Source organism: Sceloporus occidentalis, unplaced genomic scaffold (genome assembly GCF_023333645.1).
Source record: "Sceloporus occidentalis isolate IW3139 unplaced genomic scaffold, rSceOcc1.0.p SCAF_50, whole genome shotgun sequence".
NCBI classification, from domain to species: Eukaryota; Metazoa; Chordata; class Lepidosauria; order Squamata; family Phrynosomatidae; genus Sceloporus; species Sceloporus occidentalis.
The window spans coordinates 3072482-3134222 of NW_028317030.1; the positions used below are offsets into that span (position 1 = coordinate 3072482).

Here is a 61741-nt window from a genome sequence, read left to right on the forward strand (position 1 = left end):
ATTGTCTGCCTTTCCAGAAGCTACGGTTCTCACCACATCTTCCTTAATGTAAACAAAGGCTCCTCCTTTCGTAATGTTTACATTAGTGATGGTCAACTTTAGGCTGGAGGACCATCAATAAGATATGGAGATCTCATGACTTGGTCATTATTAGTTATCCCTCTTCATTGGTTTTGTGAACAGTTTTCATCGATACAATAGTTGTAGGTCAACAACTGGAGAATAACTAGTTGAACGTGGATTATTGTTGGATACAATTTGTGTATATGGACTGACTGTAAATTTTGATGGCTCAAAAACACACCCAGTGGCTTCCGTTATATAGACCTCTATTGGCTAAACTTTTTTATCCATTGCTGACTGCTTGTCATGAGTTCAACAGGAAGCGTTAGACAAAAAGAAAATGGGAACGTCTATTCTAAATCTGTTAAGTGGATGGGATCCCAGAGTATGCCTCCTCAACCTTATATAGGAAAGGACTTTTTGGGGTGTGAAAAAGATTTAAGGGGCAAAATCTGTCCCTTTCGCTGTGTTTCTTCCACTAGATTAGGACGGAGTAGCCAATGGCTACGTTCCCATGATTAGCATTTAGCATTATACTTATTTTCTAAACTAGGTTTTTTCCAATCCATGAATAGAAAAAAGGTCCCTACGACCTATTACATGAAGTATTAAATAAAAGTACACTGTGAACACTATTATATCAATACAAAATGTATTAAGCCAATGTTTTGGCCGCTATGGCCTTCATCAGGGGAAAATATAACAATACATAGTACAAACAGCACTGGTTCGTGGGAATCAGGCCCAGACAGGCCATCTGGAACCCTGGGCAAATGCCTAGTAGACAGGTGGCCGATAGGGTCGCATACTTACTGATACTGCTGTTCCAGAGCCAGATGGGGCCATGTAGTGTGCAGCGACGGGCTGATAATGTATACAGACCTAATTTGGCAGCCGCTGGCCTTAAAGTGCCAGCGCTGCTTAGTCATCCCCAGTCTATCCCTGAAGGGCATCACGAATCTTCATGGCTTCTCAGCTGTTTGAAAACTATATCAAGATTCCACTTATTAATAATATACACTATCGAAAGGCACTCGGTTTTCCATCAGAGCGTCTACTCGTAGCTGGAAAATAAGAAACTTGATTAAATCCTTTCAATTATTTTTTAGTCCAATGGATTCCTTCCCCCAGGGTACTTTTTAAGTTCCAGGGACAAAGTTTGGCTACTGCAGTACATATTCATGCTTCATGCAAATTCATGCTTCATACGCTCTAGAACATTAACCCTACCCCCATACAATTAAATGCTAGCATTGCGTAGCCGACTATTAACTTGGGGTTATGCAGTTCTTTTGCTAAATGTGGTTGGAACATTTATACTGTAAATATTTGGGATTTCTTCATAACCGACCCCCTCCAGTCTCATATCAATGAAAGTTTGCCGAGAGTTCACTGCTTGAAGGATCTGTCATCCACGAAGGATAGAGATCATTTTTAAGTAAATCCCTATGTTACTTAGAACAGAGGTCTGAAGCCTTTCTAGGGCCAGTTCTTTTTTTTTGTTTTTAATACGTTGAACAAAAGCCAATTGGCAAAGTATAGCAATCTGTGCCTTTGTGTATTCATTAGCAGAGACTATACATGGCTCACAAACAATCACGCTCCAACCTACAGATTAGATCGCTACCAGCGCTGAGATACATTGTTACCCAAAGAACAGCTTACTTCTTAAATGCATTACACACAGCGTTTCCCCATTTCTAGAAGACCTGTTTTATTTAGGAGCCATCATGGACGTGGCATTAAATGGCCATACTGGCAGGTTTGAGACTCTCCACCACTTAACACAAACTTTTATATCAGCTCATCTGTTAATTAAAAGTTGAGATGTTTCCTCTACCAGCATCGGCCAGCAGGAGATGGAGAGAGACCAGTACCATCGGAGGTAAGCATATCTATGTTCCTACCTTGGGCTACCAAGATATAGGGTGGCATAGAGCTGCCGATGGTCAGGGTAGTTTACCAAGAGGCTGTTAGATAAAAGGAACAGCCTCCTATCAGAAGTGGTAGAGGCTAATACACCGAGAGAATGTAAACATGCATGGGATAGGCATAAAGCTATCTTAAATCTAAGACAAGACCAAGGACTGATCAAGGTTTGAGTTGCTACATCATTAAAAATGTAGATTCAGGACCCAAAACAGGTAAAGTGAACCTTGTAACTTTTTGCCTCAGCTTCTTATTGGCTACAGTTTTGCCAATCAGCAAGCCAGCAGCCAATAAAAACTCCTGGTTGGCTGGTTGCTTTTTAAAAGCTTTCAGTGCCCCAAAATCGATAGAAGCATTGAATCTGAATAAGAACCATTCGACCCATCTAGTGGTTTTTTCTTTTTCCCTGGTGTAAAGACTCAAACCTTAATCAGTCCTCGGTCTCGTCTTAAATTCCAGAGCCATCTCGTGCGTGTTTAAATTCCCTTACTGTGTTAGTCTGTACCAACTCCATTGGGAGGCTGTTCCACTTATCTACAACAGTCTCAGTAAAATAAAAGCAAGGGTAGAGTAAGGGGCAATTGTATATCCATATTGCATTTTGCATTTTGCAGAATCTCCCTATGCATTTGCAAGAGGGGGGGGGCATTATAAAAATTTAAAGGGACCACTCATTGCATTAAAGTGCATTTGATGGCTGAGCTGACTTTTCCATATTACTTTTAACATCTATTTCAAAAAATATATATATTCTTGGCAGCTTATTTCAGCTTGTTGGAAAAAAACAGCTCACAAAATTACAAAATTCATTTTTTTTAAGAAAAATATTTTTATAACACAATCATGCACAATGATAAACAACCAGTAAATTTTAATACATTTGGTGAATAAATGAATCTGAACATGTGACGCCCCGCCGTTTAATGAAAGTCTGATTAAATACTTCAGCATTGTATGTCGCGTGGTCTTCTACGGATTTTCTTTGGCTTTTTTTTTTCTCATTTTCCGTAGAGGACAAAGCAGAGGTAACCATTAACAATGTTCACGGTGAATTGCTTTTCAGATTGAGGAAGAGATAGAGGGCCACCCACAGTTTGGATGCGGAAACCGTTGTGAGGTTAATGAAATCCCAAACACCTGTTGAACGGTTTACGGTCGCTCGATAATTCAGGAGAGGATGATAAAGGGTCGAAGAGAAACTCTTGGGATTAATCTAGAGTGAAGCCATTGGTTTAATCATAGTATAATAAGCCGAGAAATAGGATGCCATCTCAAGTGAGGCAAACCAGTTATATAAGGATGTTTTTTTTAATCCACACGCTGGAGGTTTAAAGGCCAGCAAGTACGCTGAGCTTTTGTGATAATACTTAGAATAACTTAGATTTTTTATACTTTTCTACAATGTGACATTTAAGGGGCAAGATAAAGTAAAAAGGAGGCCAATTCACCAAAAAAGTAGTGTGATAAGAGGCATGCTCCATGAGTAGGGATAAAGTCCCAAGTTCCGGATCTAACTCTGTAACCTACCTAATTTCAAGAAGGAGGTGGGTTGGGTGGGGTGAGGTAACGTTGCACATAGTACGAGCTCCACTGAAGACAGGCTAAGGCTTCAGGGGGTAAGTGAATAGTGTTTGGGGGTATTTTAGAGCGTGTGTGTGTGTTTGCATGAGAGTTTGCATGTGTTAATGTGAGCATCTGGTTGTGTTAGTGTCTACATGTGTGCTTTAGTGTGAGTGACTGAGTATGTTAATGCGTGTGTCTGGGTATGTGTTAGTGTTAGTGTGTATGTTAGTGTGTCCGCAGGTATGTTAGCATTAAGTGCCTGTGTGTGTCTGGGTGTGTATGTGTGTTAGTGTGAGTGTCTGAATGTATATGTTAGTGTGAAGTCAAAAAATGAGTGCCCCAGGTGCCTGCAGAATGAAGCATTTTGTACATTTCTAGGCTCTAGGTGTTTGTATGACAATGTTTTGCCGCATTAAAAGCCACAATAATATGTAGATAAACAGCACAAAGGTGTTTTTAAATAAATTGTACGTTAGATATGATTTCATTAGCCAGCTACACTAATAGCTATGAATAGGTGACAATTTTATATAAAACATTTGGTAATACTCCGTACCATGTCAATAAATACACTCGTTGAATAATTAGGTATGGGGGCCACCTTCCACCCAGATCTCTCCATTTCCCTGGCAGGAGACCAGCTCATTGACTCTTTAAAGGGTTTGCCCCCCCCCCCTCCTATATTTTACATATGGTGTTATTTACATATTGAGATAAGTAAATAATGCTTTGTGTATACCATGGGGGAAGATTCCATCTCAGCTTCCTCTTCTCAGGAACCCCATGCGATACTTCAGAGCCGGAACAGGGATCGGCAAGGTGTCCGTGGCAAGGTTTGTGAAGGTCCTTATCATTATACTGTACACGGACCCCGGCAAATGTCCACCATAAGCAACGTTGGTGCCAACCCCTGATCAGATAATAACGTTTTAGCCGCGGCCACCATCAATCTCAAGCCTTCATGAGGTGATCGTTTAAATCCCTCCGAAACAATTAGGCTGATTGGCAAAAGAAATGCTAAATGACGTTTTAATAAACACATTTACTTACATTTAGCATCAAGTCCCTCAATTTTGTTTATTAATAATTTTAATTTTTGAGGTACAGCTCAGCTTTTGATGACTAGATGAACGGTAACGGGACCCCTCAGCCATCATACGCACGTTAAGGAGCTTAGTGGCCCCCTGAAATTAGCATTTTCTCCTCCTTATGAAGACTTGGAGGGATTTTCAGAATCTGCTCCTATGTATTTGCCTCTTTTCCTGCCCTTCAGCCCCTGGGCTTTTAGGGGAAATGTTCTGCCCGACACATCTCCTGCCCAGCGCATACATGCACTATACTCACCACTAGTGGTCACTAGTGAGCTCCTGCGCTGGCTAGTACAAAGGTTTCAGGGGGTCCATGGAGACCCCTCCACGCGTAGTGCTCTTATCCATTGTAATAGTAGGGCTTTTATGCCCCTAAAGTGCAGTGCTCTGGAACTGCAGCTTCTCCTAAGTGCTTTATCTTTCTTTATCCTACAGGTTTAAGAATGAATAGGTCCAAGGTACATATGGGCCATATGGGACACTGGTGTGCCCCTTTTAAACTGAAGAGAACTTTATGCACATCAGTTGCCTTGTTGTAAACAGGGTTGTACATGCCTCCCAACTGTCACGTTTTGGTGCATGACAGTCCCAATTTTGCCACCCTATCCCGCTTTTTCAGGATAGAGGTAGAGCTCATTGATACAGCGGGATTCCGGCGGTCCCGATTTCATTCTGGGGTGTCTGGGACACATGAAAGCATACTGCGCATGTACAGTAGCGCTGCCTCCCTGGCTCCGCCCCCGGCTTCCTGATTCGCTGGGGTAGAAGTCGGGAGGAATGGTTCTATCGAACAATGTATGGCTTTTCTGTGGAATTTCCAATTCCAAGCCATTATTTGCATTGTAAACCAGTAGTTTTGTGTTAATTTAAGATGTGAATTCCCCGTCTCTCTCTCTCCCTGCTATATGTATATCGTAAATGTGAGCAAAGTCGAATAGGACACTGTCAATAAATCATAAAAGGCTTGGAACACCAAACACCACATCCAGCATCTGTCAGGCGGAGTAATGAGTAACCGTGGTTATCTCGGGCAGATATGGGGGGTTCTCAACATCATTTCCTCTTTTGCTAACGGATAAATTACCACCTGCGACAGCGCAAACATAAGCGGCAGGCTGCTTTCATGTCGCTTAAAGTGGAAGTTTCACCAAAATCATAAACTTACTGGTACCTGTTTATAAACTGTAACCATATTGGATGTTCTTTCTAGATATTAGTTTGCATTTCCATGATATACATTATTTTTTACTTGCGTATACTTTATTTGTGTAGAAAATGTATTTTTTATTATTATTACTACACTGTTCTGCACAGGGGTGGCTCTAGGCACCCCCATAGCAAGAGAAAATAATGGAACATGCTTGTCCCACAGTGCCACTATTGCCCCCAAACAGCTTGTGGGTGCCAGAGCCACCCCCATAGCAAGAGAAAATAATGGAACATGCTTGTCCCACAGTGCCACTATTGCCTCCAAACAGCTTGTGGGTGCCACCTTTGCCCCAAAGCATCTTATCAGTGCCATTCTAACTCCCAAACTCTCAGAGAGACGGGCCCTGTTTTCATGCTTTCCATGTGGCCCATAGAAAAGTGGCATAATTCCACATTATGGAGAATTAGGCCCTTCTTGTAAAGATTATATAATCACCCAAAATAGTGCGTTCCAACCAAGTGAGCTGATGTTTAACTTAACCTTACAAAATGATACTTTGGGGACATCGGATGCTCCAAAGGGCTTATAGGGGGTGGAAGGAAGAGACCTATTCTTCAATGACACAGATCTATCCTGACATACCTCGCAAGTCTCCTATTTTTGGACACAAATGCTTACGTCCCCCTTTCCTCCCGGATGTCCCTCTAAGAGCTTGAAACGTTTGGTGTACAAACACAACGTTCTGCAGTCCTAAAATTAACAATAACATGTTTGTAAACAACAGAAGTGTGTTTATATGACAAAGCCCGTACATGTACGGGCTCAAAATGCATTGTTTTCAATGGGTTTAGGGACCGCCCATTGTCCTTAAGGGGTTAAATTGTGTAAGTAAAAAAAACAAACATTATTCTTAGAACCACTTTATAAACAGCCATCATTAGTGCATGAATACTTAATAACCCCCCCAGCCAGGCCTCCAAACCTCTTAAAACAAAAGCAGACCCCCAACATTTCAGGTGGTTAAATGAGGACACCTGTGTTTGGGTTGTGGCAAGAGGAAGGACCGGCCCCAGAAGTGGGTGGGATTAGAGGCGTAACCTACCGTACCTGAACAGCACCCCCCCCCCCCCAATGCTAGAGTCGTGACGGGGCGCGTGACTTTCCTTCTTCCCGGGACGGTCAGGGGGTCTCCCTAACCAGTCAATGCTCCCCACTGCTCACAAAAGCGGGACAGTGGGGCAGCTACCAGGGACAGTGGAACAGTGCCCAAAATCGGGACTGCCAGAAAAAAAACAGGACTGTTGGGAGGTATTTGAAATATTGGGCGCCATAACAGCATTGTCACTATTTTACATTCATATGTTTTAAAACAAATGTGTGGTCTTTAGTTTGTGTACAAATAAACCCATTGTTGTGTCATATATATATATATATATATATATATATATATATATATATACACGCTCTTGGCCCCCCAAACCGCTGACCCCCTCGTGTATTTTGGTTTAGGGGTGCTGCTTTGTTGTAAGTTCTGTAACATTTCTGTAGATTGGACCCTCGGCTTCCCGTCTTTAGCATACGAATTATTTGAAATTACATAAAAATTTTAAATTCAAACACACTCTTTCCTAATGCCTTCCTTTTCTTCCATACGGTAATTTAAATGTAATGCTCATAGTTTCATAATAATAAATACACCGTGCCATTGGCTGAGCACATAGATTTTTTATTATTATTATTTTCACAGATGTGGATTTCTCACATCGGTTATTAAAGCCCAGTATACTATAAGTAATTAAACCATAATGCACCGTCGCAGTTACATAATATGAATGTTCCATAATTCTTCAGGATTAATACTAATTTAATTGTCTGTTGAGAAAGCTGTCCCTGCAGGACACAGAGACATAACAGATAAATTACTGATAGGGGTTATGATTACATCGGCTCTTCTATTAACCCCTTCAGTGCCAGTGAATTATTTAATTAAAAAAAATTATAGCCTGAACAAAAAAGGTGGTTTTCTTCTGCACTCATTTTTTTGTGCTTATTTTTGCAGTGTTGCAGTTTGAGGACATTGGCTGAAGTGTTTTATTTTTTGGATGTTTTCTTTATTAACCCTTTCAGCAGCAGCATGCTCTCCAGAGAACTAATTTGTCCTAAAAAAAAAACAACAAACCACAAACACCTTATATAATATTTTTAGAATACCGTGTATATTAAAGTTAAGTTGTTTGGCCAAAATATTGCATTTCTGGATGTATATGATTTTTAACTCTTTACCGGTCCTGGAGTGTGTGTATTCTCATTCTTCTGGTACCGACATGGTTAATAATATACCAAGTCTGTGTTAACCCTTCCAGTACCACCCCTGATATAATTCCACCTTTCCAGATAGTAGAGGTGTTAAGCTTTTCATGGCCAGAGGGGCTACCATGCCTTGATGCACCACACTGGCACTGAAATAGTTAATCCCATGAATAAAATGAAAGCACACACACACTCCTAAGTGTGTGTATATATATATACACACACACACACTCCTAAGTGTATATATATACACACACACCAAGACAGTAGTACATCTATTTAATGGCTTGAGTCCCCAGCAGCTATTTCAGGAAGGTTGCAGTGTCTCCTCCCTATTATGTAAATAAATATGACATTGCTCCATGGGCAGGCTGGGTGGGTGGGTTGTGAGAGCCGCTTAGGAGATGAGCTCCTGTAGCGTAGAGTATTATCAGTAATCACCCAGCTGATGGGTGGCAGGGATGGGGCTTCTGGCACTGGAGTCCTGCAGCAGTGATCAGTGAGAGGCAGGGGAAGCCCCCTCCAGCCTGGGGTCCACCATGGGAGGACAGCTCACCAGAGGCACTGTGTATGGTAAGGAGCTGGCCAGCACTGATCGGGGGGGGGGGGGGTCCATTGCTGCTCTCACTACACCATGACTTCCCAAGGTAAGGCAGGCCACATACCCTGCACGGGGGGGGGGGGCATTTCATCCCCCGTTGTGGGTCCGGTTTGTGGGTACACTGTCCGCACTGGGTCTGCTGCATGCTGACAATCCACACTCTGCTACTTTGTTTCATTGTGTGCGGCTCTCATTGTGTCCTGACTAATACCCGGAGCCTGCTGAATGCAGATGTAATGCTGTGCTGTGTGTAGTAAGCTGTTTGCCATAAGGGGTGATATCTCTGTGTATTAAGCTTTTTTATTAATCAGTGATGAGATCTCGATTTATGGATGGATCACTTGGTATAAACCATTTGATCTATATAATAACATATCACTGTGTATGTATATAATACAGCTTGTATGTATGTGTGTGTATGTATGTGTGTGTGTATGTATGTGTGTGTGTATGTATGTGTGTGTGTATGTATGTATAAAGACAGAGAGGGAGAGCAAAACAGGTTTTCATAAAATAGCCGAAAATATTAAGAGTTAATTTAATGAAATATAAATAAAAATAGTGGTCAACGTTTTGACTAACCTTTTCAGTCTTTGTCAAGACTGTCCATTTTTTTAAATGTCCATGATACATACTACCAGTCCAATTAGGAGTGCTCTGACTTTTGAATATATATACATATATATATATATATATATATATATATATATGTATATATACTCACACACACATATATATAAATATATATAAATATATATATATATATATATATATATATATATATATATATATATATATATATAGATTGGATCTATCATTAGGCTACCTGCCTGTTCTGTTCTAAGCTTATATTATAACATAATAATCATCAGTATTCTAACTGAACATTATTTTTTTCCCAATGGGAACTTCAGTTTATGAAATAACTGCTTCCTCTGTTCTGTAACATTCTGCACCAGGGACAGGTAGTTCTAGCACTTAGTAGCACTACAACTCTCACTATGCATATCCAGCGCTCAGCTAGTTGAGCATCATGGAAATGGCGCTCCACCGACAGTCTCTCCTTTGCTATTATACATTTTTAACAACTCCAGCGCATTACATGGTATGGACTACTATTGCAATCATGCTCAGCCATCTTTTGGCTTTCTTCGCATGATGAGAATTATAGTTTGCAGCAGCTAGACTAACAGAAGTCACCAATACCAGGTCAGCAGAAATTGATCCTGTGGCTTCTTTTCAATAATTTATATTTTTTTGGTTAAGTGTAACAATAAACAAAAAGAATAATTCCAGGAAAATCTAAAAGGTCTCCTTGAAAGTAAAAGGTTCCTGGAACATGATAAATAATGACTGAGCTCAGGGGCGACCTTGTTATAATTTATTGAACAATCAATAGGGTAAATAATAATAAAAACAGGTTATTGACACCTTAAAAAAATTGATTCCAGACAATTGTCTAGGACCTAGTAGAGGCCAATAGATTAACGTGTACATTATATCAATTGTAGAATTGTATTATTTTTGGAAGCTGTCAGCTCTTAGGGCCAGATTTCTATTATTTATGGTGTGTAAGTAAAATGATTTGTTTTTAAGACCATGTCAGTGTATCTCTCCTATTGTTTCATTTTAATGAACAATTACTGATTTTCAGTGTGTATCCCTCCTATTGTTTAATTTTAAGGAACATTACTGGTTGTCAGTGTGTATCCCTCCTATTGTTTAATTTTAAGGAACGTTACTGATTGCAAGCTCTTTTGTACAGACTTCTTCAATTTCTGTATTATTTCCTGGATTACACCCTAGGGTTTTTTAATAGAGGCCGTATTTTCTTTAGGTAACACCTAAGTTGATCCCACTTTTCCAAGCACATTGGCCGAACAGGACCCTTGGACAGTACCTGGGCACCTGCCCCGCCCCCCCCGCTCCCTAAAAATCATGTATCGAGTGAAAGCATTTTGTTTTTATATAAATAACATTTTGTTGATGGTTACCCAGTTGGCAACTCCCTGTCCCTGTCCTTTATTATACGCTCCCTTCCCATCATTCAGAATGATTTGTGTTACGGCAAAATAATCAGATGTGAAAGTGGTTTCCTTTGGCCGAAAGCAGTCATCACATGCATGTCTCATGTGGGTGAGAGAAGGGGCCCCGCATGTGCGTTTATTAAAGAGAGCGATGATTAAATATGTAGATCGCCTTGGAGGGGGGGTTCTGCTGGTTGGAATAAAGAGCACAGAGGAGCCGAACAGTAAAGGAACGCTCTAGATCTGGCTGGCTTCCTTTAGCCGCTCGCCCTCTGGCTCTCAAAGGGTTACTGCGAGAAAGAACAGGCTCGTATTCAACATTAAAAGAAGGGATTTATAATAACCTCCTGTTACACAATATTTTTTGGAATGGGCTTTAAGCTACTCTCCAATTTTCAATCGAGTTCATCCATAAAGAGTGCATTGTGATGAAACGCATAATGGTATAATCTCCGGGATTGGACCGCGTTTGGAGCGGAACTGTCACTTTTCCCCAAACATTGCCATTCACTACATATAATGAAAGCGCGCGATGGTGTTTACAGAACAAAATAAAACAATAAAAAAGTAAATATGCAAGTTGCCATCCAAGCTGCTTGTTCTCAGAATCTCTAGGATTATTCCTCCCCATTAAATCCTCCCTCTCCTTTTTTGTTAGGATACTGTCCTTTATTGGTGGGTGGGGAGAGAAAACGGCATAACATGAGGACAAGAAAACCATTGAAATGCTAGTTATGCCTTCTTTTTGCCACTTTTATCAGCTTTCATAAATCACTTTATTCCTTACCGTTAAATCAGATATCGACAAAAATATTTCATTTATTTACAAATAAAAAGCCGGAGCTATAAGTAGCATTAAACTGACGCTCCGATGTCCCAAGCAGTGCCTTAATGAAGAATAGACATTAAAACACGTGTTGGTGTAATTTAATACTCGTTCTTCAACCTGTATATGAATAAATTACCTTTAGGAGAAGCTGCAGCTTTAGAGCTTAAAGTAGATAATAAATTGCAGGAAAGAATTCCCATTGAGATCAATTGGAGTATGTGTGGTTTTTTTTAGACCATACCTGGGAACTCTATGGGGGATTATATGGAATGCCTCCATGCGTTGTGCAGCGCTACGGAATCTGATGGCGCTATATAAAACAATAAATAATAATTATATATAAATCAATTTATTTTTGGTGAAAGCAGCGACCGTTCCTCTTTAAAACAGATTTCAATCAAAGACTTCTGTTCTCTGAAGATTAGTGTTTTTTACAGTATAAAAATTCAAGGGAAATGCTCTTTTTAAGTTTGCGAGGCAGATCCAGTGATCTACTAATCCGATAATCGTTGGAAGTCATTCTGTGAAATAGCTTCGCGTTGGAAGAAGAGTATCAATGGAAAAGTCCCAATAACCTAAAAGACTCTTTATTGATCGGTGTAATCAATACCCGAGTGATTGCGGATCGAGTCACAGCGTGAAATTAAACAGAACTCCATTCTGATAGCGCTAAAGATGATGAGTGAAAATGGACATAAAAAGTGAGTGTTTGTAGTTTATTGGCGGTTTATTGAGTGTATGTATAGAGTGTGCCGTAGCCTTTATTATCTGGATGGAGTCTTTAGCTTGTATATCTGCATCAAGTTTAGTACAGCTTTTTAAAAATACTTTTCTCGTTGAGCATAAACTCCAGCGCTGTATACAGTAATATAACCCCCAGCACTGTATACAGTAATATAAACCCCAGCACTGTATACAGTAATATAACCCCCAGCGCTGTATACAGTAATATAATCCCCAGCGCTGAATACAGTAATATAACCCCCAGCACTGTATACAGTAATATAAACCCCAGCACTGTATACAGTAATATAACCCCCAGCGCTGTATACAGTAATATAATCCCCAGCGCTGAATACAGTAATATAACCCCCAGCACTGTATACAGTAATAACCCCAGCGCTGAATACAGTAATAACCCCCAGCGCTATATACAGTAATATAACCCCCCAGCACTGTATACAGTAATATAACCCTCCAGGACTGTATACAGTAATATAACCTCCAGCGCTGTATACAGTAATATAACCCCCAGCGCTGTATACAGTAATAACCCCCAGTGCTGTATACAGTAATATAACCCCCCAGCGCTGTATACAGTAATAACCCCCAGTGCTGTATACAGTAATATAACCCCCCAGCGCTGTATACAGTAATAACCCCCAGCCAGTGGCGGATCTACCGGGGTCGCAGGGGTCGCAACTGCGACCGGGCCCCGGCGGCAGGGGGGCCCAAGCCAAGGGGCCGCCCGAAATCTTTTTTAAGTTTTTTTTTTTTTAAATAAGGCAGGGGCGTCCAACATGCAGCCAGGGCAACCGATCTTACACGAGCCGCACCTCACGCCCTGCTACTTACTTGTGGGAGGGTCTTCTGGACAGCACAGAGGAAGCGGAGTTCACGTGACTTCCTACTTCCTCTGTGCTTTAGCAGAGAAGGCAGAGGGAGGCCGCGCCCCCTGCTGAAGTCTGTGAGCGGCATCGAAGGGAGATGCAGTGCAGGTAAGGGGGTGGGGAGGGTGTTTGAATGAGTGTGTGTGATTGAGGGAATGAATCTGTGAATTAATGATTATATGAATAAATGAGTGTGTGTGTGTGATAGCATGGATGTGTAAGTGCTGGAACCTAGGCATGATGGGACTGTGACTACTGTTAGCAATCACACTCCTATCATGCCAAGTCAGCCAGTACATGCTGAAACCTAGCTAGCTGCCCCCCTTGTGTAGTGATGCTGCCAGCAGTATGGGGTCTGCACATCACTTACAGCCACCCTGTACCAGCATGTACTGGCTGACTTGGCATGATAGGAGTGTGATTGCTAACAGCAATCACAGCGAGCACAGTCCCATCATGCCTAGGTACCAGCATTTACTGGTTGCCTGGGTATGATAGGAGTGTGATTGCTGTTAGCAATCACACTCCTATCATGCCAAGTCATATTGCTAATTTTGTCCAATTGTGTGTTACCTACTTTTATTAAACATGTGAGTTTTTATTATTATTTTTAAAGGTGGGGGTCATTTTCGGTTTTGGCTAAGTGAACCCTGAATGTTTTGGTCCAGAATTTTCATTTTAGTTCATCCCTAGAATAAATCTAGGGAATCCTGAATTTGTAGTCGCAAAACTTTCAAGGCCCAGAAATCAGTGAGAGGAAGAGTAAAGGTTTTGTGTCATTTTACTTTATTTTAATCTGCATATTTTATTAAAGGCCATATTTTTTGTCACAGTGAAAAATGAGTGCAGCCCTCGCACGTATACAATTCTGATGAAGTGGCCCACTGCAGAAAAAACTTGGACACCCCTGGATTATGCCCTTTGTACATGCGCCCCTTTTTCTTTGATTTTTTTACAGATATGATTCAATATGTAAATTGAATTTGTTGAATTAGTTGAAAAAAAATTGTTGGGTAAAAATCAAAGTTTTTTTGGGGGGGGGTGAGGGGGTGGGGGGGCCCTTAACAGATTCTCGCACCCGGGCCCTGAGGCGTCTAGTTACGCCCCTGCCCCCAGCGCTGTATACAGTATAAGTATGTAAGTCAACAGTGACAAAAAAAAACTGGTTTAAACTTTTTTTTCCAATATACTCCCTTTATCTGCAGACCTCGAGGTCATGTGACATTTTAGGCGACTTTCCATTCACAATTACAACACTGAGCTGATTCTTTATAGCAATGCTAATAAAGTCCATTCCTCCCTAGATTTCATTAGCCAGAGTGTCAGGCTGGGTTACTAACACTGAGCCATTCTATTTTTTTTACCACAGTGCAGTATGATAAGCAGTCTGGGTGTTTGTCTAGTCGATTAGGTTACAATAACTAGAGCACATACAAATGGTTAACGTGCAGCTGCCTGTTATGCAAAAAGCAGGACTGTGTAGAAAGGGGGGGCAAATGCATTTGGGGGGATCCTACACAAAGAGTTAAAGGGACTACAAAGCTGTGATATACATTAAAGTCAGCAGGTTACTGGGCCTTAGTTAACCTGCCCCTAGAGTGTCTTTCAAGATATGAAGTTTTGTGACTTGTACATGACGCAGCCGCTGTACTAAGTACATAATAGCCCCACGGGTTTAACCCTTTCATTGCTACAAAGGCCATTACCCCGTACACTGCAATCCTCAATGCACGCGGGTTAAAGCGAGTTCTCTCCGTCTGCCGTAACCTGATTGGAATTTAATCTCATTACAAACGTGTATAAACTTGTATGATGCATTTTTCATAGGGATTTCTGGTATGTTTTATTTACAAAATATCACCTATCCAAAATATCTGCCACTTGCAGCATTATTCAAATTCCGTTTTTTACCTTTAACCCCGGGGGTCTCTTTTTTACTCACAAATAGACTTTTTTTTTTTTAGAAACCAGGACGTGAGATTTAGAATATTGTTCATCCTTTTCTTCTACACGTTTGTAACACAGACAGACGCAGACACCGGGCTTTATACACGATAAGAATATTACAAGTTAAGAAGAACTATCATTTAAAGGTGCTGTTCCACTTAGACAAATGTTCTAGTTTGTTAAAGGGACACACCAGCCATCATGTACACTCTAATACATATGATATAATAATATAATATATCATACGAGTAATTCCTTTAATTTTTGTGCTAATGCATGGGAGACCTTTGCCTTTTTCTCGGACCCCCAGCTACCTGACATGCAGGAGATGTGTTTGACTGGGCACATCTACTGCTTTTGGCCGCATAATACTGATTATTTACAATTATTGCCGCTGAATGGCCGCATGAAAATGGGGCCACCGATGGGGCGTTGGGCTGCAGCTCTGAAGCAGCAGCTTCTCCCAACGGTAAGTACTTTTTTAACAGCCTGATGAATGCATGTTAAATCATTCGCAGGGTAACACTGGTTACACTTGGTAACACTTTCTGGAACATTAGACTGTCCCTTTAAGCAAATAAACCTTATCAGATCTGTCGTTTTATCGTTTCCTTTATGTTTTTAACATCCGCTGGCGTTTCTATGGAAACAGTCTTTCTTGTCACATGAGAATTTAGTGTTTCTAGCAAAAACATTATGAATCAAGCAACAATTTCCATGCTTAATGAATTATTTCTAGGAACGGTTAAGGCAATCAGCAGCGCTAGGAATGATGTTTCTAACGTGGCGGTTAGTTGCAACATTTTGAAATTCAACAGAGTAGATGGAAGGGAATGAATGGCTTGAAAAAGCAGATCTGGGTTCATTGTGTAAAAAATAATTTAGATTACAGACCAGTCAGTCTGACAAGGAAAAGAGCAAAACAAATTTTAGGAGACATTATTCACAAATATACTGTTACAGTTTTGAAAATAACGTGTTTCTCTTTTTAAAACCGTTTTCACATAATTTAATGGTTTCAGGCATCCAGATATTTGTCACATGTATGTAATACATATGTGATATATAATAGGTGATATAATCAGATGTATGTGATCTGGCTTATCATACTGCCTTGTGATATGCAATAGAATGTCTCAGTCTTAATGACACAGAGAGACCTTTATTTAGGTCAGTGTCACCAAATAATATCACATGACTGCCTGCAATGGCGGAATAAAACTAATGTTTTTCGGTGCTAATCATCACTTCTGAACAGCGCACTATATTTAATGCTCAAAGAAAAATGTTTATTTTCCGATGGGACCGGCCTTTTGAGGAAACCTTATGGTTTGTTTGGTTCTTGACGTGGTGTCAAGGCTTTTGAATCAAAGGGATAGATTTAATACGTTGAACCGGTTGAAATGTATAGACCTGGATCAATATGGGGTACGGAAAGCCTGGACCTCTATGACCATCAGCATATCGGGCTCACTGTAACACAGCTAATCAATGGGCCAGTTAAGATATGACCTCATAACCTGACCTCATAACCCACTAGAAAGGACTGCGGTGCTGCCCTGGGTTAGGCCTTAGGCCACTGCCTGGGACTAAGTTTATGGCCCCAGCCGCATTTTCGACTACTGTAGTTACAGGAGAGAACGAGCGCATGCTCACTTCAAAGGAACGGTGTCACGGTGGTCGGTTTCAACATTTAAATCTGAAAAGGCTGGTCTCAACTAGAAATATTTCCAGTCTTACATGAGTAATAGCTAAAGTGACATATGGAAGCTGCAAAAAGGAAGTGAATGTAACACGGTCGGTCAGGGGAATTTTAAGAGTTTCATTTCTTTATTCTAATTCTAATTCAGTTGTGGGATTATTTCAGAGAATTACATACGTCAATCACATTCACAAGTGTATTCGTTTAGAAACTTGGTGCTTTGGAGGAGAAAGGCAGAATGTTAGAGGGTATTATTATAGCTGGGATCTTCTGGCCCCTCCATTCTCCATATGGGAGCCATAGGGGCAAAGCTGGGTTTAAGGAAGTGGTGCGTGGAGGCGGGGTTTGGTGGGGAGTGGGTGTGGCTAGACAATAAATGGGAGGCGCTAAACACCAAATCCCGTAAGAGAATAAAAGGACTAACCCGTAGACACTGGGAACACTCCAGCTGTGCCACAAGCCTCAGGGTATTGCAGATAATTGCTTGATCTTTAGGTGTAGCATTAAGGTGACAAGCCTTTATTGAAGCTCTTTAAATATGCATTCCCATTTTATACGAATGGCATAAATCTCACTTTAAATAAGGACCCCTGCCTTATTTTCTGTTCAGTTTAGTACATTAGGGAGCTGACTTGGTGAAGTTTGTTTTGGTAAAACGAAGTTAAAGGGGAATGTGTATATTGTGCGTTTTGTGTAGTATTGTGAAGGACATGCTGGTTAGCATTCTTGCGTGTATATTGATAAATAGAGGTAAGAAGCACTGCGTATAGTTTAGGTTTCTCAAGCACCAACATACACAGGTGTGTCCTGGAAAAGTCCAGTACCTGCCAGGGGGGGAATCTGGATTCTTGTAACACGCTGCGGTATTGCTTGGTTTTCAGAGCTCGTCTTTACTGAACTACAGCTCCAATAGATCCCCGAATTTCTGCGACACCGTATTAATGCCCACGGTTTTTGAATGGGATGCCCAACAAGCTCATTTAGGTGTGATAGTCTGGTGTCTTCATACTTTTTGTCAAAATAACTTCTGATTGCTTCAATGATCCCTGTTTGGTTGAAAATTGAGCAGCTGAACCTAAGACTTGGCAATGTGGCAAGAACAAAGCCACCACTGGAAACAGGAGGACCAAGAAACCTGGTGTGAAGAAAGGGGTTTCCGCTACCTTGGCTCTGGCTTGTTTTTCTCTTCATTCGCCAGCCGGAGCCAAGCTGTGCTCAAACAGTGATATTTATTCACTTACCATAAAGCTACCAGTTGACCACCTGTCTGGGGTCTTGTACGCATGCCATCGCACTAAAAGGGACACATCTTGGATGTTCAGCACAGTTCCTCACATGGCAGGACAGGTTGCCGTCAGGGGATTTAAATTTGACTGCTTTAGATGCCATTAAAAATGATTATGTTAAAAAGGATGCCCAGAAGGCCCTTTAACTCATAACACATAAAAAGCATTATGCCGGACAGAAAAGATCGCAATGTAGCCGTGCATGCGTATCCAATTGCATACAAGTCACGTAAAGAGAATGCATGGTCGCACAAGCCCATTTTGGAACACTTGTACACATTTTTTTTTTCATTTTATATTGAAAACATTCAAACTTTTAGATACAAGAACAGCTGCAGCAGGTGACCCCGTTTCACCCTTTCAATTTACATATATCAAATTATGACACAAAATCATGAAAGCACAGCTAAGCATCTGTTCTTTGGTAAAGTTTAACCACCCTTTAAAAGCCAGAGGGGCGTTCGGTGTGTCCGATATGTTAAAAACAAGTACAAATCGAAATTCACCTTTTTGGAGCCTCAATGGGTCGGTGGAGCCTATATATTGAAAACAGAACCGTCCGGATCAAATGTTTACTGAACATTTTTTAAGTTACACGGTGGCTTAGTATTTCCAGTTACTGCTGTTTTCATTTGCCGTTTAGAACATTTATTGGATTATTTGCAAATGTAATGTTTGGTTGCCAGTGTATAATATATTATAGTATATTACCAGTATGAAATTTAGTTTCAGAGATAGGTAACTTTATTGAGCACAGCTGAACCTGGCAGCTACACTATATGGACAAAAGTATTTGGACACCTGACCATTACACCAACAGGGACTTTTATGACATTGCATTCTAAATACATAGACATTAATATGGAGTTGGTCCTCCCCTTTGCAGCTTTAAGAGCTTCCACTCTTCTTGGAAGCTGTTATTGTTGCAAAGCTTCTTCCACAAGATTTTCAAGTGTTTCCATGGGAGTTTCTGCCCATTCATCCAGTAGAGCGTTTGTAAGGTCAGGCACTGATGTTGGATGAGACGCCTGGCTTGCAATCTCCATTCCAGGTCATCCCAAAGGTGTTCGATGGGGTTGAGGTCAGGGCTCTGTGTGGCCGGTCAAGTTCTTCCGCACCAGACTCATCCAACCATGTCTTTATGGACCTTGCTTTGTGCCCCGGACACGGTCATGCTGGAATAGAAATGGCCTTCCCCAAACTGTTCCCACCAAGGTGGAAGCATAGCCTTCTTCAAATTGTCTTGGTATGGAAGTAAGGGGGCCCAACCCCTAAAAAAACAGACCATTATTCCCCCCTCTTCCAAACTTTACATTTGGCAGAATGCAGTCAGGCAGGTAACGTTCTCCTGGCATCCGCCAAAGCCAGACGATGTGCTTTACACCACTCCCATCAGGCATTGTACTTGGCAGCTCCTGGGCTCCATGAAGCTCCTGCCGCACAGTTTTTGTACAAATATTAATGCCTGAGGAAGTTTGGAACTCTTCAACTCTTGAATTAGTGGGGCGTTGGTGACTTTTACGCACCTCAGCACTCGGTGTCCACGCTGTGTGACTTTACGTGGTCTTCCGCTTCATGTCTGAGTTGTTGCTGTTCCAATTATACCCCTTAGAGTTGACCGTGGAATATCTAGCAGGGATGACATTTCAGACTTATAGCAGAGGTGGCATCCTATCACAGTACCACGCTCGAATTCACAAAGCTCTTCAGAACTACCTTTTTTTTTATTTTTTTTTATTTTTTTTACAAATGTTTGTAAATGCAGACTGTAGGGCTAGGTGCGTGATTTTATACAACGGTGGCAACGGGTCTGATTCAAACGAAACTTAGAAACCCACCAGATCAGACCAGATCATGCTGGAGTTTCCCTTTAACAGCAACATCATGCCGTAGTGCCCCTTTAAGAGAAAGTAATTTACTTCTCCCAATTTGTGACAATTTAAAAAAAAAATAAAAAAAAATTAACAACACAATTGGGAACTGTTAACCGTCACCATGGTAAAATAAAAAAATACATATTATTGCTTTAAAAAAAGAATGGTTAAAACTTAAATAAACCTGTTAAAACTGTATATAAATACTTGCGATTTCCTATATTTTAAAAAGAACTCTGCAGAGAGAATATGATAGAATGTAACACGTTGTCATCTTCTCAGTCTAGTGGCTTTGAAGTGCAGAAGCTCCAGTTCAATGAAATATTCATAACGTGGAAGTTCATTTAATGTTTGGCTTTCTCTGTTCGGCGTTGGTGGATCTGGCAGGGACGTAGATGTAACATAAAGACAGTTCCAGTCCCATGGAAACTGAACCTAAATAATTCAGTGCCGTGGATCTACGGATTAAAAGCTCCAGGGTAAGGGACCGTTAAAGGGGAACCTTAATGTAACGTTGGCAGACTTGCACAGACCTATGCATTATATGATAACTTGATAAGTATAAAATTATATAGGGTTATTTCCGTAAAATTCTCTCTCCTTTAATATGCACGTAAATGGGCCACTTTGCACCCCCTAGCTCCCTAGGGCACTATGTGCACTCTGAGTGCATGCATAATTAGTGCTCTCTTCCATCTCACCCAGTGATTTACTCTTAAAGAGGCAATAAGGCACTTGTTTTGGATTTTCTTCTTTTATGACCCTAGATGAGCGTCTCACTCAAAAGCTGTGCTTTTTCTACTACTGGCTGCTACCCACCTTATGGAAGGTAGAACAGGGTACCCCCAAATTCTCGGGTGTCTGAATCGACACATGCACCACAGCAGGTATATCGATGACATAGCTGCTCACTGGCGGTTTTTGGCATTTTCATAAATCCTATATGGTTTTATGATATTTTAACCCTTTTTGCTTCCAGGCCATATTGCAGCACGGTTAAGATATTTGCTGCTGTTTCAGTGACCTTCACGTCAACCCATTGGTTCTTTTGCGTTTCATTGTTCCACCTGTTTACATTATCCTCCGCGTTGATCTCTCCCATCGCAAACATGGTTTGTTTAATAAATAGAATATTGTTGTCAGTGCTTATTTATTATACACGGCTTAATTGTTGGGTCAAACGAGTTCGTGTATGAAAGCTGGAAGGGCGTCAGAAAACATATGTTTTGGGAAATTCTCAAGTGAGCTGAAAAATCCCCAAACCTGTTTTGTTGGGGGTTTGGGGGCTAGAGGTCCATATGTAATTTTTTTTGAGGTGGAGGAGCTTGGGAGGTGGTACTACTTTGGCACTCTTGGCATGCGCATAATTCTGCAGACCGAATGTCCCGTGGGATTGAGGTCCCGAATCCTCAGCGGGGTCAGCGGGATAGAGTCTCGAAATGGAGACTGCCCCCACAATCAGAGGCAAGGATCATAAGACCATAAAGGAGCCTCTACCTCAGGCATAATGCCCCTGTCTGTGTTGCGCACCAGTTTTGGCTGCTTGTAGAAGTGGAACATCCTCTTTAATATGTTAATATATGTATACTAATGGCAGGGCACCAAGGTATGTGCTTTATGGCCACTCTTCTGTTGCGTTGCAGTCGACCCATGCATTTCTCTGTATCGAAGCGCTGGGGGGGGGCAGGTTTGTAGGTCAGAGCTGGATATTAAGAAGATGTAGTCTTTTCAGTGTATTAATTGGGTCAAAACATTTACTCTGTCATTTACACTAATGAAAACACTAATTTGGCATTAAATAATTAGTCGATTGAATGCTCTTTGTGTGGTGTAAGTGTTCATTCATTAAGTTCACTCCGCTGACGCTGTCAGTGTCATCCGAGCAGAAGCTGCAGGGAAAACCATGAAGAAGCGACAGCAATGTGGCGGAGTGCAGATTCTTACAGCTGCGTCTGGGGTCGCAGGCTGCCTATGGGTAGCCCTGGGTGCAGCTTGCTGACATTAGTTAGATTGTAAGCTCTATGGGCTCTAAGGGGACAGATCGTAGCTCCCGCCTGTACCTGAGGCTGAGGCTGGGCACAGGGCCAGGGCCATGGCTGGACTGGGGCGCGATATCTACTGCGAAACCGAATGGGCAAAAAGCCATAGCGGCCATCGGAATATTTTGGGTTCTGTTCAGGTGCAAAGAATGCAAACCCAGCGCAGAGTCAAACTGTGTGATTACGGCTGGTTGCAGGCACGGAGTACTTGGCTCCTTGGGCTATTAACAAAAACAATAAGGGACAGAACCGTTAAACGGAGCAGATGTTCCATGTTAAGGATCCGTGGCGTTGAGAGGGCTGTCTGCGGTATGTATGCATTCTCCTCATACTCGGCGTCCTTCACGAAGGTCAGCTCTGTTTAAAAACATATAGTAACTAAGAGACGTCTGCCCTAGGCTCGCTGTGTGTATCCAGCAGGTTGATTTAGTAACGTCTCAGTTATTCCACTATTAGTTCCTTAAATGATCCTTTTTACGCTAATGGATTCAATCCTCAACACCACTAGGAAAAAGCACATTGGGAGCGCATGAACATACAATAACACCTGATACCCGTAGCTATAACATTATAGAAACTTAAAAGCAGAGGATTGTTTCCCCAAACATTCATCAGTCCTCGGTCTCATCTTATATTCAGGATAAGCCGGTGTTTATTTTCTCTTAAGTAAATATGGAGAAAATGTGTTTTGGTAGGTGTCCTTATACGCACTGGTTGATACCGGTTGTGAAGAAGACGGGTCCGCTCTGGAACTCAGCGATTTGTTCTTGATGCTAAGCTTAGCCGGCAGTGCCCTAAAGCAAAGTCATATCATGCCCAGCTGGGACCACCAATTCTCGCAGCCGGTCTGCTTTTCATTCGTCTTCGTGGGTCGTGCTTTACATAAAACATGTTCGACGCCGACTTTCCTCTTAAGAGCAACTACATGATGTCACGATTCATCTGGATCTCATAGTAACGTAGTGACGTCGTCATTTAGGTTAAAAAAAGTCCATCAACTTAAACCCTTCTACCTATCCTTCCTGCATTTGATCCAAAAAGAAAAGAAAAAAAAAACCCTAATTAAGCTATTTTTCGAGTCAGATTCTTGACTCCAAAAGGGAATCAGATTTCCCCTTGGATCAGAAAAACGTATTTCTCGTATAACGACTTTGAAACGCTTGGCTGCATTAACGTTCTCGTCTTTGGTCTCCATACCTCTCCAAATATATACGCATATAAATTTTTTTTTATATATTTTCCTCTTTCTAGTAAGAAATAAAATTGAAACAGAGTTATGGAGAATACGGCAAAGGGAAATCTAATCAGAGTCTTGCCACAGTGATCTTTCTAGTAAGAAATAAAATTGAAACAGAGTTATGGAGAATACGGCAAAGGGAAATCTAATCAGAGTCTTGCCACAGTGATCTTGCTCGTGGAAATAGAATTATGTTAAAGGTTATTTACAGAGAACGCACTTTTTAAAATTATTACAACTGCTTGGATAGTTTTATGGGCCTTTAAAAGCCATTGAACACCAAGTGCTTTTTTTTCTGTAGAAACCGGCATATAATGGTCGTTTAAATGTCACACTCGATGTATAGAGAGGAACTCTTTCCAATGGCTAACATTTTGTCATTCATAGAATATACAGAAAAGAGCTCCTTTAATCAGTTGTTGGTCTTGCCTTAGTTTTAGGAGTCACATGCCTATCTCAGCCGATACCACTTCATCTGGGAGCCTGTTCCACTTACCTACACACAATAATAACAAGGGTCACAATCACTTCCTTGGGGATGTCTTGTGATCCCATTTTTTGAGGCATGCATCTAACTATGCTATTTCTTTTACATGGAAACTGTATTGTGTAATTCGTATTATAAGAGGCAAATAATTTAATACAGAGGCAAACAGAAATGAAAACAAACATTAGTGAACAAAAACGTACTCGGGTTACTAAACATACTACATTGGCTGTAATGAGCTTCTGCTGTGGCAACAACACACCTAGACGTTTGAAGGTTTTCTTTTTTGTTAGGCACGCAGTTTTTTTTTTTTTTGTGGAGCCCGAGGTGCGTGCTCCTGGGTGCCGCATCCGTGCATAAGGCAGCGGAAGCCTGACAACTATTCTGGATCTCCCCGAAGGGAGAATCCAGACTAAATTCCTTCCCTCCCCCATGGGAGGGCCGGATCTTCGACTCTAACCCCAAAGGTTTAGACCCCTTTGAACTTCGGGTCAATCCAAAAAGAAAGACCCCTTTATGGGTAGAGGGAAGGGCCATAAGGCTCCCTACACCTCCTCCATCTGGTTCAAGCTTACATTGCAAAAACAGTGTCCAAAACGTGGTGCCAAAATCGTAATGCAAAAACAAGGTGATGGCCTCACCGTGGTTCAAAAACATGGGATCCAAACCAAATTAATAGGCACTTGTGAGACGAAGTGAATAAATAAATAAATAAGGGCCAGCCATTCCTGGCCAGAATCAAAATAATTATGCTTAACCCAAGCCCATAAGGTTAAAGGGAAAAAGCGTGCGTGGGAGCAAAAAAACTTTAGTGTAGATCATGCGCTCACTATTTCACAGTGAAGTGCAAACTGTGAACATGTGACTCCACCATATAACTGGTGCAAATCAGCACCTCAACCTCAAGGTCAGAGGATCAAGCTTTTCCCCTTCTTCCCATGGGATGCTACACTTGATCGTAGCTAAAAGGCCGAGAAGATATAGAAACAGCACATCCTGTGTTGAGCCAAATAATTAGTGCTCTAATTTTGTTTTATTTGTGGTTTGGGAGTACCATTACTTAAGTTATGGTGGGTAAAGGTGATGGAAAACCCTTTCACTAAAATTTAAGGGGTGTGTTTTTCCCTCAGAAATCTCATGGTGCTGCCACAACCACAAGGGATTCTGGGTAGGCACATGCAAATAAGGCTAACAACTATCACCTTTGCCTCTATATCCACTTTATACATGGATCCCTTGATGAGTGTTTAATAATGCTTCTACTACCCCTTAAATTTAAGTGGAAGGGTTTCCATCACCTTTTACCCACCATAACTTATGTAATGGTATTTCTTGGCTACCCCAAGCCTCAAGTATTAAGCCATTATCATGACCTCATGCTGATGAGTCCTATTAAGGATGAAACAGCTGTGAGTGGTGATCTGGCTATTGCACCTCTTCCTGAGTTTTGTCTAAAGGCTGTCTTGTACAGCGGGCAATTACTTTCGAAGGACCATGTGTAAAGTGGATATAGAGGCAAAGGCGATAATTGCTAGCTTTATTTGCATGTGCCTACCCAGAATCCCTTGTGGTTGTGGCAGTGCCATGAGATGGAAAAACAACCCTTCTGGCTTGTCTGGTGTCTGTAGATGAGTGATTAATAATACTTCTACTACCCCTTAAATTTAAGTGGAAGGGTTTTGCATAACCTTTACTCACCATAACTTATGTAATGGTATTTTTTGGCTACCCCAAGCCTCAACTATTAAGCCAATGTCTGCATTGGGAGTAGAAACATTGATCTTGCTGGCAGATAAGACCCATTTGCCCATCTAGTCTGCCTGATTTTCCTGCTTTACACACTTACTTGCGAGTGCGATTTTAACACAGCATCTTTATTTTTTTCTGTGCAAAAAGTCTGGATTTTAGACTAATCATTGAATGGAGCTACCAGGCCATCAGACAGGTGCTGTGAATCCTGATATTCGTTCTGTGGTGCTAGCGTGATTTGTAGAACAAACTGCAGAATACGCATTGAATTTTATCCTACTCTTCTATCATTATCTTGTGTTACCAAATCACACAATATATTCAAAAACAAAGTTACAAATCTGGTTACATTCAGAAAATGAAAAACAACATCAGCTACTTTGTTCTGGAGGTCAAAATAGTTTTAGAAGTCGTCCATAGGTAGCTTTACTGATGCTGTAGGGCTACAGCTCCCATGATGCTCAACCATCCGTTTTTATAACCGAGTATCTTGGGAGGTTTAGCTTCACAGAAGCTTCCTCTAGTTATAACTAGAAATTCCTTTTTTTTTTTGGTTTATTTCATTTTATGGTAGCGGAGGCAGGCTCTTTTCGTTTGTAATTCTATAAGTCTGTTAGACTGTACGTTCCTGTGAGCGGGGTAGAAGAGGATCTAAATCCTATAGCACCACGCTGTGGGCTAATAAAAATAATAATAAATTGCATCCATCAACCAGCTGAATAAATTTACATATAAAACACAAAATGTAAAAAAATACAAACATAGAAACCATATACTTACACATAAATAAAAGCCTTTTGGCCCACCTGTATTGCTTATTTTTTTTACTGGATAGAAACCATAGTTGGCGGATTCTCAGTGCTATGCCTAGGGGGCTAAAGTAGAATTCCAACCACGCTGAGGTCCTGAGGTTGGCTGAGAATCATAAGAGTATCAGTAGCAGACATCTAGACTCTTGCCGCTGGCCGAACCCTGGTCTGAGTATAAACTCAGCTTCGGACAAGGCTGCACTAAGGCACCTGATGGACATTTGCACGCAGCTCACTCTTTGTTTACTACGCAGATACCATGGAGGGAGATTACTTCTTTGTGTATTATAAACAAGTTTATCCCCACTCAAACTTTCGGGCTTGGCAACCTGCCGCTCGCAATCTTTTCTCGGGGTGAGACTCGTTGCCAAAACATAATTAATATGGAAAAACTAACTGATAAGTAAAAAAACAAACCATGCCTGTCATTTTTACAAACAGTACCTTTAAAGAATGCGGTAGAGATAAGAATTGGATCCTTTGAGAACTCAATTGAAAAATACAGTCGAAAACATCATAAATAAAAAGCGTAGACCTGTGTCAATGTGCGTATTATGGGAGCTGACTGTTCTTAGGATCTGCAAAATAATTCCTCCCCATTAAGGGGAAGGTCCCATGGAAATTTATTTTTCTTTGGGCATTGTTATGAGTCATGTGATATTTTGGGTGACTTTCCCTTGCAAAGTCACCACGCTGAGCCGATTCTTTATGGCAATGCTAATGACTTCCGTCCTTCATAGGCTTTAATTAGTCAGAGGGTCTGTCTGTGTGATTAACACTGAGCCATTCTATTTTTTTAAATTACAAGACAGTATGAGTTATTTGTCAAGTAGATAAGCCTCAGATAACAGAGTAAGAACAAATGGCTACTATGCAGCTGCCTGAAAACGTTATCTTATGCAAAAACTGCAACTTTTAAAAAAATATACTTAATCTGATACTATGAAATATCTTATGTCTCCTCTACCTATTTTTCTATCAATATGTATTGAATATGATTTTTTTATTGGTATCATACGTTTACTTTAGTAATTTAATATATATATATACCTCCACAATAAAAACATATTAACTTAATGTACGTTTGAACAATAAATTGAGGCGCTGACACAGTACACGTATAAATCAGAGGTGCATTTACATACATTGAGCTTTCCTTAGCAACTACTAGCCACAAATATTATATGTAAAATGAACAGAAATCCAGCTCTCTGTAAGTCGATTGTACCAAAAATTATGCAATTATTTTTCAAATATATCATTATTTTACATTATGCTCTGCTAATAGTGTGATTTATTATCATTTTTATTAATGAAGAAAATGGTAAAAAAAAAAGTTGTTTTATATATTTTGGATTTATTCTGTTTTACAATAAAATATTGTATATATTATATCACATAAAAACTATGCACAGTTTATTTCATTTTGCAACCCCCACACTTTTATATTTGTATATCGTATATTTTATCATTCTGGTTTTTTTTCTGTTCATGCTGCGTTTATTCAGAAGGAGCTGTCATGCAAATTTTTTAATTTCCTGATGCATATAATTCTTCGGAATGTGTGTCCATAACGTCTCTTTAGTAATTTCAGGTTTTTAAGACAATAAAGTCTATCATGTTATCATATTGAGCCTAATCTCCTTATCATTTTGCATATAATGATATAATATGGGATTTCATTGTGAAGAACACGCCATTAGGCCGAGCATTGGTTCTAATACAGATGTCTAGTAAATTGGCCCTAGGGTTTCTAGCGCCCCCGACTGCCTGCACTTCTCTTGCCAACAGCACCATAGGCAGAAGCTTAATTCACCTAGACTGCCACCTCCTTGGACTTGCCACCGTAGGTCTTGTCCCCTAGGCCAAAATACGTCGCTGCTGCTTGGTGGGGTCAGCGTCGTCCCGCATTGTAATAGCAGCCCCAGTTGAAGGAGAAAGCAGGTCATGTCAATCTGTATTATATAGAATATAAATGGTAGGTTAATGATCTTGTAAATAGCTTATTGGTCTTTAATCCCTCCCTGCCGCTGCTCTGCTTCTTAAGGCGGAGAGGCCTGACCTCTATAGATTTTATTTAGAAAAATCAAACATATGGGGTTGGTTCACTAAGGAGTGAGACAGAGGCCAGGCCCACCTAGGTGAGGTCCCGTAGATGTCTTTAAGGTTCTTACGTCCCTCTCTATACGGGATCCAGAAAGGATGGAGGCAAGGGCTTATTATCTGGTTTACGGCTAAAAACCTATAAAGGTCTCTTTTTGCTTGCTTCTGCGTGTAGGAGCGCCCCATCGCTTGGTAAATGCGAGGGAATGATCGTCAGGCTAATGTGTGTTCTGTGCTTTTGGGCCAATGGTGGCACCTACCAAAAATACATCATTGGGCAGCGCTGGAGTAATTTTGAGACAAAATTACTGTTATTTGCTTTATAGTTCGTCTAGTTTTTGGGTGACAGATAATGCTGTCGTGTAGAATAGCATTATATGGCGAGTATTTAGAAAGAGCTGCTGTCAGTATTGCAAGCTCCCGGGCAGCATTGCCTTCAGTGCAAAGAACCACTCAGCTGCTGATTTGTTAAAGGTCATTACGTCCTACAAAACATTATTATTTTTTTTGTCTGGGACGCATATGGCAGGTTAAGTTACCATCTGGGGAAACTTTTATTTTATTCACAGTAGGAACGTTCTTACAGGGTGAAGTGTTAAAATGATTTACAGCTTAATGTTTAATCGACCAGAAATCGACCTTTACAGTTTGGGTCTTATACGGAAAACTTGTGTTTTATTGATCTATGGAACACTAAGCATTCTATCCATCTCTCCATCCCGTACGAAGAATTACCCAGACTGAGGGGTATTAACGGATAATTCCTTAGAACTTTAAGACCTGGAGTCTCCGAGCGATTCCATGCATTTCTTTACTTTTCCGACTTGTGATATTTGTTGATTTGTTTTTTTTTAATAATTGGTCTTTTTGTTAATTAAAGGTGGAAGTCTAGAAATGTGTGGTTGAGGTCTGATTATTTTCATGAGTGTTCATAAGGATGACTCCTTTGTTTGTTTCAGATTCCATAGGTGGGACCATTCCAGGGGCTTCCCATCGATGCCACCACAAACAGAAACACTGCACCTCAATCCAGCAATGTGGCAGCTTGATGATCAGCCCTCTCCTGTTCCACCCCCATGCCAAAGGCTCGCAGATCATCATGGACGCCACACAGAAAGCCGTGAAGCGGCAGGCGAGTTTCTGCAATGCCATCACCTTCAGCAACAGACCTGTGGTCATTCATGAGCAAGTCCGCCTTAAGGTAAGACGTATTTCATCAACGACATGTCGACCACACAGGATTTAGGACTTTACTTATTGTTTACTTATTATATTACTTATTATCCCAATAAGCATATAGGTGAAACCCTATTGTAGTGGAACCTGCCGGCACTTTAATGACTTGAGTTAGTCCTGGAGGACTAGTTGAGATCCTCTGTTATGGTACATTCTAGAGTGTAGGAAATAGTAAAATATTGTTAAACCAGAGTACATAAAATATATTTTTTCCTGTAATTAAAAATATTTCAGCAACATAATAAACTGGAGCATGAATCCTTCTCATTCCACACTCAACAAACCATACTCACCTCCCAGGCGAAGACACCTACCAACTGTTTGTAATATGTCATGTGTGTGTAGGTATAAATGGGGAGAGTTAATTGAGAATTTGCTAAGTTTTAAATAGGCAAAATACAATAGAAAAATAATTGAAACATGAAATGAATGAATTAGACATTTCCTAATTGAATATTTGCCAGCACCCCCTCAAATGGAAGACGCATTGGAAACATTGAGTCACGAAGACACAAGGTTACAACGTTCTAGAACTGGAATATTAGATGGATATTCGTACTAAATATTCATATTAAAATACACTTCCCCCAGCTCTGAGCCTTCCTACATCTTTCTGTTTCATCTAGCAATAACATCGGGTCAGGGGATCACCGAGTCTCGGATTGAATTAAAAATGCAGCAAAAAATATTCTGGCAGTTTTTCTCCCATCGTTCTGGATCGGAGGCTTATCTTGGATATGTTCGTTTTCTCTTCAAAATTGGCATGAAGAAAGAAAAACACATCTGAGTTTTTTTGTTTTTTTTTTAAGTTTTTAAAACCCGCGAGTGAGAGAGAAAAACAGTGCACACCTTTTTATTTTGTGAGAGTTCCTCGGCTTTTAGACAGCTCGCAGTTCTGAAACTTCACGCCTGGCTTACTTCAACTTTAATGGAGGGAAAGGTTATAAATCGAACAAGCATATTTGACCAACAAGATTCGCTGAGGCTACGGGCTGTCAAATATAATTAGATACAACATTTTTGCTTTGGCCGGTTATCCCAGAACAAAAAAAAGATCTTTTAATTTTAGTGTAGCTCCTTCTACAGCCTTGGTTTATGAGATATATAAATATATATATACCATTACATAAGTTATGGTGGGTAAAGGTGATGGGAAAACCCTTCCACTAAAATTAAGGGGGTAGTAGAAGCATTATCAAACACTCATCTACAGACACCAGACAAGCCAGAAGGCTTGTTTTTCCCTCAGAAATCTCATGGTGCTGCCACAACCACAAGGGATTCTGGGTAGGCACATGCAAATAAGGTTAACAATTATCACCTTCTATATACATATGCCCATTTGTAATGCATAAAGAAGTCAGTGAGCTGAAACTGCAACTCTCTTGCAAACTCCCAGTTTAGTGAATAAAGGCCAAACAACCTGGTATTGTTGATAAGTTTATCTTGTGTCTTATTTACTAATCTGTTTATGACCTAATGTTTGCAGATCACCAAGAAGCAGTGTTGTTGGAGTGGAGCTCTCAGGCTTGGTTTCACATTGAAGGACCCTTCACGGATTAACCCGGACACTCTGCCCAAGTATGCTTGCCCCGACCTGGTTTCGCAGAGTGGATTCTGGGCCAAAGCACTACCGGAAGAGTTTGCCAACGAAGGGAACATCATAGCATTCTGGGTGGATAAAAAGGGTAGAGTGTTTTATCGAGTCAATGACTCGGGCGCAATGCTGTTCTTTAGTGGCGTACGGACCACGGAACCTCTTTGGGCTCTGATTGATGTGTATGGACTGACGCGTGGCGTGGAATTACTGGGTAAGTGGTCTTTAAATAATTATTTATTAATAATTCTAAAGTTATTTAATATAAAAACAATGGAAATGTTTAGAATTGTGTCGTATTGATATAGATCCACTCCAAACATGGTAGGAGTTTAGTAAATAACTTATCCCATGTGCTATGTAGTTGCTAAATCCCTTGAAAGGTGCGTTCTATACATTTAGGAGGAGGTTTGGAACTCAGAAGCTTAAGTGTCCTCCTGGGAAAACCAATCACTTTAAAATGTTATATAGTCAATGAGTCAAAAACATTTTGATGACTCTTGCATTATGTTGGACCAACCACAGTGATCTTCTCCTACAAGATCCCTTGGTATGGCCGTGCGTGTTTCAACCAATGTTTCAACTACATACTATGAAAGGTCGTCTCAGCCATTCTGGGAGGAGAGTTGGTCCTTGTTTTAGTCTTAATTTACCTTCAGACTCTTGGTTTAGGGCAGACACCCAATGGATTTAGGCAAAATGCCTCCTAGTCAATGCAGGGCTAAAAAGAAATGATTCTAATAGAGGGGTAATCAATGGGGTCACTTGAAAAATACATTAATCATAGAACATATAAAAATTGTTTAACGGTCTTGGAGTTTTTGAAACAATCTCAGCCAAGCTGCCACGGAACTCGTTATGTCAGGGGGCATCTTGTTACTACAAATCAACGTTCAGAACCTTTTTTAGCTGCTCAGATGTCAGTAGAAAGTGAGTAGCGTTCTTGTGACAGCGACTTCGTCTATAACGAAGCGCTGCATGGCGTTATATGCTTCCATTTGACAGAAGTGCATTCAATAGACCCGCTACATTAGTGTCAGCGTGACTCTGTGTTGTTGGGAGCGACAGCGGCATTTTCTAAACTGGAGCTTTAATGCTAGACCACTCAGGAAAATGAGGTCTTGGAGTTTTCATCATATAAATCAAAGGGGTAGAGAGCACAGGGGCTGTGACTATGCTAAAACAGACATGCTGCTCATACGAAGCATCGAAGAAGAATGTACATGGCGCCCCTCGACACGTTAAGCGGGTATTTAGAGACAGAACCCAGATATCCCTACCATACCTTGGCTCATGGATAGCTTCTGGGATTCCCCTGATAAACTCTTGTATTAAAATAAATGTAGAAATGTGGTATACTTTCATAATTCGGCACATTTCAGATTAAAACACCTACTCTATGCAAATATTTTATTTCCCTAGATAGGGTCTTTATAACCATCAATGTTCTAAATATACAAATGTAACAAATCCTCCTTTTCACCAAACTTATCGGAGCTTTCAGGTTCCAAAGGGATGACACATAATTAAAAAAAACCATAATCCATGAGCGTTCAATAATGAGAGCAACATTGGATTTTTGAACAATTTTAACCTGTCGGTTCCAACCCAAGGCACATACATTGTGCTCTACTGGGTCGAGATCGCTGTCGTAGCTTGCGTTCGTGCTTTCTGCCAGCTTGGACCGGTCTACCCTTCTTTAATAGCTGTGCGTGTTGTGTATACACACAACCAGATCATACCGTCAGATATGTTGACAAAATACACGCGGGATTTTATGGTCTATCCTCTGGTCAATAGGGCGCCTATAAAGCAATGGCATATATCATTGCATGTAAATAGAACTGTTTGTTTTGTTAACATTTTAAAACTGGTTTTTAAGGTTTTTAATAACACACTTTCACTTACATTGGATGTATATATATATATATATATATAAATACACACACATATATATATATATATATAAAGTATATCATAAAAGTATACTATAAAGTATAAAGAATATGCTTTATTCTTCTAGTGATTTTTTTGAAAGGACCAAACATGCCATCAGGAGCGGGCTCCAAATTATTGTGCATTAATATATTTGGATTTCCACTGAACATTACAAGGAGTATCTCTTCCTACGAACACGGTTTTAACAACCTAGAAAAAAAAAATTAACGGAGTGGATGGATGACGTTATTGTGTGTCCTGTCAATGAATGCACTGTGCACTTTGGTACAGTTAATCTTTTAAGGAGCTTTCCTCTGTTTGTGATGTCCTTCTTTTCATGTTTTTAGTGATTTCACAAACATCTGCTTCATCTATTGCGTAATATCGAGATGTTGTTTTCACGGAATGGGTTTTAGTAGAAGACATCAAACAACCGTTTGGCACGCGGGCCATTGACTTATGATGGGGTGACCACTTTTACCCCCTTTAAGTTGGCACTCCAGTGTCCCCAGCAATCCCCTGACATATAAACGCATATGAATGTACTGTTTGGTGCAATATGTTATATTTCATAGCATTATTTCAGTGTAAGGGTGATGCGCTACACGATGCCGTGACACGCTGCTCGGTAGAGGCCTCCTGTGTCGGCGTGTTCCTTTTTTTCCGTAAATCATTCCCTCCTGCACTTGGCAAAGCGGACTTCATTTTCTGAAAACAAACCAATACAAAAAGGCTTAGAGGAATTCATTACTTCACCACAGATAAAAACAAGACCCTTTTTTCTTTTTTAACGTGTTGGTTTCTGAACAAAACGAAAACACATGATTCTGTATGCAAAAGCCGTAACACTTTTTTTTGGAGGATAATAAAATGGCAATGTGTCCCCCCTCCCCCGCCAGCAGCCTCCAAAATCTCAGACCTTTTTGGGGTATATTGATAAAAACTAGGAGATCTAAAAATGGAGCAGCCACTAAAGGGGCTCCGCTTATTGCTTCCTGAACCAAAATATGGCCCGTGTACAGATGTCCAAGATATGTCACTCGGTTTCATATTTTTGATGAAGTTGTTACCCTGTTGCTTTTTTATCGTATGGCAATTATTTTATACATAGGCACAGATGCTAATTGATTCACAATTAGTCCAACTTTGTCTGCGACACACTTTTACTCTTCCCTCTCCGATACCTGAACGTTTTGCCTTTAATACCCTTTGAACCAAAAATGCTGCTAATAAGGAGTCAGCAGTTGTCATACTTTAAAAGATACATATTTCTAGCCAGAAAATGTCTCCTGATTCAACAATAAACTTCTTTATTACCCTCAGATGCGTATCTGTAATTCAGTGAAGCGTGGAGCATATGGTTACTTTCTAACTTCTGTCTGCCAAACATGACTGGCCTCGAGTAATTTCTGTACAAAAAAATAATAAGACTTTTGGATTTCAGCTCTTGCACACATTGAAACACTTCCAGCGCTGGAAACGAGTATTTACGTTGGAGGTTCTCAGCCGCTGGTGCTTTTACCCCATGGAGCAAGAAGGTCCATCGGTACTGGTCCAACCACCCATGAGGCGTCGGGGTGTATTTTCAGAACCATGGTGGATATTAGAGGTTCCTTCTGGTATCTAAGTAAAGATCAGAGGTGTTAAATGAAAAGGGAACTTCAACAATACGTCTGTTTTATTTACTACAGATGTTTTATACCATTTGCACCACTATCCTATTCAGGTCACACCATCTATGCACTTTTGTTACCACCGCTGTATATAATATTTGTAACGTTGCCGAAGACAATATCAAGTTGAGTTCCAAAATGTGATACATGCGTCTCATTAGGGTTACATATTATCAGGGAACGTACGCAGCTCGGCCATCGAAAATCCAAAGATAATAACATAAATGACCCCCTATAGTAACATTATTATAAAGCAAATGGATAAATTAGGTAATAGATTCTTTAATGCTCCGTTTGCATACCGGGGTACTTTTATGGTTTGCTTCGCATTCTTTTTTTTCTTTTTTTTTTTTATACAAATCGCTGAGGGATAAACTCTTCGGGGCACGCAATTGCAATTTTTTTATGCTGTTGAAAGATATATTTATATAAGGTATTATTTAAAAAATAAAAATGCTAATTTCTGAACTTCCCTTTGACTTTAATGCTCAATGTTTGGATCAAGCAACGCAGATGTTTTATTATTATTGTTATTGTTAGACTTTATTTGCAGATTGACTGTAATTTTTTTAAATATTTTTATATATTAATATTGTCAATTAATTTTTTTCTGCTGTTAAAAGATATATTTCCATTTCTATAAGGTATTGTTTTATGTATATGATAATATCTGTTTGGATCAAGCCCCTCAAATGTTTATTATGATTATTATTATTAATATTACGTTATTTTCTGTAGATTATGTAGCACTATTACACAAAGGGGGGGATACAAATGTAATAATGATCTTAAAATGAGAAATATACAAAATGAACAATGACAAGGACACGCAGAACACATACTGGCATGGAAAGGGAAAAGGGCCGTCAATCTTACAATCAATCCCGATCCTCTGTTATATGCCACCAGGCAAAATTGGCTTTGGACACTTGCCTGGTGGATCAGATTGCTCGCGCTTTGCTCTGTTTTGGAGTATGACATCATATGGGTGTAGCATAGAAATCATGTTTAGTTCATTTTCTTTCCAAAAGTTGCCTTTGTTCTCAGATATGTAGCCAGGCCTGGTTTTTTTTTTTTACCCCATACAACTACCTAATGATTGTTATATGTAAAGAATGAAATAAAAAGTACACACGTAGGTCACCTCTGTTTCTGTAAATACAAGTTCCGTTCCTCCGACGCAACACGGAAAGCCAGTAAAGTGAACAGTCGTTGTTGACCTGGATTCTAAAATACACCTTTCACATAAAAGCTAAACAAAAGGCCGCTCTGAAATAGGCGCTAATGAATGACAGTCCAATAAGTGGAAAATCTAAGAAGCTGGTGGCGGCTGGAAATACGTGCGTATGCATGGTAACCGACGTCCAAGTGTGTGTTCCATAGCGACAGTCGTGGCAGGATCTTGTCTCTTAGAAACAGCTTAAATGCCAACAAAAGGTACATGTTTATCTAAACCTCAGACTTAAGCAGCCTCTCTCGGTTTATATATTTTCTTTCCAGTAATCACAGTTGAACCAATTGTACAGAAACAATTATTTCGGCTGATAACACAGGAGATCATAGTTAGAGACGCCATTCATTTTACATGAAGCGTCTTACTGACATTTAGACATTAAGGACCCTTTCAGGTGCATTAATGTGCTCTTAGCCCGTGGCATTTGAAAGGTCAAACCCGTGTTGCGGAATACCTTTTTAAAAATATATCTTTATTTCTGTCGCCTTTTCTGTTCTTTCTCCATCTTTAAAGGGGCGCGTGACATTTTCAGAGCAAGATTAGGGAAGCCTGTGCGTAAAATGGCTTGGCCGATAAATAGCTTCTTTATGCGAATGAATGAATAGAATTGGACTCATCAAAGATGATCCAATTATGATTTATTTATAATTCTAATGATGGTGATTTGCAGTCATTTTAACAAGTAACGCTTAAAACAGCCTATAAGCTTGACTGAGATTTTTGGGGGGTTTTGTGAAAGGTTATTGAAAGCAATCTGTCTCATTGGATGGGTGGGTCAGTTTTAGGAGACCCTTGACCCTTTGTTTGCTTGTTTCTGTTACATAAAAAAATAATTTTGTTAAATACTGAATGGGAAAAAAACATGCGTAGTAGTATTTAAACAGTGAGAATGATTTGGAGACCAATATGCCAGTATGTTCATCATGGCAGTTCATTAGAAGGTTCCGGCAACTCCAGTAAATCTTAAATGGAAAGATGAAACGAGCCATTGGAGGAAGTGCGGTGAATGCATAAGCAAGCTTCGGCTACAGGAGAGCAACCCGAGGGATAAGGAGGCTGTTATACAAATTTACTTCAATTACAACAAAAAAAAATAGCAAATTCCATTTCTGATGCCCAGCCAAAGTACACAACTGACAGCAGGAGGAAAAGATGGGCCGGCTAGATGGGCCAAATGGGTCTTACCACCCATTACCACTCAACGCCAATCCCAGCGAAGAAGGATCAGCTACCAGAGGGATCCAGTACCAATGTCATGTAGGGAGGAAGGAAATATTGAACAGGAATTGGACACTTGGCTGTGTGTTCTTTACAATTAATATTTATTCAGTGTTACTATTGTTTCTAAAATATTGTTTCTAAGGAGAGTTACAATTTCTTGCTAGGGTCAGTTCACTTTTGGGCAAGTCCTCCAGCTGTTGCATCCAGATATCTCTGACCGCCAATCAAAGAATCTAATCTGATACGATATAAAATTAATCATTTGCCTTCCTAGCTATAGTCCCAGTTGCTATACTTTTAGACAAGTTGTTTTTGGCTTGGAGAATACCTAGTAAGCATTGATAGTACATTTTGTTTCAAAATAACCATTGGTGAATAAATTATTCATGCAAGACTATAAAAAGCGATTCTGGTGCTAGGTTTGGAAAGTGGTCTTATCACCTAAGTGAACAATGGTATGGTCCATGGTTTGCTCTTTTAATAAGATCACAATCCAAGCCACCAATGGCTCTTCAATGTAGTCTCTTTGTATTACTTATATGTTATTTTATATTTGTATTATTGCTTGTTGGATATTTTATATTTTTTTAGGGTTATGCCATTGTATTGGTCTATTGCTTTATTATTCTACATTGCTGGAGCAAAATGTGACATGATAATATGGTGATAAATTAACCAACACATGGTGCACCATGCAAGGATGTGTATAGATTATTAAAAATAACAAACATTTTCTTATCCTTTCCCGATTGTCATATGTATTAATCAAAAATCCTCTCGGTCACAGATCGGCATTAGTTGCATGCCATCCATATCATGTAACAAATCGTCCAGGTATAGATAGTTTCTCTAAAATAAAGCAAGAATTGGGCCAATACCATTTAAAAAGTCATAAATATTAGAGATTCAGCCGCACTATATGGTCACATATTGCTTAGCGCCACTAAGGAAGTTTTTTCACACCAGGTTTTGTGTGTAACGCCAGCCAGGCAGTAATAAAACAATATTTTCCGAGATTTCAGAACACGCCGTAGAAGAATTTGTGGCTCTTGGCCGTGGGACCCGTGTGCCGTTCCTCATTAAACAGACAGTATTTACCTCTCTGTGCTGCGTGTCTGGACATTGTCTGATTGAAGTTTCGGGTTCTTCTTGCCAGATTGTTGTATATGTTATTAAAGTTTTGAATGATGAGGTTATTACTCAGCATTTAAATAATATTACAGGAATGCTAGAAAATAATAATTTTCTTTTCATTTTCTGGTGATTTTTTTGTGTGTCTATATGGATAAAGCCTTATTGATCCAAGAAAATTTTTTTAATCGAAGGGGATGTGTTTTATTGGGCCAACATAGAAGAAGTGCAGAGTCACTAGGTTTCTTCTCATAGTCACATAGTACTTGAGATTGAAAACAAACAAAAGTCCATCAAGTTCCACGCACTAATCATGTCCTTCTAATTTGTTATATCCCGATAAATTCGTCTTTGATAAAACAAAAAGTCTTCCAAAATATTTAAAGGCATCAATTGAAAGAATATCATAATCTCTGTAGGAAGTGAATTCCACATCTTTATTGCTCTTACTGTAAGGAACTATTTCTATTGCTTTAGATGAAAACGCTGGTAATGCGAGTTCTACATTTTACTAATTTTTGTTACTTGTGGTATAAGAAGCAAACTAAATTGAGGTCCATGTATACATTGTGACCGTTATAACTGACCCCCTGGATACATATAAATAGGACCAGGGCAGAGACTCGTTCCTGGATCTTAACATTTTTCATGAAGCATAAGAAGTAGTGTAATTTTTTTTTTTTAAAGAATATTAAAGGTGCTGTTCCATTTAGAAAAAGCATTGCACGCTCTGGTATGTTGATGCAAATCAAAATTAGCAGATATGTCATTTTTCTTTCTTTCCTCTAAAGCTTTATTCACATAAAACAAAATAAAAACTTTTAAGAAGCTTTTTCCAGTGTCTATGGCAGCAACTTATCAGTGGTTGTTTTTGTGTTACATGATTGCTAGTCAAACGTCTTTTCTTGATTAAAATTATTTTTGAAAAAGGCTTGGACTTTTATCTATTATAATTTATAACACATAATGTAACGTAATATGAGTTCTTTGTGGCTCAAGCCTCTTTCCTAAAAAACAGTGGAGATATTAATGTCCAAATACTGTTTTATGATGGTGTTAAACAAAAGAACCCCAAACCATTTGCTAGTAATATGATTTTATCTTCATTTATTCAGATCCAATCCATACAACCCATACATATATTAATGAAAAAGGCTAGATATGCTTAGCTGTGTTTGGTGATGTTTCTGTTTTCTTTTATGCATACATTTCATATTTTGGCCGTCAGGGGCTTTAATTATTTTTTAAGCAAAGGACTTAAAGTTGCGTCAACAAGTAGTTTCAATCTGTAACAAAGTATTACTAATAATAGAAGTTCAAAGGATGCAATTTCAAGAATGTTCTTCAGCTGGATTGTTTATGCAGGGTTTGCAGGGGATGTCAGACCTCCCCATAAATATCAAGATGAGAAACAAATGTCTACTGGCCTCCATCCACCAACAATCTCATTTCCTTGGTGCACCGCCATCATGTCCTATTTCCCCGTGTTGTCCCCTAGACTTTATACATTTCCATTTTCTTCCCTTTCATTCTCACCATGTTTCTTACTTTCTCCTCCATTCGTTGTGATCTCCCAGAACTTTGGTCTTCATCTTTCCCTCAGCCAAACTCTTCTCTCTTGTACTCGTGGACCAAATGGCATCCTGAAAATAAAGTAGCTGAGGTTGCCCTTCTACCGACCCTCATGAGAGATCCCCAGAGATGTGCTAGAAATGCTAAAATAATTGTCAGCTAATGCACTCTTAAGAAAGGGAGGCAGCAACCCAACTTTATTTGCTTTTATGAGCTTAATGCTTAAAGAGACATCACATTGGTAGTCTAATTTTGACAAAAGCAAATAAAACTGAACATCGGCCAGTGAATTTGTCTGATATATTTTTCCCCATTCCCTCTGGTTACTGTCATTACAGACATGGCTCGTCTTCCGTCTTCATCTGTAACCTGTCTCTTCCACCTACTCGTATTTCTTATGCTTTGAGTTTATGCCATCCACCGTCTTCCATCTTGTCCCGACAGCTTATCATTTTTCTACTTTCAATGACTTTGTCCCTTTCTTGCTTAATTTGTTTTCTTCTTGGCATTCCATCCTGTTCCAATTATGTAGTCACTGGGCACAAGGATGGATGGCAAACTCTACTATAATTCTACTGAGAATGCTGAGATTTTGGCCAAAGACTCAATTTCTTGCCAATTTTAACCATCGCTTCTATGTCAAGGTAGTGACATAGAGGCGATGGTTAAAATTGGCAAGAAAATATTTTGGAAATCTCGGTTATTTTATGGAATTGGCATGCCTGAGAATGAATTAGAACCAATTAAATATGGAAAACTTCTATATATACATCGACCAGTAACACCTAGATTAAATGACCCGTAATTCTAGTGTTAACCATGAATTCTTTTTAGGTATTTAAAAAAGGTTATGTTTTTTAGCACTATATTATTAACGCATTGTATTAAATTACAGATTACATAAATCATTGTTATAGTTATTCATCTTTCAAATTACAGTCTGTTTAAATAGAAGTTAATAGGAAATGTGAATGCTGTTTATATGCAATCTTTATCACAAATATCAGATAAAATGTGATATTTATTTGAGAATACTTCCCAGAAGGGGTTTGCATTTTGCTCCGTCTGTGTGCCAAAAGACATCTTTAGGAACTTGGCTACAATCATAATTACTTATTGCGTAATTTATTTCATACAGATATTGTTGCGGAATAAAATAAGGTTTCAGATTTACACGTTTGTGATTGGCTTTCCAAAGCGAATGTTGCGGATCATTGTCGTATTAAGTATATACAATGTAATGGTATAATAAATAATATGGATTGCTGTCTTTGTGTTTAACATTAGTAGAAATAAACCCAAAATTCAGGTAGTTAATATACAGAATATTGGGAAGACCTTCTACTTTCACTCCTGGATGCCTTTCTAGGGATATAGAGTCTGATACCTAAATTGGGCCAATATAGAAAAAGATGGTTACATCTCAGGTAGAGACTTCAGATGTCCAGAGAGCTTATGTAAATTTACCTGTATTTTATTTTGAACCAAAAACTGTTAAAAACTTTGACTACAGACTCCATCTTCTTCTGGGACAACACAGCTACACCTATTGTAGGCATATAGAATCTTTGGTTTAAGTTGATACCTTGTATCGGGCTAACATCAAAAAAAGCTGCTTTCTCCAAAGGAATCGACTTCTGATGTCCTTAAAGCTAATGTAATATCACATATGTGTTATGCTGAACCAATATAAGGTATCAATTTCGACTAAAGACGCCATGTTCTCCTGGACCAATATAGCTAGGTCCATTCTAGTCATGGTAATTTTGGGTAATTCTAACCAGAATCTTTCTAGACATTGGTCTCCTGGATTATAGCTCCAAATGGAACACAAAACAAAGCGGATGAATACAATATACCGTATTTGCTCAATTAAAAGACGACTCAGAAGCACCAGTAAGACGGGGGGAGGGGGGGGAGCATTAGACAGGAGGATTCAGGTCCCCTGCAGTGCTGCGGGGGATCTGGATCTTAGTCTCATAGTCAGACCTATTTGAGGTCTGATTATAAGACGCATTTGCTCTGAAAAAACCTTGTCTTATAATCGAGCAAATACGGTACTACTAATCATCCTACTTTATAAAGCAGCGTTCCCCTGACTGCTACTTCTTTTACCTAACGCGTTTCACATTGCAACACAGCATTGATAAAGGAACTGAAAACATAAATGTTTTGCTTTGTGGTCAGACGGTTTCTCTGTAGCATTGCTTCAACGTACTCTCCGGGAAAGTTATTTTGTTTTTAATCCTTTAAAAAAAATTATAGTAAACACTGTTGATTTTGTTTATTATCAAATGGCTTCACTGATTTTTTGTTTGACGTCTTCTGGATCGACTGATAGGAGATATGGTCGTAGTTGACCGCGGTGGACTTTACAATATGATACGCTTATTATTTACCTTAAAGTTGCATTTACTTTTATAAACAAATGTCCCAGATGTTCAGCGATGTTTTTTATAGGTTCTTCCGTCGCAGCGCATTTTCAAACTGAAAATTACACAGAATACATAAATATATGTCAAGAACGCATGGAAGCTGTGACCACAGATGATGCTTTATGATGTTTTAGGTTTATTTTTCCATTTTTAAAATAAATATACGTGCTTGTAAGAACCAAATATGTTGTGATTATATTGCGGTAATTCGTGCAGTTCAGTCATGTAATGTTATTGTCCCGATGAACAATTCTGGCAGCCTTCTCCATATCCATAGCGTAAGATGTACAGTCTCATCAACTTTCAAGGCTTCTTCAGGTCCTGGAGGCCCCTCAATAATTTGTGAACGTGCTGGCCACTAAAAGAAATCAGTATGATCTACAGAATCTTACTTGACTGGCAAAAAACCCTATTTTATCATAAATGAAAGAAAATATATCCCTAAAATAGGAGCATTCATGTTTTTTAAAAGATACAAAAGATGGGGTCATCTATAAAAGAAGTCCGCATGGCTACTCTCTGCCTAGGTCAGCTAATTCTTCCTTTCCAAAAAAAAAAGACATGGCAAAAGTAATCAAACGCAGGGAAAAGCGATAAAACAGATAGCACAATATAACATTCTGTCTTGTACTTTCAGATAGCGAAATCATTCCCCCTGACTGCGTGCGTCCAAGATCCTTCACAGCCATCCCTCGACCGTCCCTACGGAGAGAAACAGAAGAGACACGCTTGTCGGTCAGCTTGTGTGATCTGAACCTGCAGGATGAAAATTTCCAGTCGATGACGACCATGTGTCCCATCCCGCAGAACTCTCTAAACTCGCAGCATTCCCACTTACTCCCATCGCAGCTGGAAAGCGACCTCCGCTTCCATCAGCTCAGAGGTGCCCATATCAAGACTTTAGATGATCAAACAGTGGCCAGGCTGGAACATGCCAGAGAAGAAAGGACTTTGGTGTTCACTAGCAGACCACTTAGAATAAACGAGACCATCTTTGTCAAAATCAACAAATCAAATTCTTCTCGGCCCGGGACCTTGTCCTACGGAGTGACAACCTGTGACCCCAGCACGTTACGACCCAGTGACCTTCCATATAATCCAGAATCGCTGGTCGACAGAAAGGAGTTTTGGGCTGTGTGTAGGGTGCTGGTCCCGCTTCAGAGCGGAGACATATTAGGGTTTGTTATAAATGCTGAAGGGGAACTACATCTAAGTCATAACGGTGCCAGCGCTGGGATGCAGGTGTGTGTGGACTGTTCACAGCCTCTTTGGATGTTTTTTGGGTTACACGGAGCCATCATGCAGATACGTATATTAGGTATGTGTCAAAATACGAAAACTATTACATTACAAGAACAAGCTGAACATTTGACATGGATAATGATGTATCATGGCACGTTTGCACTAAAATGAGTGTTCATTTTGTTGTTATGGCACTCTATACAATGTGCCGGTATACGTAATAACTCTAAGAAAGGAGCATACTTCAGTAAAATAGGCAATGAGTCTTGAGTGGGTGAATGCGTTCCTCACGCCCCCTGAACATGTTGGATAAATGCCTCTAACTGGGTAACAGTGAAAACTAGCATAGTGTTAATAATGTAGGGAGTGCTTTATGATTTATTTATCTCATTTATCAAAGGGCATGAATAATCCAGGAAGGTAGAAAACATTACGGAGTAAAAGTAATTGCACACCGACGGTCGGGACGAGGCATGTGTAGCATCTGTCTCCATTATCACAGTATAATACATGATGTCGCCGGCCAAGATAACGCCGTCACAGTAACCTTAGCCTTTCATAGAGTTTGTAGTAGTGTATGCTCCTAGTTATCCCTTAGTTAACCAGCGGTCCTGTGTCCATGTTCACTGCCACGTCTCTCTTCTCTACCAGTCAAAGGGCCATATGCACGAAGACTTGGAAAAGTTGGAGCTATTGTCCTATGTTTCTGCTTAAAAATGAGCAATTTGCATGAAAAATGCTCCGTTTTTGCGGCCATTGGAGTAGTCCATTATATACAACCTATTAAGTCTATGGCTGAACAGAATTTGCTTCAATATTGAGATATACCCCTAGATACTACCGTGAGTCTTCTATGTCAGGGGTAACGGCTATGAGCGCACGTCTTATGGGATGCTGCCTGAGCGGTGTAGGAATTGTAAAAATGTTGCCCATATAGCAGGCAAATAAATTATGGTAATTCTGGCCGGCTAATAGCCAGTTAGCCCTTCTCTGAACTCTCTCCAGAATATCAATATCCTTCTGGAGATGGAGATCTGTAATGGAACCACCTCCCTCTGTCGGCTATTAACGCCTCTGGCTATACAACCCAGCACCCTGCTTGCTCCCCCCCTATTCTTTGTTACATCGTACCGCCATTGCCAACGTAATAGAAAATATTGGTTAAAAGAGTTGGTTGACCCGAGACTGAACGTGCACATCTGGCTTGACTCACTGCAGTATTTATACGTTGTGTCAGCGCTGAGAATATTTGTATAAAAAAGAATGAATTTGACTTTTGGTTACATATTCAAGCATGAACTCATCCATGGTGTGCTTGTCATAACCGTTATAAAGCATCAGCTGTTCCTGTAGTATTATTTTTTTTCCCCCTGATAGGAATTGATTATGTGAACGAGACTCATACTGTCTGTGCAGTCACATTTAATAGAGTCCGTCTGCCTAGGATGTGTTTTTTATTTCTAGTTGTGTGCGCCCTTGGGAATGGCAGGATTTATATGCACTCGGATGGCGATCACCACGCTTAGCTTTTATTAGAGGCCACCGCGGACTGTTACATATCGTTATGTGTTAAGCCAGCTCGAAAAATAATATATCATGAAAACTTAGGTTTCTATAAGTTTATGGTAGCATCGAGTGTTAGAACACTGGTTACATCAGTGTTACTAGTATAGAATTACAGAATGTAGGGGTTTATTTATCTATGTATGACGTTTCCATTCAGGCATTAAATATATTGTTAAATGCATACTTTGGCCAAGACTCCCGGTACATTATAGGTACCCACGATAGAGCAGCCCTCTATTGAAAATCTGATGGACGCATTTGTTTTTTCTTGAAAAGGTTAAAAGTGCCCTTAAATTGGCTCTGTTGAGATGCTTGTTTTAGAACAGCCGTAAAACGAAATTGGTCTTGGTTTTTAAGAAAATGAATAGGGAACCACAAGCGATCTTGGAGTCCTGGCTCTGTATGTGCGTATAATTATTATGTATAATGTATTATACATTATATGCTGATCTTATTTACTTCCATGATTTGCAGGGTCGACCATATCACCCGATCTCCGGGATCCGTCCACACCAAGCTCCCCCACCTCCGGTCCAAACAGTCCATCGGCTCTGTGCAGCGGGAGCTCGGATCCCGTACTGAATTCATGCGTGCACGGACCGCTGGGTAATTCTATAAACAGTAAGTACGCGATCTCAAGTCCCCCGTATCCGAGGTTTGTTTAACATTCACCCGCAACGCATGAGGTTCTAACGCAGAACGAAGTGCACATTGAGAGCGTTGTTGACGAGCGTGTGGGGCATGTTCATGTATTTCATCTTTGTGTCTAGTTATGAAAATAACTTTTTGTCAACTAAACTGCCCCACGAAGAGCCACTTTGCCATTGTTTATGGAGATTACACGCTGTAACCGAGACGCAGATCATTGATACTGTTAACAGTGAAATCCATTGATCCCTGTGTCAGACTTCAACCTGTTATGTTACTGAAGAGGAGGTATCGCCGGGCATCACCTAAACGATAAGTGATAAAACCTTCAGACTTATAGGAATAGAAACCTTGCATGATATTCTTTGAGGAGGCTGACATTGGGTTTGTGACAGCTTTACTCCTCTAATGGCTGTACTGGGTGGCTGTTGTGGCCGACCCGTTAGGTGCTATTATGTGTTATGGGATTTGTCCGAATACTCTCCTAACCACCCGCATGTCTTGTGTCTCTCTTCAACTGTTAGAATTTCTCTACGCATTAATGTATTTATGTTTTTAACTGTGCTGTACATCTTCTCAAGATCTCCCTACCTGTTCTGTCAGACTGTCCCCTACTTATTCTAAATTAAATTCCCTAATAAAACCCACCAATTCAGAGAAGCATACAACCCATTCTTATACCCACAACCGGCATTCTGAAAGAAACCATCCGTCTTTCCCACCTTGTAGATCTTCACGCCACATGACAAACCATCCTCAACAATCTCATGCATCCTCAAACTCCTCACAAGATCAATGGTCTCGTCTCCTTTTGCACCAGTAATTTTTTAACGTGTTCATTTTGTATATTCCCCGTTTTAATGTTATTGTTAATTTTCACTCTCCCCTATTGTCATTTTGCTATGGAATCTAATATAATCTAATATATGGTGGCTCAAGTAGGAGCTGTCATACTGTCACCCAACCCTATCATGGAGCTCTGCTGTAGATTAAAAGATCAATAGCTGGGCCACATAGGTACGGACTATCTTTAAATTGTGTCTCTGAGGGAGGAGCAATGTCCTTCACATGCAAAGCTTTCCTAAATATAATACATTCTGTGCTTCTCATCTAGAGTCCCCATAGAACTTAGTGTTATGATAAAATTCCGGAGATGTTGATGATTGTCCTTCCTCCTCGCAGGTACTGCTCCGAACTCACCTGTGAGCCTGCCGGAGTCACCCATGTCACCTTCAGTGTCCGGGTCGTGGAGCGACGAATGTACGATCTGCTACGAGAACTTGGTGGATACGGTCATCTATTCTTGCGGACACATGTGCTTGTGTTACACGTGCGGCTTGAAGCTGAAGAAGATGAACAATGCCTGCTGCCCTATCTGTAGAAGGGCTATAAAAGACATCATTAAAACCTATCGTAGCAGTTAAAGCCAAGCCTGTGAAGGAGAGGCTAGTCTCTTATCTATGTGGATACTTTCTATCAATCAGTACCTTTTATGGGATTTTTGTGACGTCAGGAAGCACCTTTCTCAAATTAGCATCCATGTTTCGGCTCTGAACGTCTAAAATTCTGGACAACACGATATCAGGGAATCATAGTCTTGTGATTAGTTACTGTTCCTTTTTACATTTTATGTAAGATCAATATGCGTTACTCACGGAATTTCTTTAAACGTTTTATATTTGACAAGGCTACTTCATTCTCAGCATCGCGGGACTTAACCCTTCAAATACCAGATGTATCGAATGGATTTTTACTCAAAGGTTCAAATGTATCAAGGGCAGTTTGGAGCAAGTAGTGAGCATTCTCAATGAGTTTGAAACGTGGAAACAAATGGAATTTTTATGCTAATTGCACCAATTTTAGCACCGTGTTCCAGGATTGCTCCAGTTTTTACATGAAATATAAATGTGGTTCTGGGTATAAGAAAGTTAGCCATTTTGGTGCATAAGGATCATTGAAGACGTTTAAAGTCCTACCTAAAGATTTCTTATTTTGGTTATACTGGTGCAGACTATTTCTAGTTTATTATACATGAAATAGATGTGTTTTAGATTAAGTATAGGTTTGTGAACGCAAATACTTAAAAGTGCCGCAACAAAAGCATTTTGGGTAGGATTATTCGGTGATAAGGAACGTTTAACACAATGATTAGCAACATTATTTTGTTAATTCCTCCGCATGTCTTTCCCATACTCAAAGTGTCATGGCGTCTGCGGGCATGGCCAAGTATTCTCCATGACATCAATAACATGATTGGGATGGAGTTGAGGGCTGTTGAAGGTTTGCTTTTTTTTTTTTGGCAGATGTAACATTAAGGTGGTATTTCCACCTTAATGTTTTGTAGAAAGCCGGCCGGTGTATATTGAACTGTTTGAATGTGGATTTGAAGCGTCTAAGACGAGAGGAAAATAGAACTTGTTGTAGAGAAACAATATAACCCACCTAATAGGTGGCGGGACAGAAAGGATTTTAAGGCGCAAGACGTTACGGATAAAAAAGCAGACCTGTGATGTCATCAAGACACGTTAGCGCTAACTGGGAGGGGTATTATGTCATAGGCTCTAAAAACTCGCTTATAAGACCTCACCAATAGTGCACGGACTTTACAGTTTCAATATAATTTAAATTCTAAGAATGGGTGAAAGGCTCACACGCAGATGGGTTCCGCTTTTGTATGGATGTGCTTATTAGAATTAGTAACCTGGTACTGTAAGTAATTTGTTTTTTCATAAAGTTTTTATTTTTTATTTTTTTTCATTGATACATTCCAGGTGATTTGACAGTACTTTGTTTATCTCTATTGTTGTTGTACAGTTTAGTCATGCACTTTGTTTCATTACTGTCCGGCCCGGACTGGCCATCGGGCACACCGGGCAAATGAAGGCGGGCCGTTGGCCATCGTCCCCCAAACTCACCCGATCTGCCGCTCCAGTGGCTGAATATGCCCGACCACACTCTACATGAGCATAACTAAAACTACGCCTTAAAGTGCCATGGCTGCCTCGTGAACACCAGTCCGGCCCCGGTTTAATCGGCACTGTTGGATTAACAGTGTTTTTAGTAAATTCACCAAACCTCAGTGGACTTATCAAAGATTGCTCAGTTTCACATTAGTAAAATTTTATAACTAGAACCCATGGTGAGGCTTCATCCTCTGGGATCTCCTATAGCATTCCATGTTATTTGCATGCATAGGTATTCAAGTACCCAGGGCCGGTCTCAGGGGTGTGCGACCTGTGCGACCGCACAGGGCGCCATGGTAGCAGGGGTGCCTGCCCGGGACTTAACTTGAAACATCGTATTTTTTTTTTATTTTTTTTTAAACTTTATTTAACATCATTTATGTTAAATAAAGTTTAAAAAAAACCCGATGCTTTAATCTAATCACGGATTCTTATGAAGCGGCTTTACTGGTATGGCAGGTTAGAGGTCCACATGACAGACCGAGAGCTTGGTTCATCCAGACTGGCCAGCTGGGCACCAGAAATACCAAATTACTGAAGAAAAGATGGCGGTTGAACCAAAACATGCTTAGGCTCCCATTTCTCCATTATTGATGAGCCAGACTATGGACTCGAGCCCACGCCAGTTTACCAGCTATATGACAATCAAGGGTATGGGGTTTTTTTTCTATACATTTGCTCACTAGCACAGTGTATAGGTACAAATTCGATTTTTGTAACCTAATGCAGACCCTATTTTACGGAAACATTATGGATGCCATAATCCTTTATTTACGCTCTAGTGGAAATTTTCTATAAATAATTCCTTTTTTGCAGAATGATTTGAATAGCACATTCAGTAAATCATATTTCTAAAATGTTTACATAAAATCCTTTGTGTAAAAAGCGGGATAGTTTTTGTGTTCTTGGATATTTTGTGGTGTTGCTTTTGCTTTTGTTTAATTGCTAAGGAATAAATTCTGCCAGTAGCCTTAAGCTAGGTTTAGACATGAAGAAATAATGCTGCCTTTTTTTCATCCCAAAAAGCTTTTAAGCTTTTTTTTTTTTTTTTTAAACCAAAACATCACTGATTATTATTTTCAGAAATGCATTCAGAGTGAACGAACTACAATCCATCCAACCAGCAAAGAGCAATTTAAACCGTGCAAAAAAAAATGAAAACATAATACAGTATCACTTAAATTCTCTGTACATTTTCTTTAGTAAAAAAAAAATGAAATCATAAAAATATAAAAAAAAATAATCAGGGTAGTGTTTTAAATTGTAGCACATTTTTAGATTTGTAAAACAAAATGCTCTTGATGCGTTTAAGGTTCGGCTTTGATACATTTATTTTTGATGCTCTAGAATTTTCCCCTTGGTTCAAGAGCAGACCTGTAACTTTTTTGTCTTTTCTTTTACTCTTTTAATGGTGGGCATTACTATGTTTAATCCCAAATCCACCTTCAATGAAGAAAAACTCTGGGAATCGGGGGTGGGGTGGGGGTGGATTAAGTAGGTCTTGGAGATGGTCCACGAGCCATAGACACGCTTAGGTTGGAGAAGGTGCTTCCTTGGAGTTATATTCCCCAACAGCTGAAGATTGCCAGCTAGCTCCCGCTTCCGGAGATATTTCTCACATTATAGGAACATTTGAGATCGATTTAATAAGGTGGGGGGAAAGGTGGGGGTTACACGCCATTGTTAGTCTAAGAGTCGGCACTTTGAGGATGTTCATCTGTTTCCACACATTATTTATCAAGTCTCTGATGTTCCATCTCATAGTAGAGGTAGTAACCCTAAACCCAACAAAGATTCCACTGTGGTTCCGCGAGGGTTCCAAATTAGAGCACCCCATGGTTTATGTTAAAACACTTGAAAGAATAGCGAGGTCCGTAGTGAGCATGGACAGCCTGGGGCTTTCATCTCTCGTCCAGTGCAGAGAAAATGTATTTCTGGCCACTTGTGGACAACATGAGAAGCCTCACGTGTTGTGACATCTGTGGATGGAAACTGTCGGTTACCTTCGACTCGCTGACTTGTCTTTGGAAGTGGAAGCATTTTTCACCAAGCTCTAGCTGGAACCAGCAGACTGCGCCATTCTTCATGTTCTGTAATTCACTAACGCACTTAGAATATTAAAGTGTAAATTTAAAGATGTAGACAATCAGGACTCATCAGACCGGAATTTCCTAGTTAGTGTTCAAGGTTAAAGTTCTTGGGTTTGGTTAACTGTCGATTTCTACTTGTTGTATTGCTGTGTATAATACAGTGCTGGTGGTTATCCTTTAGAATGAATATCATTGTCCCCAGAGAAAAGAGATCTTGGAAGCATACATTTTCCATAATGTTCGTCTTTCCCCCAAAAAGTTATTTATAAAAATGTTCGGATAACAGAAAATTCTTGCGGTGGAAAAAAATTTGGTTGGGTTTTATTAATGGAGATAAAATATATCCCTGGTGTTTATCTCAATGTGTTGTTGCGCCCTAGGGGAGATTAGGCATTCAGGTACATATATATCTATCTATAGGCAATTGATCTTAATTGTGGAGCAGTTGGGGGCAAATATTCTGGGGGCAAAAATGACAGAGGTACCCTTTCTGTTCTATTGGTGAGCGACGGAGCGCTGGTGATACGAGGACGTTGAGAAGGTATAATGAAGGAGTAAGATGTGTGCAGACTTGGAGCAGTCTAGAAGTTGGTGAATTATTGTGTTTGACAAAACCTTGGAAATATAAGCGCAAAAAAAATGGGAATGTCAATAAAAATAACATCTCATTTTTATTACACCTATTAATGTGAAAAAAACACAAAACATTTCCTCCTTGATCTGTGGTTGTCATTTATCACATAATTCACGTCAGGTGGCAGTCGCGGGGTAAGAGAACCGAAAAGCCATTCACTGAACTAGAAATCGGAACCAAATTGTGTTTATTTACTAAAAAAAGAAAGAAGAAAAAGGGTCTTAGTGACTGATTGACATGGAGGGGGTCGATTGTAGCATCGCCCCATTAGTGGCTCAGTGGGTAACCGTTCCGAATTGGCACCTTTTTATTCTGATTGCTGACTCTCCTAGGCATGGTAGGGGCAATTTTCTGTGAAAATGTTAAAAAAAAAAAGCAAACAAAAACTATCTTTATCACATTTATTTTCCATTCCACGCGCCTGCGGTTTGTTTTTTCTCCGACACGCATTCTTGTGGTTTTATTGTATTCACACCCAGTGAATCATTAAGCAATTTACAAAACCAGCAAAAGAGGACAAAATGAGAGTTTTTTGATAGAGTATATTTTTATTGACTTTATCGTTTTTAATCCATGTCCCGTTTTGGTTGATATCAGAGAGTTTTACCTGTGTTTTGCCTTTCGTTGCTCCAACCTGGTGCTGTGCTGATGAAAACTAGAATAAAATTAGCGTCGGAAATTCTGACTGTAATCAAACCGCACAAAAAAAAAAAAAAAAAAGATCTCTACAATTCTTGCCAACCGCGGGGTTTTTTTTTCAGGTATGATGTATGAAGTGTATGATAAATCAACGTGTAAAATCTTAATAAGATACACATACTGTGCTTGTTCTCAACACTGCTTTCTCCGAATAACCAAGGAATTTGGTCTTAAATTAAATCGGTGACCTCATTCTTGAGACCCCAACCAAGGACTAAAACTCTCATCATGCTCAGCTGCCCTACGTGGCGATGAGGTCCACGCAGCAGTTGATGTGCCGGCATTTTTCCAGCGCGCTAACAACGAGCACACTTACTGCCTTGGACGGTTCTTCACAGACTTCAACTCTCACAATGCTCAGCCATTATTGAAGAATCCAATGAGAGTTGGACTCCGGGAGAGCGTTTGCCAAACCCCCGGGTTTTATGTAAGGAATGGTACTGTAATAAAATAAAAAAAAACAAAAAAAAAAAACCTTATAAATTGTGATGTCGGGACAAGATTTTTTTCTTTAATTTGGGAACTTTCTGAATATTTCATTTTGTGTAAATACATGTTTCTGGATGTGGACCAATCACTAGCCATTACTCGGTGGTCAGACCTCTATGAAGATACTTTATTGTGCTGTGATATAAAGTGCAGGTAATAGCCATAAATAAGGTCCCCCTTTTTTCCTTTCTGTTTTTTTTTCATTGAATAAATGTATATTAATTTCTATTTTTTCATTTGTTCCATCTATTTATTACTGTTTTGTTTTAAAATGACAATTGTAAGGGTTTCATTGTAAGGATTTAGAGTTTAAAAAACGTGATTGTGAATAAAAAAAAATTGCTTAAAATAAGTTATTGCTCCTGGTTGTTTTTCTAGAGAGTGACGACCCAGGTGAGATTCCCACCTGCAAGCTGGAGATCGTCTGGGCTGACATTTAATAGTTAAATTACTTTAGTTTTACGAAATCACTTCTTAGAGGACATTGGGTGGCGGGGGAGAAAATGGTACTGATCTGTGAATTGCTTTAAAATATACAGCTTATAAACATAGATGTAATGTAAAGAAGGTTTACTTTACTAAGAAGGTGGTAGATAAATGGAACAGCCTTTCAGCAGAAGTGGTAGGGGTTAATACAGTGAGAGAATGTAAACACAAACGGGAAAGGTATATGAATCATCTGAATCTAAGACGAGGCCAACATTTTATCGGAAACCTAAGAGGGGAAAGCAGCAGCCGCTGAGATCTGAGATCTGTTCGGAGATACAGAGTGGATTTACGGGGCCGGGAGGACCTCTGCTGGACAGCTGACATATTTTTTTCCTGTTTTGTGCTGTATTATAAATATTATTTAGTATGGACTTTCAAGACACTTGGGGCCAGATTTAATGACCTGTTTAAACTTTAATTGATTTTAACGGTACTGAAAAAAAAGAACAGGGCTTGCAATTCCACACCGTATCCAAACTGAGGTTTGCACAAATGATTAAAAGGTACTAAAAAAGGCTACAATTATTTGATCAAGTGGGGCATACAGAATTTTAGCACATAGTAAACGGATTAGTAAACCGGTTAGTTTTTAGCCCAATTGTGTATATGGGAATCAGTAGGTACATTAGGAATGTGTAGACAGGGCTAAACAAACTTAACACACTGTTAAAAGTTAAACAAACACACAGCACATGAAAAAGTAAGTATAACGCCAGATAGGCACTAACTTTGCAAGTGTTATTTCCAGTTATTTACTGTTACAGTTTTTATTTTTATATTTCCTCCCATTTTTATGGTTAACACAGTGTCTTAATTCATTTGTTGGACTTTGGCCAACCAACCTAACAAATGTCAATAGTTAGCAATGTATGTGCATTTCCAGTACTAGGCAGAGCTACTTGCATTATTATTTATTTATTTATTATTATTATTATTAATTATAATAATAATACTATTATGTCATTACTTTATTAAGTAATATTAGGTCATTTATTTTTCCCCTTACTTATTAAAATGTCTTTTTTGCAGTTAGTAATTTATTCTTATTGTTAGTATTAAATAATACATTGCATGTAAATCATTACATTAAATAATATATACAGATACATAACTAATTACTACTTCCATATGTATGCAAAAACATTGTAGCAAAAATACGATGATAATGTGTAGGGTTTTAAATATGTATGTAAAGGTTTATTTCTGTTTCTGTTTGTATCAAGGGGATCTGGACACATTTTTAAATCTGGTTAAACTTCAGTTCAGTTCAGTTGGTTGCTAGGCGCCCCTCTCTCTCCTCCGCATCAAAAATAAATAAATAAAAGACGGCGTTTGAAAGCCGCTCACTGGCGCCCCCTTCAAGATACGCCTCTGGGTGCCATTAATAACACTTAGTTAATTGTGTATTTACCTAAACATAACATCCAAGTGTCCCTGTTTGGGGGGAGGGGAGTCCCTTTTTTCTCCCCTGATGCCCCTCTTTTCTAGGAGCTCAAAATCTTTGCTGGGTTTGAGGGTATCACAGGGTTCTACAGCCCTAGAAGTCACAATATTGTGTATAGAAACAGCAGAAAAGTTGTTTATAAATTATATAAATAGGTAAGAGACTCAGATTTAAACGTTTTGGTAAAGCTCCACCCCCAGCCACTCCCCTAGCCACACCCCCAAAAGATAAGTACCCCTCTTCGGGCATTTGCTATGTTGGGAGGTACAAAGTGATACAATTTGTGTTTATAAGAAGTGAAATAACGGCGATGAATAAACAGAGCCCATTGTCAAAAAAAAACCCTCAAAAACTTTATTGTTTTAGAAAAGTATAAGATAAAACCAATGTAAACATAAAATTATTTTTTTTTTTTAAAAATGACAAATCGTATCTTAAAGTTTCCAAGCTTTGATTGCTTTATTGCCCTTTCCAAGCTCTTGAAAGACGGCGTCATATCCGCCAGGCTGACGAATACGAGTACTGTTAATAAAGAGTTCAGAAACGGGAAACTGACTTTTCAGAACAATGGAAGCTTTTATTAAATGTTTTGTTCTAAACATAAATATTACAACATATAAGATCATTTAGCACCACTTTGGTCCAAGAAATCAGCTGGGATCAACTGGGAGATGATCACAATTTTTCACAGAGCAAAAAATTTAAGTTTACAGCTGTTTGAGAGGCGAAGGGTTAAAAATTGCAACATGTCTCGGGCTACAGCGCTACAGCTGTTGTTGGCTTGCTTTGCCAGAAAGGCCAGATGACTAAATACACTAGCGGCCCAACTATTCCCCAATGATTGGTCATTGACGAGATTGGGTTAAACCATTACCATACCATAGGGCGAGGTGAAAATCATTAACGTGGTTATCAGACGTGACTCCAAAAGCATTGATAATCATAAAATTATAATGATAACCAGTAAAACGTCAGAACATCAATGTATTATCTTACATCACGAATGTATTATTTTGTTTAATTATATTGACCTATGACCTCTAATTCTCATCGGCGATCCTTTTCGGAATTTATTTAATACACTATAAAACATAAAGATCCCAAATAATTTTTTTGTTGGCACATCTGGTGCTAGCGTACTTTCCATTTGAATGTATCTGTATAAAAACATGTATGAAGTCTATTTTTTACCTACAAAAAATGAACTTTCTGTTAAAAACCTAAACTGGCATTTGATAAAAGTTCAGTAAGTTGTCTGCAGAATCACAAGAGTAACACAACTTTCTAAAAATATTCCTTTCCCCCCCCACCACCAAACTTTACATTCATATTTTCTAGAACGCTATGGATGATTTTATTTAAAATTACTATGTTCTTAATATTTTTTTTTGTTTAATAAAAAAAACAAAAAACTGCTCTCATAACCCAGCAATTTGTCTAAAATTCGTCCGTCTTTCTCACGCTACATTTCGCATTCCCTCATACAGACATTTCTACTAACCATCCAAATATAAAATGCTACATAGACAACCCGACACTCAATTCACTTACAAAAATCCTCTCTTCGACTTTTTTCTTCTAACCCTCTTCTTATTGACTGACTCGTCTCGGAATATTAATTAGCAATCGCATTAAACTCTACATACAGCTAGAAAATACATCAAATATTATTATAGTTTAGTGATGGAGATCTGTTACAAGGCATGTGATACAGTGTACATGAAAAATATATTTATTTTACAGTTAGCTGGATATCACAGTGTAAAAAAACCACAATTTGTGAATATCAATAGTTGACTGATCTCAACTTTTACCATTCAGCCACTGGCTGAGAGTTGAAAAGCCTGAACTGGCCAACCGTGAAGGATAAATGGGTTTTTAAAGTTGCCCCTCAACAGTGTAGATCCCGTAGAATTATCACAAATACAAGATATGGCTTGGATGACGCACGAAGCGATGACGCTGACGTTATATCTATAGACCAACCAGCAATTCCCTAAAATATGGAACCACTGGCAACGGACGCCATACTTTTCCCCCCAATCTGGTTTCTATGTGATTCTACAAATGCCACAGATTAATTTTAAGGACAAATGCTGAAACATCACAATTCCACGTCACATTCATGTAACAGGAACATCGGTGTTAAAATTCCGCTTTGTTGTGCCCATGTCGGTGGCCTCTACATAGGTGGCTCATTCTAGACCTGTGCTCGGGTTTGTGAAGGTCATGTTCTAGTTGTATGGAAAAGCCACCTCCAAACCCTGAAGCAGTTGGTGAACTACAACTCATGTGATCCTTTATCAGATCATGACTGTAGTGGATCATGTTCAGTTTGAGAGCCACTCGAGCCAAAGAATGAAGCCAAGAGCCTGAGGAACGACATGTCAACAAAAAATGAAAGAGCTGCCCAACAGTGTTTTTGTTTAACCCGTCCGTTCTCTTTTGTACCTTCATACCTCTGCCCTGAAGGCTGCCTCGTCGTGTAAAGCAGATTTGTTTTACTCCCGGATTGAATTTTGTATCTTTTCCCCCCAGCTGTAAAGATTAACATATTCTTGATCGCAACGAATGGAAACAATTAGTCCCCTAAACCTCAGTGGATTCTGATCTTACGGATGTCTTATTTTCTGTTTCATGAAAAAATGGAGAGGGGGGGTCAACATTGAAAATAATACACTCTGTAATCTATGGATGATGGGAATTATTAGTAACAGTTCCCATTACCTAATTATTAATTTCCAGTTACAATTTATTTTCCTGTGGTGGTAAAAAGCGTTAAAATGTTGAGACTCCCCACTAAGTCTTGTTCCAATGAGCAGTGCTACCTATCTGTTTTACCCTTTGGGCAAGTCGATTAGATTAACCCCTACTTGCCCTAGGTTTTAGTTCGATGTAAAAACACTTTTTTTTTGTTGCTAATGCTGTTTAACCCCTCCAGTGTCACGCGGCACTGAAAAGGTTAATCACAGGTAGATATCACTTATTCTTTAGAAACGAACAGCAGTCTCAACTCAGGACGGTGGTGGCTGGAGTATTTGTCAAGATAGATCTGTAAACACCAGTGTGAAGCTAGTTATACAAAAGAATTAATTGCACTCTTACATTAGAACCCGCTAAATAACAGGAACACAATAATTAATACTTAAAAAAAATTAATACATTTGGGACCAGCCCAGTGCTGAATCTAAAAATAAACATAAAAAGTCCATCGTATGGAAAGTGTTTATGATTATCGGGGAGATTCATTATGTCCAGAATGCAGAGATTTTATTTTTCACTGCTTAATAAATCCATCCCAAGGAAAAAATAAATAAAAAAAATAAGTTTAATGGATTTTTATCCCTTAAAGATCTCCAAAAAACAGTTTTTTTCCTGAAAAAATAATCAAACTATGATTGCGTGTAGATTCAGCTAAACAAAAATGTTACTTTAGAATAGTTTTTGTTAATAATGGCTGTTAATATAACAGCCAATTAGTTAATTATAACTAAATTAGGGATCACCTTTGTTAATTATGCTGGATTGTAGCACCTGCAATGTATCAAACAACAGGGAAAGCAGTGGCACTAAGGGTGATATGAATTGCAATTTAACAGCTGCTAGGATGGGCACAGGTTACTCGATCAATATATAACAACTCCCATTTGGGGTGTATGGCTATATATACGAGACTAACCTGCCTAAGTAAAAAAAAAAAAATAATATTAAAAAAATTCCAAAAATGTTTTCAAAAATATCCAGGCATTAGCAGCAAAAATCCAGTTGCTTCAAAAATTACAGTAAAAAAAAATAATCACACCCACTTGGGATAAAAAATAGAGCTCAAAACAGCTTCATATAGAGCTGTATGGAAAATAATGATTATTTTATTAAAAATAAGGCCAAAAATTGCTAGCTGTAGTTCTCACCACTGAATGCCCCATCCTGGGGTATTTTTCCCCACCAGAAACTAACGTAAAAGTTTCCTGAGTGCATTAATCAGATTTGACTTTCACACTGTGCACACCACACCGAGGGTCTCGTTAAACCATGATGGTGCTCAAAGGGATACAATAGGAAGATGTACTAAGATGTGATAAGCCTGGGAGATATTACTCCAGGTCAAACGCTGTCCTATTATGCTCCGGTATAATAGAAGATATATATAATATATATATAATATATATATATATAATATCTATATGTATAATATCTATAAAATATATATATATATATTATTGAGGGTGCGCAAGTATCCCATGGGCACCACCATGGCTTAACTAATCCAAACCTCCTTAAAAGTCCTGGATGAGGAGCCTGTATTCGTATTTTTTAAATATTTTCTTATTTCTTATTGCACGTATCCGATTAATGAACTTTTTAATTATTTTTTTCTTTCCCATGCAAATAAAATTTATACGGTTTATAAAAAAACGTAAACGGGAACCGGGCATAAACTGTTACTAAAAAACTATCTACGATTTAAATACTACTAAGTCTATTATGCTGATTCGGTAAATAGAAATACATAGATGGCTACTTGATGCTCTATTAAAATCCCTTGTGTTTCATATATACTTGATATAAAAAAAGCAATAGCAGTCCTTTAAGTTATAAAGATACATATATATTTTAGTAAAACGCGCAGCTAAAAAAAAATCTAAGAGTGATTGTAAAATGTTATATAATGCCATCGTCTTGGTACTGTGTCTACTAAATAATAGAGAGAAAAGGTGAAAAGTAAGTTGGATAGTCAACGTTCTCGGCAAATTAATACAGAAAGGAAGGGGGAATCTATCAGCTCTGAATCCTACGGTTCTAAGAAAGAGTAATTATAGAATGTTTGTCAAAGAGATGGGCAAAGGACTTGGGAAGCCCAAACACCCATCACTCTTAGCCTTCCTGAGGGTAATATGAATTTAAGCCCCAAAACCTAACACAAATATATATATATGTATATATATATATATATATATATATATATATATATATATATATGTCCCTTAGGCACAAAAACCCTACCAAGCTAAAGCCAATTCTTATGGAATCTTACCTTTCTGAATTTATTTTTCTGAAAGCTAGGAGTTTAATTTTAATTATTTTTTTCATCAAAACCCAAAACAATTTGTTCGCTAAACAGTAAGTGAAGCTGCAGAAAAATGAAAAAAATTATATATATATATATATACATATATATATATATACATATATATATACATATATATATATATACATATATATATACATATATATATATATACATATATATATATATATATATATATCCCTGTATTAATTATACATGGTACAGGGCCAGATTGGCTTTTCTTGCTTGGGACTCAGGCTGGGGTTGGCTTTTTGTAATGTACGGATAATACAGTTAAGAGCTTTTATCAGGTGTGAGAAGCAACAAGCGTTGTGGTGGACATTTCCGCAAGTGTCCCAAAGGCACCACAACTTCCCACACTAGTGTCTTTGTATGGATAACTTGCCTATTCCTGTTTACCGGGGCCGGACTGGGGGCCAAAAAGCACATTAAGGCCAGCAATTGCTACATGATGTATGTGCGGCTGGACTCGTCATGAGAGTCAATAAAAGTAAGTAGCTCATGCTATCTGTCACTGGCCTTCCAGGAGTTTGCCAAATTTGCCAGCCCGTACCTCCTGCCTACAACTCACTATTTAGCAAATAAACCCATATTCTCTTTAAAAAACAGTATGTATAATTACCCTTTTTTTATTATGTCTCTTTGAGTGCAAAAGGAGCTTGCAAATTGTTGCTTTATCATTTGGCACTAAAAGAGTCAAATTTATATAACAGCTTAGAATTAGAAACAAACAACCGGTGACATTGCTACAAATGGAAAAACAAAGATACAAAAAACTACAAAACATATATTAAAAATATATATATTCAGGCATTGTATAACATCAATAACGAACTCGGAAGTGCTCATTATTAAGAAAGTTGCGGTATACATCAAAAAACATTTTTTCCATTAAGATTTTTTTGGGAATTTTGTTTTATCTCTTGACTATGGTAAAATAATCTCAGCTGAGATTTTTTAAAAAAATGTTACAGTAAAAATGAACCACATGAGGGCAGCCTTCTCCTTTAACACACATTTCTGTATTTTTATTCCCTTTAGAATTATTTTTTTTACTATTCCGAACAACAGGAATTCTTGCTAAATTATTATTTTTTGATTATCAAAATCACAAAATGATTTTTATTATCACAGTGTCAGTTTTAACAACCTGGGTCATTTTTCCTGAACACGATCCTTTTTCCTATCATCCTAATTTCAGGTATCGTGGCTTTTTTTTAAATTTTATTTCTCTGGATTTTTTTCAGGTATGGGAGCTCAGCATTAAAAATATAACTGTAACAAAGCAAAAATACTTTAATAATGTATTTAACCGGGCTCAGTTTAAGCATTCAGGTGTCAGGCAAATCTAAGAATTCATAGACAATTGTCAAATTTTAGATTATCCCCCAATCTTAACGATTTACACCCAAAATTACATATATTTTTTTCTACTTAAGGATTCACAAAAAGTATCTGTATTTTGTGTTCGGTTTTTGTGTGTATTCGAAATTTTATTTTCTGACCATATAGTCAGGGGAATAACGGCATGGAACTGCACGGCGGCAAACAGAGAGCACAGGAAGCATGTGACGACTTCCTGCTTGGACTGGTGCATCATGGGAGAATAAGTAAAATTTGCATGGAGCGCCTTGGTTACGCTTTTCAATTAGGCACAAGTATCAGAAATAAAAATGAAATTAAATGAATTAGAGAGAAAATAACTCAAATGAGACATGGCTGGAAAAAGGGTAAGGGAAATAGAAGAATTAAGCAGTGAATGGCAGAATTCAAAATATAACCCCCTCCCTCAAAGGGGGGCATCGTTTTTGTGGTTTTTTGTTTTTTTTTGCTTTTACTAATCCAGTTAATAAACCAATCAATTTCCAGGTCAATTTCAGGCTCAGCATGCTAAGAAAAAAATTAACGGCGTTTCATCCTCCGCTGAAAAAAAATGACTTTTGTTAAA

The 61741-nt window shown here is 39.1% G+C and overlaps 1 protein-coding gene across 1 annotated transcript; it reads left to right on the plus strand.

Moving 5' to 3' along the window:
- The first annotated feature begins 22071 nt into the window (after positions 1 to 22071).
- On the plus strand, positions 22072 to 47320 carry LOC149288655 (E3 ubiquitin-protein ligase NEURL1-like). Its single transcript, XM_089491372.1, has 6 exons — positions 22072 to 22327; positions 29363 to 29604; positions 31129 to 31450; positions 43078 to 43758; positions 45723 to 45869; positions 47079 to 47320. The coding sequence occupies exons 1-6, from the start codon at positions 22072 to 22074 to the stop codon at positions 47318 to 47320; spliced, it is 1890 nt and encodes a 629-aa protein (XP_089347498.1).
- The last annotated feature ends 14421 nt before the right edge of the window (positions 47321 to 61741 follow it).

Coding starts and splice junctions, on each gene's coding strand:
- LOC149288655 (XM_089491372.1), top strand. CDS start 22,072: ATGGCTGGACTGGGGCGCGATATCTACTGCGAAACCGAATGGGCAAAA. Junction 31,451..43,077: donor GCGTGGCGTGGAATTACTGG/GTAAGTGGTCTT, acceptor TTGTACTTTCAG/ATAGCGAAATCATTCCCCCT. Junction 45,870..47,078: donor GCTGGGTAATTCTATAAACA/GTAAGTACGCGA, acceptor TCCTCCTCGCAG/GTACTGCTCCGAACTCACCT.